Below are 72,089 nucleotides of genomic sequence, written 5' to 3'. Positions count from 1 at the left end.
GTATCGCCTAAGGAGAGGTCCTGGTGAGCGTAACATGGAAGGAGAGGTGCTGGTGAGAGTAGCACCTAAGGAGAGGTGTTGGTGAGAGTAGCACTTAAGGAGAGGTGCTGGTGAGAGTAGCATGGAAGGAGAGGTGCTGGTGAGAGTAGCACCTAAGGAGAGGTGTTGGTGAGAGTAACACTTAAGGAGAGGTGTTGGTGAGAGTAGCATGGAAGGAGAGGTGCTCGTGAGAGTAGCACCTAAGGAGAGGTGTTGGTTAGAGTAGCATGGAAGGAGAGGTGCTGGTGAGATTAGCATGGAAGGAGAGGTGCTGGTGAGAGTAGCATGGAAGGTGAGGTGTTGGTGAGAGTAGCACCTAAGGAGAGGTGTTGGTTAGAGTAGCATGGAAGGAGAGGTGCTGGTGAGAGTAACATGGAATGAGAGGAGTTGGTGAGAGTAACATGGAAGGAGAGGTGCTGGTGAGAGTAGCACCTAAGAAGAGGTGTTGGTGAGAGTAGCATGGAAGGAGAGGTGCTGGTGAGAGTAGCATGGATGGAGAGGTGCTGGTGAGAGTAGCATAGAAGAAGAGATGCTGGTGAGATTAGCATGGAAGGAGAGGTGCTGGTGAGAGTAGCACGGAAGGAGAGGAGTTGGTGAGAGCAGTATGGAAGGAGAGGTGCTGGTGAGAGCAGCATGGAAGGAGAGGTGTTAGTGAGAGTAGCACCTAAGGAGAGGTGTTGGTGAGAGTAGCATGGAAGGAGAGGTGCTGGTGAGAGTAGCATGGATGGAGAGGTGCTGGTAAGAGTAGCATGGAAGGAAAGGTGCTGATGAGAGTAGCATGGAAGGAGAGGTGCTGGTGAGAGTAGCATGGAAGGAGAGGTGTTGGTGAGAGTAGCATGGATGGAGAAGTGCTGGTGAGAGTAGCATAGAAGTAGAGGTGTTGGTGAGAGTAGCATGGAAGGTGAGGTGTTGGTGAGAGTAGCATGGAAGGAGAGATGCTGCTGAGAGTAGCACCTAAGCAGAGTTGTTGGCGAGAGTAACATGGAAGGAGATGTGTTGGTGAGAGTAGCATGGAAGGAGAGGTGCTGGTGAGAGTAATTTTGAAGGAGAGGTGCGGTTGAGAGTAGCATGGAAGGAGAGGTGTTGGTGAGAGTAGCACCTAAGGAGAGGTGTTGGTGAGAGTAACACCTTAGGAGAGGTGTTGGTGAAAGTAACACCTAACGAGAGGTGTTGGTGAGAGTAACGTCTTAGGAATGGTGTTGGTGAGAGTAACACCGAAGGAGAGGTGATGGTGAGAGTAACATGGAAGGAGAGGTGATTGGTGAGAGTAACATGGAAGGAGAGGTGTTGGTGCGAGTAGCACCTAAGGAGAGGTGTTGGTGAGAGTAACACCTAAGTAGAGGTGTTGGTGAGAGTAGCATGGAAGGAGAGGTGTTGGTGAGAGTAACATGGAAGGAGAGGTGTTGGTTAGAGTAACATGGAAAGAGAGGTGTTGGTGAGAGTAACACCTAAGTAGAGGTGTTGGTGAGAGTAACATGGAAGGAGTGGTTTTGGTGAGAGTAATACCTTAGGAGAGGTTGTGGTGAGAGTAACATGGAAGGAGAGGTGTTGGTGAGAGTAACATGGAAGGAGAGGTGCTGGTGAGAGTAGCATGGAAGGAGAGGTGGTGGTGAGAGTAGCATGGAAGGAGAGGTGCTGGTGAGAGTAACATGGAAAGAGAGGTGCTGGTGAGAGTAGCACCTAAGCAGAGGTGTTGGTGAGAGTAGCATGGAAGGTAAGGTGCTGGTGAGAGAAGCATGGAAGGAGAGGTGCTGGTGAGAGTAGCATGGAAGGAGAGGTGTTGGTGAGAGTAGCATGGAAGGAGAGGTGCTGCTGAGAGTAGCACCTAAGCAGAGGTGTTAGTGAGAGTAGCATGGAAGGAGAGGTGCTGGTGAGAGTAGCATGGAGGGAGAGGTGTTGGTGAGAGTAACATGGAAGGAGAGGTGTTGGTGCGAATAGCATGGAAGGAGAGGTGCTGGTGAGAGTAGCATGGAAGGAGAGCTGCTGGTGAGAGTAGCATGGAAGGAGAGGTGTTTGTGAGAGTTATATGGAAGGAGAGGTGTTGGTGAGAGTAGCATGGAAGGAGAGGTGGTGGAGAGAGTGGAATGGAAGGAGAGGTGTTGGTGAGAGTAGCATGGAAGGAGAGGTGCTGCTGAGAGTAGCACCTAAGCAGAGGTGTTAGTGAGAGTAGCATGGAAGGAGAGGTGCTGGTGAGAGTAGCATGGAAGGAGAGGTGTTTGTGAGAGTTATATGGAAGGAGAGGTGTTGGTGAGAGTAGCATGGAAGGAGAGGTGTTGGAGAGAGTAGCATGGAAGGAGAGGTGCTGGTGAGAGTAGCATGGAAGGTGAGGTGTTGGAGAGAATAGCATGGAAGGAGAGGTGCTGGTGAGAGTAGCATGGAAGGAGAGGTGTTTGTGAGAGTTATATGGAAGGAGAGGTGTTGGTGAGAGTAGCATGGAAGGAGAGGTGCTGGAGAGAGTAGCATGGAAGGAGAGGTGTTGGAGAGAGTAGCATGGAAGGAGAGGTGCTGGTGAGAGTAGCATGGAAGGAGAGGTGTTTGTGAGAGTTATATGGAAGGAGAGGTGTTGGTGAGAGTAGCATGGAAGGAGAGGTGCTGGAGAGAGTAGCATGGAAGGAGAGGTGCTGGTGAGAGTAGCATGGAAGGTGAGGTGTTGGTGAGAGTAGCATGGAAGGAGAGGTGCTGGTGAGAGTAGCATGGAAGGAGAGGTGTTTGTGAGAGTTATATGGAAGGAGAGGTGTTGGTGAGAGTAGCATGGAAGGAGAGGTGGTGGAGAGAGTAGCACCTAAGGAGAGGTGTTGGTGAGAGTAGCATGGAAGGTGAGGTGTTGGTGAGAGTAGCATGGAAGGAGAGGTGCTAGTGAGAGTAGCATGGAAGGAGAGGTGTTGGTGAGAGTAACATGGAAGGAGAGGTGCTAGTGAGAGTAGCATGGAAGGAGAGGTGTTGGTGAGAGTAACATGGAAGGAGAGGTGTTGGTGAGAGTAGCACCTAAGGAGAGTTGCTGGTGCGAGTAGCATGAAAGGAGAGGTGTTGGTGAGAGTAGCATGGAAGGAGAGGTGCTGCTGAGAGTAGCACCTAAGCAGAGGTGTTGGTGAGAGTAGTATGGAAGGAGAGGTGCTGGTGAGAGTAGCATGGAAAGAGAGATGTTGGTGAGAGTAGCATTAAAAAAGAGGTGTTGGAGAGAGTAGCATGAAAGGAGAGGTGCTGGTGAGAGTAGCATGGAAGGAGAGGTGTTGGTGAGAGTAACATGGAAGGAGAGGTGTTGGTGAGAGTAGCACCTAAGGAGAGGAGCTGGTGAGAGTAACATGAAAGGAGAGGTGTTGGTGAGAGTAACATGGAAGGAGAGGTGTTGGTTAGAGTAACATGGAAAGAGAGGTGTTGGTGAGAGTAACACCTAAGTAGAGGTGTTGGTGAGAATAACATGGAAGGAGTGGTTTTGGTGAGAGTAATACCTTAGGAGAGGTGGTGGTGAGAGTAACATGGAAAGAGAGGTGTTGGTGAGAGTAACATGGAAGGAGAGGTGCTGGTGAGAGTAGCATGGAAGGAGAGGTGATGGTGAGAGTAGCACGGAAGGAGAGGTGCTGGTGAGAGTAACATGGAAAGAGAGGTGCTGGTGAGAGTAGCACCTAAGCAGAGGTGTTGGTGAGAGTAGCATGGAAGGTAAGGTGCTGGTGAGAGAAGCATGGAAGGAGAGGTGCTGGTGAGAGTAGCATGGAAGGAGAGGTGTTGGTGAGAGTAGCATGGAAGGAGAGGTGCTGCTGAGAGTAGCACCTAAGCAGAGGTGTTAGTGAGAGTAGCATGGAAGGAGAGGTGCTGGTGAGAGTAGCATGGAGGGAGAGGTGTTGGTGAGAGTAACATGGAAGGAGAGGTGTTGGTGCGAATAGCATGGAAGGAGAGGTGCTGGTGAGAGTAGCATGGAAGGAGAGCTGCTGGTGAGAGTAGCATGGAAGGAGAGGTGTTTGTGAGAGTTATATGGAAGGAGAGGTGTTGGTGAGAGTAGCATGGAAGGAGAGGTGGTGGAGAGAGTAGAATGGAAGGAGAGGTGTTGGTGAGAGTAGCATGGAAGGAGAGGTGCTGCTGAGAGTAGCACCTAAGCAGAGGTGTTAGTGAGAGTAGCATGGAAGGAGAGGTGCTGGTGAGAGTAGCATGGAAGGAGAGGTGTTTGTGAGAGTTATATGGAAGGAGAGGTGTTGGTGAGAGTAGCATGGAAGGAGAGGTGCTGGAGAGAGTAGCATGGAAGGAGAGGTGTTAGTGAGAGTAGCACCTAAGGAGAGGTGTTGGTGAGAGTAGCATGGAAGGAGAGGTGCTGGTGAGAGTAGCATGGATGGAGAGGTGCTGGTAAGAGTAGCATGGAAGGAAAGGTGCTGATGAGAGTAGCATGGAAGGAGAGGTGCTGGTGAGAGTAGCATGGAAGGAGAGGTGTTGGTGAGAGTAGCATGGATGGAGAAGTGCTGGTGAGAGTAGCATAGAAGTAGAGGTGTTGGTGAGAGTAGCATGGAAGGTGAGGTGTTGGTGAGAGTAGCATGGAAGGAGAGATGCTGCTGAGAGTAGCACCTAAGCAGAGTTGTTGGCGAGAGTAACATGGAAGGAGATGTGTTGGTGAGAGTAGCATGGAAGGAGAGGTGCTGGTGAGAGTAATTTTGAAGGAGAGGTGCGGTTGAGAGTAGCATGGAAGGAGAGGTGTTGGTGAGAGTAGCACCTAAGGAGAGGTGTTGGTGAGAGTAACACCTTAGGAGAGGTGTTGGTGAAAGTAACACCTAACGAGAGGTGTTGGTGAGAGTAACGTCTTAGGAATGGTGTTGGTGAGAGTAACACCGAAGGAGAGGTGATGGTGAGAGTAACATGGAAGGAGAGGTGATTGGTGAGAGTAACATGGAAGGAGAGGTGTTGGTGCGAGTAGCACCTAAGGAGAGGTGTTGGTGAGAGTAACACCTAAGTAGAGGTGTTGGTGAGAGTAGCATGGAAGGAGAGGTGTTGGTGAGAGTAACATGGAAGGAGAGGTGTTGGTTAGAGTAACATGGAAAGAGAGGTGTTGGTGAGAGTAACACCTAAGTAGAGGTGTTGGTGAGAGTAACATGGAAGGAGTGGTTTTGGTGAGAGTAATACCTTAGGAGAGGTTGTGGTGAGAGTAACATGGAAGGAGAGGTGTTGGTGAGAGTAACATGGAAGGAGAGGTGCTGGTGAGAGTAGCATGGAAGGAGAGGTGGTGGTGAGAGTAGCATGGAAGGAGAGGTGCTGGTGAGAGTAACATGGAAAGAGAGGTGCTGGTGAGAGTAGCACCTAAGCAGAGGTGTTGGTGAGAGTAGCATGGAAGGTAAGGTGCTGGTGAGAGAAGCATGGAAGGAGAGGTGCTGGTGAGAGTAGCATGGAAGGAGAGGTGTTGGTGAGAGTAGCATGGAAGGAGAGGTGCTGCTGAGAGTAGCACCTAAGCAGAGGTGTTAGTGAGAGTAGCATGGAAGGAGAGGTGCTGGTGAGAGTAGCATGGAGGGAGAGGTGTTGGTGAGAGTAACATGGAAGGAGAGGTGTTGGTGCGAATAGCATGGAAGGAGAGGTGCTGGTGAGAGTAGCATGGAAGGAGAGCTGCTGGTGAGAGTAGCATGGAAGGAGAGGTGTTTGTGAGAGTTATATGGAAGGAGAGGTGTTGGTGAGAGTAGCATGGAAGGAGAGGTGGTGGAGAGAGTGGAATGGAAGGAGAGGTGTTGGTGAGAGTAGCATGGAAGGAGAGGTGCTGCTGAGAGTAGCACCTAAGCAGAGGTGTTAGTGAGAGTAGCATGGAAGGAGACGTGCTGGTGAGAGTAGCATGGAAGGAGAGGTGTTTGTGAGAGTTATATGGAAGGAGAGGTGTTGGTGAGAGTAGCATGGAAGGAGAGGTGTTGGAGAGAGTAGCATGGAAGGAGAGGTGCTGGTGAGAGTAGCATGGAAGGTGAGGTGTTGGAGAGAATAGCATGGAAGGAGAGGTGCTGGTGAGAGTAGCATGGAAGGAGAGGTGTTTGTGAGAGTTATATGGAAGGAGAGGTGTTGGTGAGAGTAGCATGGAAGGAGAGGTGCTGGAGAGAGTAGCATGGAAGGAGAGGTGTTGGAGAGAGTAGCATGGAAGGAGAGGTGCTGGTGAGAGTAGCATGGAAGGAGAGGTGTTTGTGAGAGTTATATGGAAGGAGAGGTGTTGGTGAGAGTAGCATGGAAGGAGAGGTGCTGGAGAGAGTAGCATGGAAGGAGAGGTGCTGGTGAGAGTAGCATGGAAGGTGAGGTGTTGGTGAGAGTAGCATGGAAGGAGAGGTGCTGGTGAGAGTAGCATGGAAGGAGAGGTGTTTGTGAGAGTTATATGGAAGGAGAGGTGTTGGTGAGAGTAGCATGGAAGGAGAGGTGGTGGAGAGAGTAGCATGGAAAGAGAGATGTTGGTGAGAGTAGCATTAAAAAAGAGGTGTTGGAGAGAGTAGCATGAAAGGAGAGGTGCTGGTGAGAGTAGCATGGAAGGAGAGGTGTTGGTGAGAGTAACATGGAAGGAGAGGTGTTGGTGAGAGTAGCACCTAAGGAGAGTTGCTGGTGCGAGTAGCATGAAAGGAGAGGTGTTGGTGAGAGTAGCATGGAAGGAGAGGTGCTGCTGAGAGTAGCACCTAAGCAGAGGTGTTGGTGAGAGTAGTATGGAAGGAGAGGTGCTGGTGAGAGTAGCATGGAAAGAGAGATGTTGGTGAGAGTAGCATTAAAAAAGAGGTGTTGGAGAGAGTAGCATGAAAGGAGAGGTGCTGGTGAGAGTAGCATGGAAGGAGAGGTGTTGGTGAGAGTAACATGGAAGGAGAGGTGTTGGTGAGAGTAGCACCTAAGGAGAGGAGCTGGTGAGAGTAACATGAAAGGAGAGGTGTTGGTGAGAGTAACATGGAAGGAGAGGTGTTGGTTAGAGTAACATGGAAAGAGAGGTGTTGGTGAGAGTAACACCTAAGTAGAGGTGTTGGTGAGAATAACATGGAAGGAGTGGTTTTGGTGAGAGTAATACCTTAGGAGAGGTGGTGGTGAGAGTAACATGGAAAGAGAGGTGTTGGTGAGAGTAACATGGAAGGAGAGGTGCTGGTGAGAGTAGCATGGAAGGAGAGGTGATGGTGAGAGTAGCACGGAAGGAGAGGTGCTGGTGAGAGTAACATGGAAAGAGAGGTGCTGGTGAGAGTAGCACCTAAGCAGAGGTGTTGGTGAGAGTAGCATGGAAGGTAAGGTGCTGGTGAGAGAAGCATGGAAGGAGAGGTGCTGGTGAGAGTAGCATGGAAGGAGAGGTGTTGGTGAGAGTAGCATGGAAGGAGAGGTGCTGCTGAGAGTAGCACCTAAGCAGAGGTGTTAGTGAGAGTAGCATGGAAGGAGAGGTGCTGGTGAGAGTAGCATGGAGGGAGAGGTGTTGGTGAGAGTAACATGGAAGGAGAGGTGTTGGTGCGAATAGCATGGAAGGAGAGGTGCTGGTGAGAGTAGCATGGAAGGAGAGCTGCTGGTGAGAGTAGCATGGAAGGAGAGGTGTTTGTGAGAGTTATATGGAAGGAGAGGTGTTGGTGAGAGTAGCATGGAAGGAGAGGTGGTGGAGAGAGTAGAATGGAAGGAGAGGTGTTGGTGAGAGTAGCATGGAAGGAGAGGTGCTGCTGAGAGTAGCACCTAAGCAGAGGTGTTAGTGAGAGTAGCATGGAAGGAGAGGTGCTGGTGAGAGTAGCATGGAAGGAGAGGTGTTTGTGAGAGTTATATGGAAGGAGAGGTGTTGGTGAGAGTAGCATGGAAGGAGAGGTGCTGGAGAGAGTAGCATGGAAGGAGAGGTGCTGGTGAGAGTAGCATGGAAGGTGAGGTGTTGGTGAGAGTAGCATGGAAGGAGAGGTGCTGGTGAGAGTAGCATGGAAGGAGAGGTGTTTGTGAGAGTTATATGGAAGGAGAGGTGTTGGTGAGAGTAGCATGGAAGGAGAGGTGCTGGAGAGAGTAGCATGGAAGGAGAGGTGCTGGTGAGAGTAGCATGGAAGGTGAGGTGTTGGTGAGAGTAGCATGGAAGGAGAGGTGCTGGTGAGAGTAGCATGGAAGGAGAGGTGTTTGTGAGAGTTATATGGAAGGAGAGGTGTTGGTGAGAGTAGCATGGAAGGAGAGGTGGTGGAGAGAGTAGCACCTAAGGAGAGGTGTTGGTGAGAGTAGCATGGAAGGTGAGGTGTTGGTGAGAGTAGCATGGAAGGAGAGGTGCTAGTGAGAGTAGCATGGAAGGAGAGGTGTTGGTGAGAGTAACATGGAAGGAGAGGTGCTAGTGAGAGTAGCATGGAAGGAGAGGTGTTGGTGAGAGTAACATGGAAGGAGAGGTGTTGGTGAGAGTAGCACCTAAGGAGAGTTGCTGGTGCGAGTAGCATGAAAGGAGAGGTGTTGGTGAGAGTAGCATGGAAGGAGAGGTGCTGCTGAGAGTAGCACCTAAGCAGAGGTGTTGGTGAGAGTAGCATGGAAGGAGAGGTGCTGGTGAGAGTAGCATGGAAAGAGAGATGTTGGTGAGAGTAGCATTAAAAAAGAGGTGTTGGAGAGAGTAGCATGAAAGGAGAGGTGCTGGTGAGAGTAGCATGGAAGGAGAGGTGTTGGTGAGAGTAACATGGAAGGAGAGGTGTTGGTGAGAGTAGCACCTAAGGAGAAGAGCTGGTGAGAGTAACATGAAAGGAGAGGTGTTGGTGAGAGTAGCATGGAAGGAGAGGTGCTGGTGAGAGTAGCATGGAAGGAGAGGTGTTGGTGAGAGTAGCACCTAATTAGAAGTGTTTGTGAGAGTAGCACCTAAGGAGAGGTGTTGGTGAGAGTAGCACCTAAGGAGAGGTGTTGGTGAGAGAAGCATAGAAGGAGAGGTGTTGGTGAGAGTAGCATGGATGGAGAGGTGTTGGTGAGAGTAGCACCTAAGGAGAAGTGTTGGTGAGAGTAGCACCTAAGGAGAGGTGTTGGTGAGAGTAGCACCTAAGGAGAGGTGTTGGTGAGAGAAGCATAGAAGGAGAGGTGTTGGTAAGAGTAGCATGGTAGGAGAGGTGTTGGTGAGAGTAACATGGAAGGAGAGGTGCTGGTGAGATTAGCATGGAAGGAGAGGTGTTGGTGAGAGTAACATGGAAGGAGAAGTGTTGGTGAGAGTAGCACCTAAGGAGAGGTGTTGGTAAGAGTAGCATAGAAGAAGAGGTGTTGGTGAGAGTAGCACCTAAGGAGAGGTGTTGGTTAGAGTAACATGGAATTAGAGGTGTTGGTGAGAGTAGCATGGAAGAGAGGTGTTGGTGAGAGTAGCATGGAAGGAGAGGTGTTGGTGAGAGTAGCATGGAAGGAGAGGTGTTGGTGAGAGTAACATGGAAGGAAAGGTGCTGGTGAGAGTAACATGGAAGGAGAGGTGCTGGTGAGAGTAGCATGGAAGGAGAGGTGTTGGTGAGAGTAGCATGGAAGGAGAGGTGTTGGTTAGAGTAACATGGAAAGAGAGGTGTTAGTGAGAGTAACATGGAAGGAGGGGTGTTGGTAAGAGTAACATGGAAGGAGAGGTGCTGGTGAGAGTAGCATGGAAGGAGAGGTGTTGGTGTGAGTAGCATGGAAGGAGAGGTGTTGGTGAGAGTAACTTGGAAGGAGAGGTGCTGGTGAGAGTAGCATGGAAGGAGAGGTGTTGGTGTGAGTAGCATGGAAGGAGAGGTGTTGGTGAGAGTAACTTGGAAGGAGAGGTGCTGGTGAGAGTAGCACCTAAGGAGAGGTGCTGGTGAGAGTAACCTGGAAGGAGAGGTGCTGGTGAGAGTAGCATGGAAGGAGAGGTGTTGGTGAGAGTAACATGGAAGGAGAGGTGTTGGTGAGAGTAACACTTTTGGAGAGGTGTTGGTGAGAGTAACACCTAAGGAGAGTTGATGGTGAGAGTAACATGGAAGGAGAGGTGGTTGGTGAGAGTAGCACCTAAGGAGAGGTGTTGGTGAGAATAACATGGAAGGAGAGGTGTTGGTGAGAGTATCACCTAAGGAGAGGTCCTGGTGAGCGTAACATGGAAGGAGAGGTGCTTTTGAGAGTAGCACCTAAGGAGAGGTGTTGGTGAGAGTAGCACTTAAGGAGAGGTGCTGGTGAGAGTAGCATGGAAGGAGAGGTGCTGGTGAGAGTAGCACCTAAGGAGAGGTGTTGGTGAGAGTAACACTTAAGGAGAGGTGTTGGTGACAGTAGCATGGAAGGAGAGGTGCTCGTGAGAGTAGCACCTAAGGAGAGGTGTTGGTTAGAGTAGCATGGAAGGAGAGGTGCTGGTGAGATTAGCATGGAAGGAGAGGTGCTGGTGAGAGTAGCATGGAAGGTGAGGTGTTGGTGAGAGTAGCACCTAAGGAGAGGTGTTGGTTTGAGTAGCATGGAAGGAGAGGTGCTGGTGAGAGTAACATGGAATGAGAGGTGTTGGTGAGAGTAACATGGAAGGAGAGGTGCTGGTGAGAGTAGCACCTAAGAAGAGGTGTTGGTGAGAGTAGCATGGAAGGAGAGGTGCTGGTGAGAGTAGCATGGATGGAGAGGTGCTGGTGAGAGTAGCATAGAAGAAGAGATGCTGGTGAGATTAGCATGGAAGGAGAGGTGCTCGTGAGAGTAGCATGGAAGGAGAGGAGTTGGTGAGAGCAGTATGGAAGGAGAGGTGCTGGTGAGAGCAGCATGGAAGGAGAGGTGTTCGTGAGAGTATCACCTAAGGAGAGGTGTTGGTGAGAGTAGCATGGAAGGAGAGGTGCTGGTGAGAGTAGCATGGATGGAGAGGTGCTGGTAAGAGTAGCATTGAAGGAGAGGTGCTGGTGAGAGTAGCATGGAAGGAGAGGTGTTGGTGAGAGTAGCATGGATGGAGAAGTGCTGGTGAGAGTAGCATAGAAGGAGAGGTACTGGTGAGAGTAGCATGGAAGGTGAGGTGTTGGTGAGAGTAGCATGGAAGGAGAGATGCTGCTGAGAGTAGCACCTAAGCAGAGTTGTTGGCGAGAGTAACATGGAAGGAGATGTGTTGGTGAGAGTAGCATGGAAGGAGAGGTGCTGGTGAGAGTAATTTGGAAGGAGAGGTGCTGTTGAGAGTAGCATGGAAGGAGAGGTGTTGGTGAGAGTAGCACCTAAGGAGAGGTGTTGGTGAGAGTAACACCTTAGGAGAGGTGTTGGTGAAAGTAACACCTAAGGAGAGGTGTTGGTGAAAGTAACGTCTTAGGAATGGTGTTGGTGAGAGTAACACCTAAGGAGAGGTGATGGTGAGAGTAACATGGAAGGAGAGGTGATTGGTGAGAGTAACATGGAAGGAGAGGTGTTGGTGCGAGTAGCACCTAAGGAGAGGTGTTGGTGAGAGTAACACCTAAGTAGAGGTGTTGGTGAGAGTAGCATGGAAGGAGAGGTGTTGGTGAGAGTAGCATGGAAGGAGAGGTGTTGGTGAGAGTAACATGGAAAGAGAGGTGTTGGTGAGAGTAACACCTAAGTAGAGGTGTTGGTGAGAGTAACATGGAAGGAGTGGTTTTGGTGAGAGTAATACCTTAGGAGAGGTGGTGGTGAGAGTAACATGGAAGGAGAGGTGTTGGTGAGAGTAACATGGAAGGAGAGGTGCTGGTGAGAGTAGCATGGAAGGAGAGGTGGTGGTGAGAGTAGCATGGAAGGAGAGGTGCTGGTGAGAGTAACATGGAAAGAGAGGTGCTGGTGAGAGTAGCACCTAAGCAGAGGTGTTGGTGAGAGTAGCATGGAAGGTAAGGTGCTGGTGAGAGAAGCATGGAAGGAGAGGTGCTGGTGAGAGTAGCATGGAAGGAGAGGTGTTGGTGAGAGTAGCATGGAAGGAGATGTGCTGCTGAGAGTAGCACCTAAGCAGAGGTGTTAGTGAGAGTAGCATGGAAGGAGAGGTGCTGGTGAGAGTAGCATGGAGGGAGAGGTGTTGGTGAGAGTAACATGGAAGGAGAGGTGTTGGTGCGAATAGCATGGAAGGAGAGGTGCTGGTGAGAGTAGCATGGAAGGAGAGCTGCTGGTGAGAGTAGCATGGAAGGAGAGGTGTTTGTGAGAGTTATATGGAAGGAGAGGTGTCGGTGAGAGTAGCATGGAAGGAGAGGTGGTGGAGAGAGTAGCATGGAAGGAGAGGTGTTGGTGAGAGTAGCATGGAAGGAGAGGTGCTGCTGAGAGTAGCACCTAAGCAGAGGTGTTAGTGAGAGTAGCATGGAAGGAGAGGTGCTGGTGAGAGTAGCATGGAAGGAGAGGTGTTTGTGAGAGTTATATGGAAGGAGAGGTGTTGGTGAGAGTAGCATGGAAGGAGAGGTGCTGGAGAGAGTAGCATGGAAGGAGAGGTGTTTGTGAGAGTTATATGGAAGGAGAGGTGTTGGTGAGAGTAGCATGGAAGGAGAGGTGCTGGAGAGAGTAGCATGGAAGGAGAGGTGCTGGTGAGAGTAGCATGGAAGGTGAGGTGTTGGCGAGAGTAGCATGGATGGAGAGGTGCTGGTAAGAGTCGCATTGAAGGAGAGGTGCTGGTGAGAGTAGCATGGAAGGAGAGGTGTTGGTGAGAGTAGCATGGATGGAGAAGTGCTGGTGAGAGTAGCATAGAAGGAGAGGTACTGGTGAGAGTAGCATGGAAGGTGAGGTGTTGGTGAGAGTAGCATGGAAGGAGAGATGCTGCTGAGAGTAGCACCTAAGCAGAGTTGTTGGCGAGAGTAACATGGAAGGAGATGTGTTGGTGAGAGTAGCATGGAAGGAGAGGTGCTGGTGAGAGTAATTTGGAAGGAGAGGTGCTGTTGAGAGTAGCATGGAAGGAGAGGTGTTGGTGAGAGTAGCACCTAAGGAGAGGTGTTGGTGAGAGTAACACCTTAGGAGAGGTGTTGGTGAAAGTAACACCTAAGGAGAGGTGTTGGTGAAAGTAACGTCTTAGGAATGGTGTTGGTGAGAGTAACACCTAAGGAGAGGTGATGGTGAGAGTAACATGGAAGGAGAGGTGATTGGTGAGAGTAACATGGAAGGAGAGGTGTTGGTGCGAGTAGCACCTAAGGAGAGGTGTTGGTGAGAGTAACACCTAAGTAGAGGTGTTGGTGAGAGTAGCATGGAAGGAGAGGTGTTGGTGAGAGTAGCATGGAAGGAGAGGTGTTGGTGAGAGTAACATGGAAAGAGAGGTGTTGGTGAGAGTAACACCTAAGTAGAGGTGTTGGTGAGAGTAACATGGAAGGAGTGGTTTTGGTGAGAGTAATACCTTAGGAGAGGTGGTGGTGAGAGTAACATGGAAGGAGAGGTGTTGGTGAGAGTAACATGGAAGGAGAGGTGCTGGTGAGAGTAGCATGGAAGGAGAGGTGGTGGTGAGAGTAGCATGGAAGGAGAGGTGCTGGTGAGAGTAACATGGAAAGAGAGGTGCTGGTGAGAGTAGCACCTAAGCAGAGGTGTTGGTGAGAGTAGCATGGAAGGTAAGGTGCTGGTGAGAGAAGCATGGAAGGAGAGGTGCTGGTGAGAGTAGCATGGAAGGAGAGGTGTTGGTGAGAGTAGCATGGAAGGAGATGTGCTGCTGAGAGTAGCACCTAAGCAGAGGTGTTAGTGAGAGTAGCATGGAAGGAGAGGTGCTGGTGAGAGTAGCATGGAGGGAGAGGTGTTGGTGAGAGTAACATGGAAGGAGAGGTGTTGGTGCGAATAGCATGGAAGGAGAGGTGCTGGTGAGAGTAGCATGGAAGGAGAGCTGCTGGTGAGAGTAGCATGGAAGGAGAGGTGTTTGTGAGAGTTATATGGAAGGAGAGGTGTCGGTGAGAGTAGCATGGAAGGAGAGGTGGTGGAGAGAGTAGCATGGAAGGAGAGGTGTTGGTGAGAGTAGCATGGAAGGAGAGGTGCTGCTGAGAGTAGCACCTAAGCAGAGGTGTTAGTGAGAGTAGCATGGAAGGAGAGGTGCTGGTGAGAGTAGCATGGAAGGAGAGGTGTTTGTGAGAGTTATATGGAAGGAGAGGTGTTGGTGAGAGTAGCATGGAAGGAGAGGTGCTGGAGAGAGTAGCATGGAAGGAGAGGTGTTTGTGAGAGTTATATGGAAGGAGAGGTGTTGGTGAGAGTAGCATGGAAGGAGAGGTGCTGGAGAGAGTAGCATGGAAGGAGAGGTGTTGGTGAGAGTAGCATGGAAGGTGAGGTGTTGGCGAGAGTAGCATGGAAGGAGAGGTGCTGGTGAGAGTAGCATGGAAGGAGAGGTGTTTGTGAGAGTTATATGGAAGGAGAGGTGTTGGTGAGAGTAGCATGGAAGGAGAGGTGGTGGAGAGAGTAGCACCTAAGGAGAGGTGTTGGTGAGAGTAGCATGGAAGGTGAGGTGTTGGTGAGAGTAGCATGGAAGGAGAGGTGCTAGTGAGAGTAGCATGGAAGGAGAGGTGTTGGTGAGAGTAACATGGAAGGAGAGGTGCTAGTGAGAGTAGCATGGAAGGAGAGGTGTTGGTGAGAGTAACATGGAAGGAGAGGTGTTGGTGAGAGTAGCACCTAAGGAGAGGTGTTGGTGAGAGTAGCATAGAAGAAGAGGTGTTGGTGAGAGTAGCACTCAAGGAGAGGTGTTGGTTAGAGTAACATGGAAGGAGAGGTGTTAGTGAGAGTAACATAGAAGGAGAGGTGTTGGTGAGAGTAACATGGAAGAAGAGGTGTTAGTGAGAGTAGCATGGAAAAAGAGGTGTTAGTGAGAGTAGGACCTAAGGAGAGGTGTTGGTGAGAGTAGCATGGAAGGAGAGGTGTTGGTGAGAGTATCATGGAAGGAGAGGTATTGGTGAGAGTATCATGGAAGGAGAGGTGTTGGTGAGAGTAACATGGAAGGAGAGGTGTTGGTGAGAGTAGCATGGCAGGAGAGGTGTTGGTGAGAGTAACATGGAAGGAGAGGTGCTGGTGAGAGTAACATGGAAGGAGAGGTGCTGCTGAGAGTAGCATGGAAGGAGAGGTGCTGGTGAGAGTAGCGCCTAAGGAGAGTTGCTAGTGCGAGTAGCATGAAAGGAGAGGTGTTGGTGAGAGTAGCATGGAAGGAGAGGTGCTGCTGAGAGTAGCACCTAAGCAGAGGTGTTGGTGAGAGTAGCATGGAAGGAGAGGTGCTGGTGCGAGTAGCATGGAAGGAGAGGTGTTGGTGAGAGTAACATGGAAGGAGAGGTGTTGGTGCGAGTAGCATGGAAGGAGAGGTGCTGGTGAGAGTAGCATGGAAGGAGAGGTGTTTGTGAGAGTTATATGGAAGGAGAGGTGTTGGTGAGAGTAGCATGGAAGGAGAGGTGCTGGAGAGAGTAGCATGGAAGGAGAGGTGCTGGTGAGAGTAGCATGGAAGGAGAGGTGCTGGTGAGAGTAGCACCTAAGGAGAGTTGCTGGTGCGAGTAGCATGAAAGGAGAGGTGTTGGTGAGAGTAGCATGGAAGGAGAGGTGCTGCTGAGAGTAGCACCTAAGCAGAGGTGTTGGTGAGAGTAGCATGGAAAGAGAGGTGCTGGTGAGAGTAGCATGGAAAGAGAGATGTTGGTGAGAGTAGCATTGAAAAAGAGGTGTTGGAGAGAGTAGCATGGAAGGAGAGGTGCTGGTGAGAGTAGCATGGAAGGAGAGGTGTTGGTGAGAGTAACATGGAAGGAGAGGTGTTGGTGAGAGTAGCACCTAAGGAGAGGAGCTGGTGAGAGTAACATGAAAGGAGAGGTGTTGGTGAGAGTAGCATGGAAGGAGAGGTGCTGGTGAGAGTAGCATGGAAGGAGAGGTGTTGGTGAGAGTAGCACCTAATTAGAAGTGTTTGTGAGAGTAGCACCTAAGGAGAGGCGTTGGTGAGAGTAGCACCTAAGGAGAGGTGTTGGTGAGAGAAGCATAGAAGGAGAGGTGTTGGTGAGAGTAGCATGGATGGAGAGGTGTTGGTGAGAGTAGCACCTAAGGAGAAGTGTTGGTGAGAGTAGCACCTAAGGAGAGGTGTTGGTGAGAGTAGCACCTAAGGAGAGGTGTTGGTGAGAGAAGCATAGAAGGAGAGGTGTTGGTGAGAGTAGCATGGTAGGAGAGGTGTTGGTGAGAGTAACATGGAAGGAGAGGTGCTGTTGAGATTAGCATGGAAGGAGAGGTGTTGGTGAGAGTAACATGGAAGGAGAGGTGTTGGAGGGAGTAGCACCTAAGGAGAGGTGTTGGTAAAAGTAGCATAGAAGAAGAGGTGTTGGTGAGAGTAGCACCTAAGGAGAGGTGTTGGTTAGAGTAACATGGAATTAGAGGTGTTGGTGAGAGTAGCATGGAAGAGAGGTGTTGGTGAGAGTAGCATGGAAGGAGAGGTGCTGGTGAGAGTAGCATGGAAGGAGAGGTGTTTGTGAGAGTTATATGGAAGGAGAGGTGTTGGTGAGAGTAGCATGGAAGGAGAGGTGCTGGAGAGAGTAGCATGGAAGGAGAGGTGTTTGTGAGAGTTATATGGAAGGAGAGGTGTTGGTGAGAGTAGCATGGAAGGAGAGGTGCTGGAGAGAGTAGCATGGAAGGAGAGGTGCTGGTGAGAGTAGCATGGAAGGTGAGGTGTTGGCGAGAGTAGCATGGAAGGAGAGGTGCTGGTGAGAGTAGCATGGAAGGAGAGGTGTTTGTGAGAGTTATATGGAAGGAGAGGTGTTGGTGAGAGTAGCATGGAAGGAGAGGTGGTGGAGAGAGTAGCACCTAAGGAGAGGTGTTGGTGAGAGTAGCATGGAAGGTGAGGTGTTGGTGAGAGTAGCATGGAAGGAGAGGTGCTAGTGAGAGTAGCATGGAAGGAGAGGTGTTGGTGAGAGTAACATGGAAGGAGAGGTGCTAGTGAGAGTAGCATGGAAGGAGAGGTGTTGGTGAGAGTAACATGGAAGGAGAGGTGTTGGTGAGAGTAGCACCTAAGGAGAGGTGTTGGTGAGAGTAGCATAGAAGAAGAGGTGTTGGTGAGAGTAGCACTCAAGGAGAGGTGTTGGTTAGAGTAACATGGAAGGAGAGGTGTTAGTGAGAGTAACATAGAAGGAGAGGTGTTGGTGAGAGTAACATGGAAGAAGAGGTGTTAGTGAGAGTAGCATGGAAAAAGAGGTGTTAGTGAGAGTAGGACCTAAGGAGAGGTGTTGGTGAGAGTAGCATGGAAGGAGAGGTGTTGGTGAGAGTATCATGGAAGGAGAGGTATTGGTGAGAGTATCATGGAAGGAGAGGTGTTGGTGAGAGTAACATGGAAGGAGAGGTGTTGGTGAGAGTAGCATGGCAGGAGAGGTGTTGGTGAGAGTAACATGGAAGGAGAGGTGCTGGTGAGAGTAACATGGAAGGAGAGGTGCTGCTGAGAGTAGCATGGAAGGAGAGGTGCTGGTGAGAGTAGCGCCTAAGGAGAGTTGCTAGTGCGAGTAGCATGAAAGGAGAGGTGTTGGTGAGAGTAGCATGGAAGGAGAGGTGCTGCTGAGAGTAGCACCTAAGCAGAGGTGTTGGTGAGAGTAGCATGGAAGGAGAGGTGCTGGTGAGAGTAGCATGGAAGGAGAGGTGTTGGTGAGAGTAACATGGAAGGAGAGGTGTTGGTGCGAGTAGCATGGAAGGAGAGGTGCTGGTGAGAGTAGCATGGAAGGAGAGGTGTTTGTGAGAGTTATATGGAAGGAGAGGTGTTGGTGAGAGTAGCATGGAAGGAGAGGTGCTGGAGAGAGTAGCATGGAAGGAGAGGTGCTGGTGAGAGTAGCATGGAAGGAGAGGTGCTGGTGAGAGTAGCACCTAAGGAGAGTTGCTGGTGCGAGTAGCATGAAAGGAGAGGTGTTGGTGAGAGTAGCATGGAAGGAGAGGTGCTGCTGAGAGTAGCACCTAAGCAGAGGTGTTGGTGAGAGTAGCATGGAAAGAGAGGTGCTGGTGAGAGTAGCATGGAAAGAGAGATGTTGGTGAGAGTAGCATTGAAAAAGAGGTGTTGGAGAGAGTAGCATGGAAGGAGAGGTGCTGGTGAGAGTAGCATGGAAGGAGAGGTGTTGGTGAGAGTAACATGGAAGGAGAGGTGTTGGTGAGAGTAGCACCTAAGGAGAGGAGCTGGTGAGAGTAACATGAAAGGAGAGGTGTTGGTGAGAGTAGCATGGAAGGAGAGGTGCTGGTGAGAGTAGCATGGAAGGAGAGGTGTTGGTGAGAGTAGCACCTAATTAGAAGTGTTTGTGAGAGTAGCACCTAAGGAGAGGCGTTGGTGAGAGTAGCACCTAAGGAGAGGTGTTGGTGAGAGAAGCATAGAAGGAGAGGTGTTGGTGAGAGTAGCATGGATGGAGAGGTGTTGGTGAGAGTAGCACCTAAGGAGAAGTGTTGGTGAGAGTAGCACCTAAGGAGAGGTGTTGGTGAGAGTAGCACCTAAGGAGAGGTGTTGGTGAGAGAAGCATAGAAGGAGAGGTGTTGGTGAGAGTAGCATGGTAGGAGAGGTGTTGGTGAGAGTAACATGGAAGGAGAGGTGCTGGTGAGATTAGCATGGAAGGAGAGGTGTTGGTGAGAGTAACATGGAAGGAGAGGTGTTGGAGGGAGTAGCACCTAAGGAGAGGTGTTGGTAAAAGTAGCATAGAAGAAGAGGTGTTGGTGAGAGTAGCACCTAAGGAGAGGTGTTGGTTAGAGTAACATGGAATTAGAGGTGTTGGTGAGAGTAGCATGGAAGAGAGGTGTTGGTGAGAGTAGCATGGAAGGAGAGGTGTTGGTGAGAGTAACATGGAAGGAAAGGTGCTGGTGTGAGTAACATGGAAGGAGAGGTGCTGGTGAGAGTAGCATGGAAGGAGAGGTGTTGGTGAGAGTAGCATGGAAGGAGAGGTGTTGGTTAGAGTAACATGGAAAGAGAGGTGTTGGTGAGAGTAACATGGAAGGAGAGGTGCTGGTGAGAGTAGCATGGAAGGAGAGGTGTTGGTGTGAGTAGCATGGAAGGAGAGGTGTTGGTGAGAGTAACTTGGAAGGAGAGGTGCTGGTGAGAGTAGCATGGAAGGAGAGGTGTTGGTGTGAGTAGCATGGAAGGAGAGGTGTTGGTGAGAGTAACTTTGAAGGAGAGGTGCTGGTGAGAGTAGCACCTAAGGAGAGGTGCTGGTGAGAGTAACATGGAAGGAGAGGTGCTGGTGAGAGTAGCATGGAAGGAGAGGTGTTGGTGAGAGTAACATGGAAGGAGAGGTGTTGGTGAGAGTAATACCTTTGGAGAGGTGTTGGTGAGAGTAACACCTAAGGAGAGTTGATGGTGAGAGTAACATGGAAGGAGAGGTGGTTGGTGAGAGTAGCACCTAAGGAGAGGTGTTGGTGAGAGTAACACCTTAGGAGAGGTGTTGGTGAGAGTAACATGGAAGGAGAGGTGTTGGTGAGAGTAACATGGAAGGAGAGGTGTTGGTGAGAGTAGCATGGATGGAGAGGTGCTGGTGAGAGTAACACCTTAAGAGAGGTGTTGGTGAGAGTAACATCGAAGGAGAGGTGCTGGTGAGAGTAGCATGGAAGGAGAGGTGCTGGAGAGAGTAGCATGGAAGGAGAGGTGCTGGTGAGAGTAGCATGGAAGGTGAGGTGTTGGTGAGAGTAGCATGGAAGGAGAGATGCTGCTGAGAGTAGCACCTAAGAAGAGGTGTTGGTGAGATTAGTATGGAAGGAGAGATGTTGGTGAGAGTAGCATGGAAAAAGAGGTGTTGGTTAGAGTAGCATGGAAAGAGAGATGTTGGTGAGAGTAGCATGGAAAAAGAGGTGTTGGTTAGAGTAGCATGGAAGGAGAAGTGCTGGTGAGAGTAGCATGGAAAGAGAGATGTTGGTGAGAGTAGCATGGAAAAAGAGGTGTTAGTGAGAGTAGCATGGAAGGAGAGGTGCTGGTGAGAGTAGCATGGAAGGAGAGGTGTTGGTGAGAGTAGCATGGAAGGAGAAGTGCTGGTGAAAGTAGCACCTAAGGAGAAGTGTTGGTGTGAGTAGCACCTAAGGAGAGGTGCTGGTGAGAGTAGCACCTAAGGAGAGGTGTTGGTGAGAGTAGCGTGGAAGGAGAGGTGCTCGTGAGAGTAGCACCTAAGGAGAGGTGTTGGTTAGAGTAGCATGTAAGGAGAGGTGCTGGTGAGAGTAACTTGGAAGGAGAGGTGCTGGTGAGAGTAACTTGGAAGGAGAGGTGCTGGTGAGAGTAACTTGGAAAGAGAGGTGCTGGTGAGAGTAGCATGGAAGAAGAGGTGTTGGTGAGAGTAACATGGAAGGAGAGGTGTTGGTGAGAGTAGCACCTAAGAAGAGGTGTTGGTGAGAGTAACACCTTAGGAGAGGTGTTGGTGAGAGTTACACTTAAGGAGAGGTGTTGGTGAGAGTAACACCTAAGAGAGGTGTTGGTGAGAGTAACATGGAAGGAGAGGTGGTTGGTGAGAGTAACATGGAATGAGAGGTGTTGGTGCGAGTAGCACCTAAGGAGAGGTGTTGGTGAGAGTAACGCCTAAGGAGAGGTGTTGGTGAGAGTAACACCTTAAGAGAGGTGTTGGTGAGAGTAGCATGGAAGGAGAAGTGTTGGTTAGAGTAGCATGGAAGGAGAGGTGCTCGTGAGAGTAGCACCTAAGGAGAGGTGTTGGTGAGAGTAGCATGTAAGGAGAGGTGTTGGTGAGAGTAGCATGGAAGGAGAGGTGCTGGTGAGAGTAGCATGGAAGGAGAAATGCTGGTGAGAGTAGCATGGAAGGAGATGTGCTGGTGAGAGTAGCATGGAAAGAGAGGTGTTGGTGAGAGTAGCCTGGAAGGAGAGGTGCTGGTGAGAGTAGCATGGAAAGAGAGGTGTTGGTGAGAGTAGCATGGAAGGAGAGGTGCTGGTGAGAGTAGCGCCTAAGGAGAGGTGTTGGTGAGAGTAGCATAGAAGGAGAGGTGCTGGTGAGAGTAGCATGGGGGGGAGAGATGTTGGTGACAGTAGCATTGAAGGAGAAATGCTGGTGAGAGTAGCATGGAAGGTGAGGTTCTGGTGAGAGTAGCAAGCAAGAAGAGGTGCTGATTAGAGTAGCATGGAAGGAGAGGTGCTGGTGAGAGAAGCATGGAAGAAGAGGTGCTGGTGAGAGTAGCATGGAAGGAGAGGTGCTGGTGAGAGTAGCATGTATAGAGAGGTGCTGGTGAGAGTAGCATAGAAGGAGAGGTGTTGGTGAGAGTAACATGGAAGGAGAGGTGCTGGTGAGAGTAGCACCTAAGGAGAGGTGTTGGTTAGAGTAGCATGGAAGGAGAGGTGCTGGTGAGAGTAGCATGGAAGGAGAGGTGCTGGTGAGAGTAGCATGGAAGGAGAGGTTTCTTTATCTTGAGATTATCTTGAGATTTATTTCGGGGCTTTTTAGTGTTCCCGCGGCCCGGTCCTCGAGCAGGCCTCCACCCCAAGGAAGCAGCTCGTGACAGCTGACTAACACCCAGGTACCTATTTTACTGCTAGGTAACAGGGGCATAGGGTGAAAGAAACTCTGTCCATTGTTTCTCGCTGGCGCCTGGGATCGAACCCAGGACAACAGGATCACAAGCCCAGCGTGCTGTCCGCTCGGCCGACCGGCTCCCTAAGGTGTGCTGGTGAGAGTAGCATGGAAGGAGAGGTGCTGGTGAGAGTGGCATGTTAGGAGAGGTGTTGGTGAGAGTAGCATGGAAGGAGAGGTGCTGGTGAGAGTACAGAATTGCAAGAGGACACAATATGATGGTAAGAAGAGAGAGACAATGAATGAAATACTAAAAGGGCTAGAGATGGTAAACGCTGAACAAAGCATTGAGAAGGTGTTAAGGAGGAGAGAGCAATGACGACAGAAGCAGGGAAGAAGCTTATGGTGGAGGAAAAAACCAGTAAATCACAGCCCAAAACACAACATCCCAGAGCTGAGAGGAGAACCCACATCCAGCAACCCAGTAACACCAGAAGGGACGGCAACATCACAACCCTCCTCTGCATTGAAATCCCCTTCTACCCCGAAGCCTCCCTGCCCCCACTCAAATACTCAGCCAACCCTCCCTCCCCTTCACCCCATACCCATCCTGCTACCCCTCCTCACTCCCACCATGTCCCTCTCTCCCTCTTCTCCCTTTCCCTCCTCCCTCTTCAACCCTTAACCTCCCTATCCCCCCCTTCACTTGACCCCTCACCCCTCTCCCAGTATCCTCTGAGACCCTGTTAAAACCACCTCACAAATCCTAACAGCTATGGAACAGCTTCCCCCATCAGCAGAACGCTCACCAAGAAGGGGACATGAGAAGGAACAGAAGAAAGTGAGTCTCAAGGCCATGTACACTAACATAAATGATAATACAAATAAAACAAATGTACTTGGAGAATGGATACTAGAAGAAAACCCAGACATAATAGCACTCACAGAAACAGAGCTAACGAAAACCATAACAAATGCAGTGTTTCTACAGGACTACTGTGTTGTGAGGAAAGATAGAGAAGGAAGAGGAGGCGATGGTGTAGCTTTGCTGATAAGAAAAGGCTAGAGTTTTAAGGAGATGGTTACTCAGGGCTGTAAAGGGTTCAGAGACTACATAACAGGTACCTTAGCATTTGGAGGACAACAACTTTTAATCGTAGTCATGCTTAACTCCCCTATATATTGACAGAAGATCCAGACAGGAATATGACATAAAACGTGGCCACCATTAATATAATAGAGATAGCAGCTTCTGTTGCTAGCAGGAAAGGATCTGGACTACTAATCATGGGGGACTTCAACCACAGGAAGATAGATTGGAAGAACAGAGACCCCACACGGAGACATGGAAGACCAGACACATGAAGAGCTAAGCTGGTGGACGTGGCAACAAGAAACTTTCGACCAACACATCGAGGGACTGACAAGAATGAGAGGGAAAGATGAACCAGCCATGATTGATCTGATATTTCAACCTGTCCTCTTAAAAAGAACGTCAACATTTGCCGTTTGACTCTAGGGCTGTTTTTGGACGTTATTTTGTGTAAAACAACGTCTATTTTCGCTTCCATGGACTATCTCTTGTTATACAATGAAATACCACACTCTTATTATTCTATAACTCACTGACTATGCTCTGATATTTGTTCTTCAAGTAAAAATATATATATTTTTGCCTTAATTAGGCCATAATCCAGAAAATTCCAGCCTATCGATCTTTATATTTAGGAAAACATCTAATAAATTTGGAAATGAATTTTTCGTTCGCCGACAGTTGCCTGTTACTATTTAACCCTCTATGCTTTAATGTCGCTGGTCATTGTGACTTTCCCAGGATTTATATATGTTTTGTAGTAGCATTTAGTCAGACTACAGTAATTTAACTAATGGGAAACCTCTATAGTTGTCGTAAATTAATAATAATCATTTATCAAATAATAAATTAGCAAACATATGCAACATTTTATGTTACGACTTTTCGGGTAGGCCATTCTGTTTGTTTACAACCCCAATGGTTCAAAATACACAATACTTTTAATATATAAGTGACTAAGTATGCTCTAATATATGGTCCTCAATGAAAATTATCGTTTTTTTTTGTTAATTTGTCCATAATGAATAAGATTCCTTACTGTTGATCTTTATATTAAGAAAAACATCTAAACAAATTGGTATTGTGTTTTCGTTCAGATAAAGTTTCCAGATACTATTTCCTAGTTATCAATTAATGTAGGTGGTTATTTTAATTCGCGGCTACCAGGGGCTTTCTCCCATTATACAATATAAATGTACTCACTAACTATTCTCTGGTATCTGTTCTTCAAGTAAAATTACCTATTTTTTTGTTTAATTAGTCCATAATTCATAAAATTCCTTCAGGTCGATCTTTATATTTAGAAAAACATCTAATCAATTTGGAATTTAATTTTTCGTTCACCTACAGTTACCAGCTACTATTTCATTGTTATATTTTATGTCGCTGGTCATTACAATTTTCCAAGAATTTAAACAGCTAAACAGCAAGTAGCATCTTGTTAGAGTACAGGAATTTACCTATGGAGAACCTCGATAGCTGCCGAAAATTATTAATGATTATATATGTAATTTAAAATAATGAATTATATACCATTTCTTATGTTACGTCTTTGGCGGGTAGGCCGTTCTGCGGGTTTACAACCGAATTGTTTAAAAATCACACTATTTTAAATGTATGAGTCACTAGTATGCTCTGATATATGTTCTGCAATGAAAATAAAGATTGTTTTGTTGTTAATTACTCCATAAATGTGTAATGTGTTAATTCAGTCTAAAATCTTTTTGCAACGTTTATATGCGATATACGTAGCTGGAAACTACCTAATATTTAAAAATAATAGTTACAACATTCTATTAAAATATAATGTTGAAATAAATATCACACAAAGTCTGTATATCTGTTTTTAGATGTCTTATAAATTTTTTTTTTAAATAGTATTAATGATGTTTGTGAATCTTGAGTAAAAATTATGTTAATTATTTTTAATCTAATTGTTATTATTTTAAGTAAAAGAATTGCAAGTATTCGCATAACCACGGGATCTCTGTTTGTGTATGAATGCACGGATTTGTTTTTGTTATGAGAGGGACGCCTTAGAAAGCATGGTGTAGGCCACCTGTGGCTCGCATCCGATCCCACGATCGTCGTCGCCCCTAAATCAACACAACAGGTATTTAGTATTTACGATTATAATAAGTAATATTTCTTTTATAATAATATTGCAGCAGGTGGTGTAGTGGTAGGACACTCGCCTGGCGTTCCGCGAGCGCTATGTCATGGGTTCGTATCCTGGCCGGGGAGGATTTACTGGGCGCAAATCCTAAACTGTAGCCTCTGTTTAACGCAACAGTAAAATGTGTACTTGGATGAAAAAACGATTCTTCGCGGCGGGGATCGTATTCCAGGGACCTGCCCGAAACGCTACTCGTACTAGTGGCTGTACAAGAATGTAACAACTCTTGTATATATCTCAGGTTAGGGGCTAGGCATTTACACTCTTAGGTCAGCAAACTAGCTAGAAGGTTAGACTATTAGACTCCACTGGTCAATCGGGGCCCTGCATGACTCAGCTTATCCTAACCTAGCCCAGCTTAAACCATCTTAGCATAGTTCATTCTAGCTGTGCATAGTGCTTGCACAGCCTTGCTTATCCTAGTTTACCTCTTCCTAGCCTACCGTAGCCAAGCCTATCCCAGTATACCCTTACCTAGTCTTGCCTAGCCTAACCCTGCCTTGCTATTAAACATGACCAGTCCTTCCTACCCTAGCCAAGCCCTGACCAGCTAAGCCAAGCCAATCCCTGCCAAGATTTAGCATAGCCTAAGGAGGCCTGGTCGACGACCGGGCCGCGGGGACACTAAGCCCCGGAAGCACCTCAAGGTAGCCTCAAGGTAGGTAGCCTTGCCTTTTTATTAATATATAGAGGGTACCACCTCTGGTTGAGTATGTAGGAACCCTCCACTTATAGGGTTGAGGGTTCCATATATATATATATATATATATATATATATATATATATGCGGAAAATCCACAGAGAAATATGCAATGAGGTGAACGTTTCGGCTTTGTTAAAGCCTTTGTCAACACCAGACTGACCACGGGATCAGTTAGATCAGTTGCGTTAGGTCAGTCTGGTGTTGACAAAGGCTTTAACAAAGCCGAAACGTTCACCTCATTTCATATTTCTCTGTGGATTTTCCGCATAAAATGATCAGTGTTTTGTGATCGTCAATTGCATATATATATATATATATATATATATATATATATATATATATATATATATATATATATATATATATATATATATATATATATATATATATATATATATATATATATATAATATAAATAATGTGTGTCTAAACATGCCACGTGTGTGTAAATCACAAAAATTAACACTTGATGAAAAATGTGACAGTGTCAGACCACGGAGGAAGAATTGAAACAGGAATTTCCTTAAGTACTTTCATATATTAATACATCTTCAGAAGGAATAATTTTTTATATAAATTAAATTAAAAAAAATCATTCCTCCATGGTCTGACAGTCATATATATATATATATATATATATATATATATATATATATATATATATATATATATATATATATATTATTATAGACTGTGGGTTGGTTGGTGTTGTCGTCGTTGATCCTTCTCTATGGACAACCCAACCCACAACTCGGCAGAGTGATTATACTAGATCACCCTTGGCGCTTCTGGCTCTTGGAGAGGGGCTCAACGTCACGCGTTTAGGGGATGCGGCTCCAACACTTAGCCTCGTTGTCACGTGCACACACCCACTCGAGCCGCTGTGACTCCCCACTCTCTCCTTATGGTGATATGATCTCCTCGATCCCCCTTTGACTTATTAATATTACCTTCTACCCTGTCCACAGCAGTGGTTCTTGGTTCTTTCTCTCTCTCTCTCCTTCTTTACTACTTCCTGGGAAGCCTCACTAGGACAAGGGCAAACACCAGCAAATTGTGACACATTTACTGGACAAAGCACATACACGATACATACACACATATAATAATAATGAATCCTATACTCTATAATATCACAATCAGGTTGCACTCCAACACCATCAGAACTCTATTATCAGCTTATCAAGTGGTATCCTATCTCCTGGTTCACCACCTGATACTATTAACCTCCTCAAGTTGATCAAGCCTACATACACTGTTGCACCATCAGCAAGATAACATATATATACAGAAAATCAGCATTTGAATGCAATAACATATACCAGTATAAATGTTCATTGATACACAACAATGATTAATCGATCACTGTCAGTCCTCGAGCACATATATCTGTAGGTAATCAAGCCTACGACTGCAACTCTAAGCTTCAGAATAAATCACTCCTTGACATAAGAATGCAAACATTCACTCACCTCTCACTGCGTCTTGCACGCTAATGACAACCAAACACTATCAACTCCCTATAAGTAATCCACCAGAACTTCCCCTTCCACCTCTGGAAGTTCACAACCCTAATATCCTTAGGTTCTTCCGGGCTTCACTACCAGGATCCTCTGCAGCTCCTCCAGGCTGCTATCATGAAGTTTCCTTGAGCAACTACGGTGCTTCACCCTTCTGCTAGGGTCCTCCACAGCTCTCTTGGCTGCTACACCATGAAGTTTCCCCGAGCAAGTATGGTGCTTCTCCACCTCTACAGAAGCACGTGACACTCCTCTTCACTGCTGCTTCTCCTCACAGCTCGAGGTCCTCTGCTCCACTACCTTGGAGTCTCATCAGCTACTTCATCTGCTGGCTTCGAAGTTCTCAGCAACTTCTTCCCCAAAAGACAAACCTGCAACCCATCGACACTCCAATAAAACGTTCCCCTTTAACACATAAACAAAAATAACCACACAATATGCTTGCCTCAAACCTCTATCTGTTCTCTACATACAGTGAGAGTGGACTCCACCGTTTTGGGCGGGTCCATACTCCACCTCGCCTGGCGGCGGTCCTCACTCGCTGGGAGGGTCTTCCTCCATCCGGAGCCAGGCTCCCTCAGTCGTCCGCCAGCGCTCAGAGAGGACGGACGTCGCTCCGTGTTCCTCCCTCTTCACTCTCCTATTTCAGGCCTTCTGCCTTATTAAAACATGTCTAACTTATAAATAAACATCGCTACTGTCGCTGGGCACACGACCAACTACAATGCAATCACTATGAACTGGCGTATATCGTGCTTACCACAGATTAACTGATCGAGGGCGCTTTTCCTCTGACGGCGTCTGGTCAGGGCGCTCCACACAGCCCACAATAATGCTTCTGGGCGATTTAATATCTGCTCGTCGACCAGGACTTGAGACCACAACGTTCCCAGCTCGATTCCACAGCTGGTACGTCCGCACACTTCTCTTCTCTTCGAGATATATCACTAGGGGTTCCCTTCTGACGGGAGCTCAACGGAGCGCGGCTTCCCCCTGCGATGTCTGGCACTCAAGTGAGGTCAAGGTCCTCCAGAAGCGAGCCTCACGCCTCCAGCAAAATGTCCACATCTCCTAGCCCGTCATTTATCTATTTTCTTCTGCATTGCCCATAATCTTAAACTGTTATACATATCCAAGCAACTATTTTACATATGGGTTATTACCTTAATATTTGCCAGACCATCTAATCAGGTCAGGCTTGATGAATAACTCTCAAGGAGGGAGACTCGTTTCTCCTGTAGGCTGAGATCATAACACTCCCCTCCCCTTATTTTTGAGAGTTATTCCAGCGGCAAAGCTCGGGATAATACATCCGCCACCACACTGTCTCGTTCTTCAACCAATATACTCTCTTAGGAGTCTACAATTAATTCGTTGCACCCTGCAACATCTGGCTCACCTCTCTCCAGAAACATGATCTTCTCATAAACGATTTGACCTCTGACAGCTCTTAGCTAGGCTGTCCTCCGTGGACGCCTGCACTCTATCGGTCCACTCTACTTATTGTCTCCACCCTCCATTTCCTCGTCTTCTTCTCTTCACGTCCAGAGTCAGACATCTACTGTCTGTACCTCCTCTGTCGTCTTCATACTTCCATCTACTGCCATTATACTTTCGCCTCCTGTCATCATACTTCACTCCCTCGTCTTCACCGACGCTCCTCCCTTTCGTCTCCTCATTTATCTGAGACCTCATCCTGTTCGACTCCCACCGAGTCCTCGGCTTTCCTCTATTCCTCCATGCTTGTATCATCTTCCTCTTCCCACACTTTTCACCTCTATACAACTCCATTTCTTCTCCTTCAACTCTTCTTCGTTCCCTAAAAGTTTCTTCGAGCACTGTACTACATCCAACAGCACTCGACCGTACATCTCGCTTTACCTCTCCTAGAGTGCTCGTAAGCATCTCTCCACACATACTGTCCCTTCTCCTTTCATCTTCTCGGCTATTACTCTTCTTCACTATCTCTCCGCCACGTTTTCTGTGGAACATGTCGACTCCTGACATCTCAAACCACTTAACTCCACTATCCCTATGCCTCTGTGCTCGTGGACAACGTGACGCTCTACTCCCGTCCTCAGTATGTCCACATCTTTCCTCATTCCTACTCAGCACAGTTGCATTCACCTTCCGACTCTTAGTTTCAGCAGTCTGGGCTCTACTCAGGTCCGCTCTCTTCACATGATTCTTCTTCGGCTGGGCCATATTCACTTTTGACCTCACCGAGACTTCATTTTCCTGGGCTGGACCTTCATCAAACAGCCATGCTATATCTACGTCGATATCTTCCACCGGTTGAATCGACACTGTCTCACCTTCTCCAGCGTCTTCCTCGTCGGCCACCTCTCCCTTCATCACTACCGAGACAGGGTACTCAATGGCTTGGCGGTCTCCTGACTCATCTCCTCGGATGTCAGTCAGGTTCACACTCTCAGGTGTCCCACCCGTGCCGAGGCCTTCTGGGCACTCCTCTGGCACAGTCTCCGCCATGACTCTTGTCAACACCTTTGTCCCGCACAAGTCATTCCCTAGGATCACTTGGACTCCTGGAATAGGTATGTCGGGGCACACTCCCAACATCACCTCCGCCGACACATATTCCGACCTTAGCTGGACAGTACATACGGGCATGTCACTCTCAGACAATAACCCATATACTCTCATCTTACTCCTGCCAGCTAACCGTCGATCATTCCCAATCATGCTTCTCGTAATCAAGCTCTGATTAGCTCCGGTATCTCTTAAGATACCAACTTCTACCTCAGGTTGGCCTCCTATTCTGATCCAACCTTTACTCATGAACGGCCTATACCTCTCGTTCACTAAGTTTGATCTCTGTGGTTTGTCTTGGAACACATTAGTATATCTACTTCGGGGGTCACACATGGCCAGGGTCACAACTCTCTTGCCCTGCCGACAATCTCGCATCACGTGACCCAATCCGTTACAATTGTAACATCTCATCTGGGAAAAGTCTCTTCTATATGTACCAGAGTAGCTCTGACTTTGTCCACTCACATGAGAGTTCCTCGGGCCAGGCACACTACCTGCACTCTGTGGGGCTTTACTGGACTCTCGATTTCCCGGATAACGATTAGCTTCTCGTTTGGCTCCTCCATCCTCACTTTCAGACGAAGTGCGCGACCTACTCTTCTGAGTTTTAGGGTACTTACTTTTATCTGCCCATTTATCAAAATTTTTCTCACCCCAGACTCCTCTGGGTCTCTCATAATTTCTTCCTCCCCAGACTCCATTGGATCTGCTATTGCTGCGTCTCACCTCGCTTCTCACTCTGTTCTCCCTTAAGCTCTTGTACGCTTCAGTAATCATATCCGCCCTATCTGCGGCATCTTTCACCTCCTTTATCCCTGCTTCTTGGATCTTGAACCTTGTTTCGGGATGCATCATCTCCAAGAACTTCTCCATGACCATCAGTTGCTTCAGGTCAGCGTAAGATCCAACTCCAGCAGCCTCAATCCACTTCTGGAATCGTCTTTCCAGATCTCTTGCTGTCTCAGCAAACGTACATGCTCCAACTTTGATCATTTCTCTGAAGCGCTTCCTATAAGCCTCTGGGGTTAACTGAAACGAGCGCAATATGCTGCTCTTTACCGTGGCATAATCCTGGCACTCTTCCAGTGACAATTGGGTGTATGCCTCCCTGGCTGCACCGGTCAATCTTAACTGGACCAGCTGGGCCCATTCCTCCTGTGGCCACTCCTTGATACTGGCTACTTTCTCAAAATGCTCGAAGAAGCTCTCTGCCTCTTCGGGCACAAACAAGGGAATGTCCTTCTCCCTAACCCTAACATCTGTTGGGTGTGATACCTGGGTGGTGCTCTCTGGCAACCCATGTTCAATCCTCTGCTCAGCCAAGGTTCTGTTCGCTTCTATCTGCATTTGTTTTGTTCTCTCTTTTTCTTTTTCCACCTCTAGCCTTGCTTTCTCTTTTTCTTTCTCCTGTTCCAACTCCAGTTCTCTTACTCTGGTTTTCTCTTTTTCTACTTCCAACCTGGTTTTCTCTTTTTCTACTTCCAGCCTGGTTTTCTCTTTTTCTACTTCCAGCCTGGTTTTCTCTTTTTCCTTCTCTGCTTCATTTTTCATCTGGAGTTCTAATTTCATCTTTTCCAGCTGGAACTGTCTCTCCTTGTCCTCACGCTGCATCTGGAGCTCTAACTGGAATCTCTCCAAGCTCCTATTCCGGCTACTCCTACTACTGCGGCTACTCTTGCTGCTCCTACTCGATCCCTGGGATCTCACTTCCTCCTGCCCATCATCCTCCTTTCCGCTTTCAGCTCCTTTTTGGGCTCCTTGCTCTGCCGCTTCACTTTTGGCTCTTAACTGCCTCAGGATCTCATCCTTCATCCCAGCTACTTTAGATGCTTTCAACCTGATGCCACATTTTTCTGCTATTTGTTTCAATTGATCCCTCGTGCAACCTTCCAAGTCCTCGGGCTTGCCTGACTCCACAAACGTTTGCACCTTATCCATCTTTGTCCTGTGAGTCTTCCCAAGAGAGAGAATATACACCTGCGGTCACACAGTTTATTTCCGCAAGGGTGTACAAATCCACTCTTGGACAGGGTGTGGGTGTGTCAGTTCACTCTCCCGGACAGGCCCCCAATTTATTATAGACTGTGGGTTGGTTGGTGTTGTCGTCGTTGATCCTTCTCTATGGACAACCCAACCCACAACTCGGCAGAGTGATTATACTAGGAGATCACCCTTGGCGCCTCTGGCTCTTGGAGAGGGGCTCAACGTCACGCGTTTAGGGGATGCGGCTCCAACACTTAGCCTCGTTGTCACGTGCACACACCCACTCGAGCCGCTGTGACTCCCCACTCTCTCCTTATGGTGATATGATCTCCTCGATCCCCCTTTGACTTATTAATATTACCTTCTACCCTGTCCACAGCAGTGGTTCTTGGTTCTTTCTCTCTCTCTCTCCTTCTTTACTACTTCCTGGGAAGCCTCACTAGGACAAGGGCAAACACCAGCAAATTGTGACACATTTACTGGACAAAGCACATACACGATACATACACACATATAATAATAATGAATCCTATACTCTATAATATCACAATCAGGTTGCACTCCAACACCATCAGAACTCTATTATCAGCTTATCAAGTGGTATCCTATCTCCTGGTTCACCACCTGATACTATTAACCTCCTCAAGTTGATCAAGCCTACATACACTGTTGCACCATCAGCAAGATAACATATATATACAGAAAATCAGCATTTGAATGCAATAACATATACCAGTATAAATGTTCATTGATACACAACAATGATTAATCGATCACTGTCAGTCCTCGAGCACATATATCTGTAGGTAATCAAGCCTACGACTGCAACTCTAAGCTTCAGAATAAATCACTCCTTGACATAAGAATGCAAACATTCACTCACCTCTCACTGCGTCTTGCACGCTAATGACAACCAAACACTATCAACTCCCTATAAGTAATCCACCAGAACTTCCCCTTCCACCTCTGGAAGTTCACAACCCTAATATCCTTAGGTTCTTCCGGGCTTCACTACCAGGATCCTCTGCAGCTCCTCCAGGCTGCTATCATGAAGTTTCCTTGAGCAACTACGGTGCTTCACCCTTCTGCTAGGGTCCTCCACAGCTCTCTTGGCTGCTACACCATGAAGTTTCCCCGAGCAAGTATGGTGCTTCTCCACCTCTACAGAAGCACGTGACACTCCTCTTCACTGCTGCTTCTCCTCACAGCTCGAGGTCCTCTGCTCCACTACCTTGGAGTCTCATCAGCTACTTCATCTGCTGGCTTCGAAGTTCTCAGCAACTTCTTCCCCAAAAGACAAACCTGCAACCCATCGACACTCCAATAAAACGTTCCCCTTTAACACATAAACAAAAATAACCACACAATATGCTTGCCTCAAACCTCTATCTGTTCTCTACATACAGTGAGAGTGGACTCCCCCGTTTTGGGCGGGTCCATACTCCACCTCGCCTGGCGGCGGTCCTCACTCGCTGGGAGGGTCTTCCTCCATCCGGAGCCAGGCTCCCTCAGTCGTCCGCCAGCGCTCAGAGAGGACGGACGTCGCTCCGTGTTCCTCCCTCTTCACTCTCCTATTTCAGGCCTTCTGCCTTATTAAAACATGTCTAACTTATAAATAAACATCGCTACTGTCGCTGGGCACACGACCAACTACAATGCAATCACTATGAACTGGCGTATATCGTGCTTACCACAGATTAACTGATCGAGGGCGCTTTTCCTCTGACGGCGTCTGGTCAGGGCGCTCCACACAGCCCACAATAATGCTTCTGGGCGATTTAATATCTGCTCGTCGACCAGGACTTGAGACCACAACGTTCCCAGCTCGATTCCACAGCTGGTACGTCCGCACACTTCTCTTCTCTTCGAGATATATCACTAGGGGTTCCCTTCTGACGGGAGCTCAACGGAGCGCGGCTTCCCCCTGCGATGTCTGGCACTCAAGTGAGGTCAAGGTCCTCCAGAAGCGAGCCTCACGCCTCCAGCAAAATGTCCACATCTCCTAGCCCGTCATTTATCTATTTTCTTCTGCATTGCCCATAATCTTAAACTGTTATACATATCCAAGCAACTATTTTACATATGGGTTATTACCTTAATATTTGCCAGACCTTCTAATCAGGTCAGGCTTGATGAATAACTCTCAAGGAGGGAGACTCGTTTCTCCTGTAGGCTGAGATCATAACAATATATATATATATATATATATATATATATATATATATATATATATATATATATAATGTGTGTGTGTGTGTGTGTGTACTCACCTAGTTGTGCTTGCGGTGGTTGAGCTCTGGCTCTTTGTCCCGTATGTATGTATTCATATATATATATATATATATATATATATATATATATATATATATATATATATATATATATATATATATATATATAATATTTTATATATCCTGCCTGAAATGCTGCGTGTACTAGTGGCTTTACAAGATAGTTCTTATAAAGATAGCATTTTGTGGTTATTCTCTATATCTGGTTCACCTAACAGTAAATAAGTACCTGGGAGTTAGACAGCTGCTATGGGCTGCTTCCTAGGGATGTGTGTGTGTGTTTGTATTCATGTTGAATTTTACAAAGTAGGAAGAGATGTTTGTAAAAAAAAAAAATCAAATATTTTTGAAAGTATAAGTAGATTTGATATTTTTCTTTAATTGTTTATTTCTGCTGTCTCGCCTCCTTTATAAAATGGCATCATTCTTGCTTTTTTAAGGATATCAGGAAAAGTAAGGCACTCCAGAGATTTGTTGACTCCTTCCTAGTGTTGCCTAGCCCAGCCCAGCCTAGACAAGGCAGGCTGGGCATCCTAGCCTCACGCAGCTTAGCCCCAACCTACATGTAGCATCCCAGTCCATCCTAAGTGATCATTACCTTCCTGGCTGTGTTTTCTCTTCAGCCCTGAATGTAATGTGGTGGAACATAAGCAGATACATACCAGGTCTTAGAGAATCTGTACTTCATACATTTCTTAATAATGTCTCACAAATATTTAAATAATTAAAAAAAAATTGTATAATAACTTCATATTATTCTTGCAATTTATTTTTGCATTTTTTTTATACAAAATTTACATTTTAAAAGATTACCTCTATTTTTAGATTGATGACTTGAAGACTACAGTGCCATCCACAGCAAATCATGGTCTTAAAATATCTCCTAGCAATGACGAGACCAATTTTCACAGAGATCAAATTTTTGCTAAGCAGTAGTCACAGGTAAATATATATTATATATATAATATTATATATATAATATTATATATATAAAATTAACTACTTCTTTGCTCAAAGCACCTTTAGACATTCTGAGTGTTGTGCTATTTTATTAATTAATTAATTAGGCTATATTTTAATGTTTTGTAATGTTTTCATTACTTTTTTTGTTTTGAAATATAAATTGTTGAGTTTTGAAACATTTTGACATTAACTATACCTGAATATTTATAAACAAAAAAATACCAGTACTATGTCCTTGACAATTGCACTAAGAAGTCTTTGCCAAAATCAGGTGCTCAGTGCAGTAGTTAAAAACTTAAAAGTTGTACCACCTCTGGTGCAAGATTAGGGACCCATAGCCTCAGAGAAGAAAATAGAGAGTACTCAGAGAAGGCCTTGAATAATAGGCAGGCTGTTTGTGTGTGTTTCGACGGTAAGCTTGCTGACACCAAATGTAGTTACCTAAGTGTAGTTACAGGATTAGAGCTACGCTCGTGGTGTCCCGTCTACCCAGCACTCTTTGTCACATAATGCTTTGAAACTACTGACGGTCTTGGCCGCCACCACCTTCTCACTTAACTTGTTCCAACTGTGTACCACTCTGTATGCGAAAGGAATTTTTTTTATATTTCTTTGGCATCTTTGTTTAGTTAGTTTAAATCTATGACCTTTTGTTCTTGAAGTTCCAGGTCTCGGGAAATCTTCCCTATCGATTTTATCAATTCCTGTTACTATTTTGTACATAGTGATTTTATCACCTCTTTTTGTTGTCTTCTAGTTTTGGCATATATAATGCCTCTTACCTCTCCACATAGCTCTTGCCCTTTAGTTCTGGGAGCCACTTAGTAGCATGTCTTTGCACCTTTTCCAGTTTGTTGATGTGCTTCTTAAGATATGGGCACCACACAACCGCTGCATATTCTAGCCTTGGCCGAACAAAACTCGTGAACAATTTCTTTAGTATTTCGCCATCCATGTATTTAAACAAAATTCTGAAGTTAGAAAGCGTGGCATAGGCTCCTCACACAACGTTCTTTATGTGGGCCTCAAGTGATAGTTTTCTATCTAGAATCAACCCTAGACCTCTTTCTTTTATCAGAATTATATAAAGATTTCTCACATAATTTGTAGGTTGTGTGGGATCTATGTTCTATTCCACATTCCATAACATGGCATTTATTCACATTAAATTTCATTTGCCAAGTGGTGCTCTATATATTTATTTTGTCCAGGTTTTCTTGAAGGGCATGACAATCATCTAAATTTCTTATCCATCCCATTATCTTAGCATCATCAGCAAACATGTTTATATAATTCTGTATTCCAACTGGTAGATCATTTATGTAGACAATGAACATTTCTGGTGCATGTACTGTGGTACTCCACTTGTGACACTTCTCCAGTCCGATTGCCTCTGATTACTGCCCTCATTTTTCTATCAGTCAGAAAATTTTTCATCCATGTTAGAAGCTTACCTGTCACCCATCCAAAATTTTCTAGTTTCCAGAACAACCTCTTATGTGGAACTCTGTCGAAAGCCTTTTTTATGTCTAGATAGATGCAGTCGACCCAACTACCTTTTTCCTTTAAAATCTCTGTGGCTCAATCATAGAAACTGAGTAAATTCGATACACAGGATCTTCCAGATCGAAAACAATACTGTCTGTGTGATATTATATAATTTCTCTCAAGGTGTTCTACCCATTTAGTTTTTATTATTTTTGTTTTGTTTTCAATCCTTTCACTGTTACACTTGTCAATGATTCAGGTCTATAACTGAGAGAGGTGGGGTCTTCCCTGTTGCCACTTTTGTAGATTGGAACTATGTTAGCCTTTTTTCCACATGTTTGCTATGACTCCTGTACACAGGGATGCCTGAAAGATCAGGTGAAGTGGAAGGCTGAGCTCAGATGCACATTCTCTCAGAACCCATGGTGAAACTCCATCTGGACCAACTGCTTTGTTCTTACTTAGCTACTTTAGCATATTTTCCACTTCATCTCTAGACACCTCTATACGCTCTATGATGTTCTCAGAAATTCTTATTGTGTCTGGTTCTCTTAAGATTTCATTTTGTATAAACACACTTTGGAACTTTTGGTTTAATGTTTCAGACATTGCATTATCATTTTCTGTGAATCTGTTTCCTATTTTCAACCTCTGGATATTATCCTTTACCTGCAATTTGTTGTTTATGAATTTGTAGAATAGGCCCAGTTCTGTTTTACATTTATCCATTATCCCTTTTTAAAAAAAAATTTCTGCCTCTTCCCTTACTGCTGTATAGTTGTTTCTCGCATCTTTGTATCGCTGGTATGATTGGGGGTTTGGCTTCTTTCTATTTTGATACCTGCTTGATGGGGTTCTGCTCTTCTACCCCCCAAGCCCGGCCCGAGGCCAGGCTCGACTTGTGAGAGTTTGGTCCACCAGGCTGTTGCTTGGAGCGGCCCGCAGGGCCACATACCCACCACAGCCCGGCTGATCCGGAACTTCTCTTAGAAAACAGTCCAGTTTTCTCCTGAAGATGTCCACGGTTGTTCCGGCAATATTTCTTATAGTCGCTGGGTGGACGTTGAACAACCGCGGACCTCTGATGTTTATACAGTGCTCTCTGATTGTGCCTGTGGCACCTCTGCTCTTCACTGGTTCAATCTTGCATTTTTTTCCATATCGTTCACTCCAGTACGTTGTTATTTTACTGTGTAGATTTGGGACCTGGCCCTCCAGTATCTTCCATGTGTATATTATTTGGTATCTCTCTCGTCTCCTTTCTAGAGAGTACATTTGGAGAGCTTTGAGACGATCCCAATAATTTAGGTGTTTTATCTCGTCTATGCGTGCCGTATATGTTCTCTGTATTCCCTCTATTTCAGCAATCTCTCCTGCTCTGAAGGGGGAAGTGAATACTGAGCAGTACTCGAGACGGGACAACATAAGTGACTTGAAGAGTACAACCATTGTGATGGGATCCCTGGATTTGAAAGTTCTCATAATCCATCCGATCATTTTTCTGGCCGACGCAATATTTGCTTGGTTATGCTCCCTAAACGTTAGATCGTCGGACATCATTATTCCCAAATCCTTGACATGCTGTTTTTCTACTATGGGAAGATTCGATTGTGTTTTGTACCCTGTATTATGTTTCAGATCCTCATTTTTGCCGTACCTGAGTACCTGAAATTTATCACTGTTAAACATCATGTTATTTTCTGCTGCCCAATCGAAAACTTTGTTGACATCTGCTTGTAGTTTTTCAATGTCTTTCATTCCATGTTTGTGTCTTTTGGTCTGTGGCCCTCTCTCAATTTCTGTTGAACCAATCCTGTTTTCTGGCCCTGCATCTCTGTTTTGGTATGAATGTTTGTGTGCCTTCATTGTATATTTTGCAAAATTTGGCATACATTTAATTTACTTCCCTGTCTAGCAACAAGTCTGCCTAATTACTTATTAAAAAAAAATTGAAGTTCCCCATAGTGACCTCTCTCTCTTGAAATCAAGTTTATCAACTGTTTCAATGTCCCCATTTTCTGTGTGTGTGTTTGGAGGCTAAGCTTGCTGATACCATGTGTGTGTGTGTTTGGAGGCTAAGCTTGCTGATACCATGTGTGTGTGTGTTTGGAGGCTAAGCTTGCTGATACCATGTGTGTGTGTGTGTGTGTGTTTGGAGGCTAAGCTTGCTGATACCGTTTGTGTGTGTGTGTGTGTGTTTAGAGGCTAAGCTTGAAGATACCATGTGTGTATTTGGAGGCTAAGCTTGCTGATACCATGTGTGTGTGTGTGTGTGTTTGGAGGCTAAGCTTGCTGATACCATGTGTGTGTGTGTGTGTGTGTGTTTGGAGGCTAAGCTTGCTGATACCATGTGTGTGTGTGTGTGTGTGTTTGGAGGCTAAGCTTGATGATACCATGTGTGTATTTGGAGGCTAAGCTTGCTGATACCATGTGTGTGTGTGTGTGTTTGGAGGCTAAGCTTGCTGATACCGTGTGTGTGTGTGTGTGTTTGGAGGCTAAGCTTGCTGATACCATGTGTGTGTGTGTGTTTGGAGGCTAAGCTTGCTGATACCATGTGTGTGTGTGTGTTTGGAGGCTAAGCTTGCTGATACCATGTGTGTGTGTGTGTTTGGAGGCTAAGCTTGCTGATACCATGTGTGTGTGTGTGTTTGGAGGCTAAGTTTGCTAACACCGTGTGTGTACTCACCTGTTTAAATAATAATAGGGGTGTGTACCACGTCTGGTGCAATTGTAGGGACCCACAGCCTTGAAGAAAATAGAGTATTCAGAGAAGACCTTGTGGATTCTCACTGAACACTAATCTTTTCTTCTCCTATCACCCTTCTTATTTTGTTTTATGCTGTATTCTATTATATATCATATAAATACATAGCCAAATGGCAATATTTATTATGTCTATACAAAAAGAAGACATCCACTTTATTTTTTTTCTCTCCTTTGTTTCTATGTGGATTTTGTTGTGACTAATGATCCTCCTCCTTCCCATCAACAGGTCTTCCTCACTGGGCTTGCTCGGCTTTTGTGTTACTGTGAGGGTGCCATCATCGTTTACCCTTCAAGACTGACTCATGCCGGCATTGCATTTGTGGACTTCCCTTCACAGTAAACAGTCCTCCATATGGTGATTGTCCAGGGCAAGCAGGGTGTGACTGCCATCTTGGAGAAGCAGGGTCTTTTAATATGAAGAATCTTCCGTCTTCTCTACTTACGCCAGCTTGTGCCGGCCTTGCATTCTTGTTACTTCATGGCCCTTGGGCCTTTTTTATTTATTTTACATAATAAATTTTTTTATTAATACCCGTGTTTCACAAGAGATCCTTAACATTTTAAGCACCAATTGTATTGACTAATGTACGTCTTGTAACCTTTAAGACATAAATAGACAAGACATAGATAAATGAGTGAATAATGCTGAGTGACTAGGTTAGGGCGAGGAACATAGTTCAGTGTCTGGCTTTGGAAGAATGCCTACTGTTTTAGAAACCTTATTGCCATAATCATAATCGTATGGGTTAAAAAGCATTTGTTGTCACTCCTACACTGTGGCTTGTTGAGCTTGAAACCTTTGCTCCTTGTTCGTGTTACATCTGACCTTTTGAAGAAATTGTATGAATCAATATCCTCCAAATTGTTCAGTATTTTTAAGGTTTCGCTCTATTACTCTCTCATTTGCATATATCTAAGCATATAGATTAGATATAGATTTAGATTAGATTTTTTAGTCAGGTAAAGGTACATACATTGCAGATGAGTTACAAAGGGAAAGACATTGACTAGAGTTCACTAGCTCTATTGGAAGAGAAACGTCTGCAAGACAAGTGTGGGCAAAAATTAAGGTAGCAGCGGCTCACAACGACCCCCAACGGCTTCATTTTGTATCTTCTCCAACTTGCCCATCCTACCTTTACCAAAACAAGAAATGACAGGTGCAGCATAATCAATAAGAAATCTTACAGTACTCAAGTACATCATTCGTAGCACTTGGACTCCCACTCCTTTCCACAGCATGCCAAGGCCTTCAGAGGTTGTAATCTCTTCCGACATTGACTCAACAGTCTGTTCATCTCAGTTTCCAAACTCTCATAGGTATATCCAACATATATGCCTAAATATTTATATATATTAACTCTATATTTTTACCGTTTATTTCCAATATAATGGGCCTCCGACTTCTACATTCAAACTTTAGTTTTGTCTTCATTAACCACTAGTCCCATGTGGTGACACTGGTTTCCGAAATTGTCCAACACTGTTTGAATCTTTGAAATATCTTTCTTAGATCTTTCCAAGAATCAAACGACTCTCTCGTTACAGCGGGTAATTAAATGAACTATGTTTGGCAGCTTCCGCCCATTTATTTACGAGACCTTTTGCAATTCCTTACTGGTCAGGATGTGCAACAAAATTATGCTTTTTACCCCTTATTTCATTTATGTCTTGCCAGATTTCCTTCAAGTTTGTTATTCCTAACTTTCTCTGCAAACTCCTGCCAATACTTGCTCCAAATTTCCTTTCTCTTCTCCGCACACTTTTATGGGGGGATGCTTTTCTATACCAGATGTTTTCCGGTTCAATGTTGCATTAAATACATCTACCTCCTTAATTAAATCTTAATAAAATGCTTCTGCCGAGTCTGGCTTATAAGTATCATACCAAGACTTAATATTACCAACAAGACCCCTTAATTCTCCCTTATTAAACTTTAAGCTTTTCCTCTGAAGGCAGGCATGCTTTTTATCTAGTTTAAGCTGTATTTGTAATGCAAAATCTCTTAGCATTTCATCCACAGTAAAACAATTCTCCTCTATGCCCTCAGCATTTATCAAACAAGCATAATCTAATCTCCCTTCCCTCAGATGAGGAGAGGGCTCGCCCAGCAGTTGAACATCTTCATGTTCAACATGTTCATCTTCATGTTCAGATTGTTACCATCCCTATCCCCAGTTTCCTGGAGTGCTGCTATGTTAATATTCTCTCTAAGAGTATAATAGTGTACATCCACCGCTCTAGTTTTTAATCCATTAACGTTCCAAGATAATATTATCAATCTACTTTCATCCATGAACTCCGTAATATTTTTTCTTTCTCCTCACTTGCACAACTACTACTAACATCGAAGGTAATAGTATTCATATCTATTTTCTTTGTTATTTCTGTATACCTTTTTACTTTAACGAAGGTACCCCCCAGGTGTAGGGAGGAATGATCTTTTCCAGGTATATTTTGAAAATCAGCATCGTTTTGCCACGTACCGCTTCGGTGGGTAGGCGGTTCCATGAGTTAATAACTCTGTGGGTGAAAAAGTATCTCCTGTAACTGGTAACTGGCTATTCAGACCAAGGACTTCGGGTAGATGTAGTTTACATGGACCTGAACAACGGTCGTAGTCTGCTGTCTGCTCTGTGTCGAGGCTGTAGCGTCTTGGGTCGATTAGAACTGTACACGCCGAGTGCTACATTCTTGACTGGAGATTGTACTGTGTGCTATTCGATTGATTGATGAAGATTAAGCCACTCAAGAGGTGACACGGGCATGAATACCCCGTAAGTGGTGGCCCTTTTGAGCCATTACCAGTATCAAGAGCTGATACTGGAGATCTGTGGAGGTGCGACTGCACCCTGCGTGACGGGAGATGTCTCCCGTGTGGTGTGTGCTATTCTGATTTATTTATAAAGATTAAGCCACCCAAGAGGTGGCACGGGCATGAATAGCCCGTAATGTGCTATTCTCAAGTCGCTTGCTTATGTACGGTGACGACACCTCACAGTAAGATATAGAAGGGTGGAAAACCGTTACCTGTAAATAGGGATAGGATTAATGCTTGTGTAATTAGTTATGCCATTATGATGATGAGATAATGGAGTATATGGATTACTCGATCACTACATCACCTTCAACTATTACTAGGGGAACTATTCCATGGTCCAGCGATTTTCTGAAAAGGAGTTTCACTGGCAAGCATAGTGAATTAAGAGCATAAGAATAAAGGTAACTGCAGAAGGCCTATTGGCCCATACGAGGCAGCTCCTATCTATAACCACCCAAACCCACTCATATACATGTCCAACCCACGCTTGAAACAATCGAGGGACCCCACCTCCACCACGTTACGCGGTAATTGGTTCCACAAATCAACAACCCTGTTGCCAAACCAGTATTTACCCAAGTCTTTCCTAAATCTAAACTTATCCAATTTATACCCATTGTTTTGTGTTCTGTCATGTGTTGATACTTTTAATACCCTACTAATATCCCCTTTGTTATGTCCATTCATCCACTTGTAAACCTCTATCATATCACCCCTAACTCTTCGCTTTTCCAGTGAATGCAATTTAAGCTTTGTTAATCTTTCTTCATATAAAAGATTTCTATTTTGAGGAATTAACTTTGTCACCCTACTCTAGACACGTTCAAGTGAATTTATATTCATTCTATAATATGGCGACCAAAACTGAACTGCATAATGTAAATGGGGCCTAACCAGAGCAAGATATAGCTGAAGAACCACACCAGGTGTCTTGTTACTAACACTTCGATTAATAAATCCCAGTGTCCTATTTGCCTTATTACGAGCATTCATGCATTGATCCTTTTGTTTTAAATTCTTACTAATCATAACTCCCAGATCCCTTTCACAATCCGACTTCGCAATCTCAACACCATCTAGCTCGTATCTTGTAACTATCATCATTACCTAGTCTCAAAACTTTACATTTATCAGCATTAAACTGCATCTGTCAATCTTTTGACCATTTCAAAACCCTATTTAGATCAACTTGAAGTGATAGTGAGTCTTCTTCCGTGTTAATTTCCCTACCTATTTTTGTATCATCTGCAAATTTGCAAAAGTTGCTACTCAACATAAGAACACAAGAACACAAGAACAAAGGCAACTGCAGAAGGCCCACCGGCCCATACGAGGCAGCTCCTACCTACAACCACCCAATTAATTTGCCAGTTCCTTTACGACTTGGGACTTAAATCCATTTACACTTTGGGCTTCTGAGTCTTTTAGTTTGTCAATGCTCTTCCTGATCGTGTCGCGTGTAATTGGTATTTCTCTTAATTCATTCTCCTTACCTCCGACAAACATTTGTGTTGGTGATGGGATGTCATTCAAGCTTTCTAGTGTGAACACTGATGTTAGGTATTCATTGAGAGTGTTTGCCGCCCTTTTATGATACAACTTAAAATTGTTAGTCTCATCTTTTATGGGTCCTACGGAGTCAGTTCTTTGTTTGGGTTTTACTTCGTATATACTTGCCCGAAACGCTATGCGTATTAGTGGCTTTAGGTATTGTATTTTAAATTTTAAAATTTTGCCCCGAGGTGCGAGTTTATTGGGAGTACTTAGCTGTATCATTAGCAAGGTAATTAACTATAGTTTGCTGTCCTCCGTCCTTTAACAAATCCATTGACCCCTCCCCTAACCTGCCTATTTTGTGCAATAGTCGGTTTAGGATGATCCTTTCAAGCATCTTCCAAGTGCATTACATGAGACTGATAGGTCTATAATTACCAGGGTCATTGGGTTTCGGTATTGGGACCATTATTGCATGTTTCCATTGTGTGGGCAACACTCCACATAGGAATGACTTGTTAAACAGGTGGAGTAGTGGATTGCCAGACACTTCACACAGTGCATTGAGTATGTCGTAGGTGACGCCATCTTCACCAGGTGCTGTACTTTTACCCTTTTCATAGCCCCCTTTACTTCCTTGGCTGTAATTGGTTCCCCATACTCGTCATCACTAGATTGTGCTCTTTTTATCCTAATCCTTCTGTCATTATGTCGGAGGAGCTGTTCCCTGCTTACTTCTGCAGGGAGGGAGGAGGATGATGCTGCATCACTCCACTTGTGAATTAGTTCTTCAGCCTTACCCTGGGGGTCGTTGTGAGCCGCAGGCCGGGCTCTGCTCCCCTTAGCTACCTTAATTTTTGCCCACACTTGTCTTGCAGACGTTTCTCTTCCAATAGAGCTAGTGAACTCTAGTCATTGTCTTTCCCTTTGTAATTCATCTGCAATGTATGTACCTTTACCTGACTAAAAAATCTAATCTAAATCTATATCTAATCTATATGCTTAGATATATGCAAATGAGAGAGTAATAGAGCGAAACCTTTAAAATACTGAACAATTTGGAGGATATTGATTCATACAATTTCTTCAAAAGGTCAGATGTAACACGAACAAGGAGCAAAGGTTTCAAGCTCAACAAGCCACTGTGTAGGAGTGACAACAAATGCTTTTTAACCCATACGATTATGATCATGGCAATAAGGTTTCTAAAACAGTAGGCATTCTTCCAAAGCCAGACACTGTACTATGTTCCTCGCCCTAACCTAGTCACTCAGTATTATTCACTCATTTATCTATGTCTTGTCTATTTATGTCTTAAAGGTTACAAGACGTACATTAGTCAATACAATTGGTGCTTAAAATGTTAAGGATCTCTTGTGAAACACGGGTATTAATAAAAAAATTTATTATGTAATATAAATAAAAAAGGCCCAAGGGCCATGAAGTAACAAGAATGCAAGGCCGGCACAAGCTGGCGTAAGTAGAGAAGACGGAAGATTCTTCATATTAAAAGACCCTGCTTCTCCAAGATGGCAGTCACACCCTGCTTGCCCTGGACAATCACCATATGGAGGACTGTTTACTGTGAAGGGAAGTCCACAAATGCAATGTCAGCATGAGTCAGTCTTGAAGGGTAAACGATGATGGCACCCTCACAGTAACACAAAAGCCGAGCAAGCCCAGTGAGGAAGACCTGTTGATGGGAAGGAGGAGAATCATTAGTCACAACAAAATCCACATAGAAACAAAGGAGAGAAAAAAAATAAAGTGGATGTCTTCTTTTTGTATAGACATAATAAATATTGCCATTTGGCTATGTATTTATATGATATATAATAGAATACAGCATAAAACAAAATAAGAAGGGTGATAGGAGAAGAAAAGATTAGTGTTCAGTGAGAATCCACAAGGTCTTCTCTGAATACTCTATTTTCTTCAAGGCTGTGGGTCCCTACAATTGCACCAGAGGTGGTACACACCCCTATTATTATTTAAACAGGTGAGTACACACACGGTGTTAGCAAACTTAGCCTCCAAACACACACACACACATGGTATCAGCAAACTTAGCCTCCAAATACACACATGGTATCATCAAGCTTAGCCTCTAAACACACACACACACATGGTATCAGCAAACTTAGCCTCCAAACACACACACACACATGGTATCAGCAAGCTTAGCCTCCAAATACACACATGGTATCATCAAGCTTAGCCTCTAAACACACACACACACACATAAACGGTATCAGCAAGCTTAGCCTCCAAACACACACACACACACACACACACACACACATACATGGTATCAGCAAGCTTAGCCTCCAAACACACACACACACACACACATACATGGTATCAGCAAGCTTAGCCTCCAAACACACACACACATGGTATCAGCAAGCTTAGCCTCCAAATACACAAATGGTATCATCAAGCTTAGCCTCTAAACACACACACACACATGGTATCAGCAAGCTTAGCCTCTAAACACACACACATACATGGTATCAGCAAGGTTAGCCTCCAAACACACACACACATGGTATCAGCAAGCTTAGCCTCCAAATACACACATGGTATCATCAAGCTTAGCCTCTAAACACACACACACACATGGTATCAGCAAGCTTAGCCTCCAAACACACACACACATATGGTATCAGCAAACTTAGCCTCCAAATACACACATGGTATCATCAAGCTTAGCCTCTAAACACACACACACACACATGGTATCAGCAAGCTTAGCCTCCAAACACACACACACACATGGTATCAGCAAGCTTAGCCTCCAAACACACACACATGGTATCAGCAAGCTTAGCCTCCAAACACACACACACACATAGTATCAGCAAGCTTAGCCTCCAAACACACACACACAGAAAATGGGGACATTGAAACAGTTGATAAACTTGATTTCAAGAGAGAGAGGTCACTATGGGGAACTTCAAATTTTTTTTAATAAGTAATTAGGCAGACTTGTTGCTAGACAGGGAAGTAAATTAAATGTATGCCAAATTTTGCAAAATATACAATGAAGGCACACAAACATTCATACCAAAACAGAGATGCAGGGCCAGAAAACAGGATTGGTTCAACAGAAATTGAGAGAGGGCCACAGACCAAAAGACACAAAAATGGAATGAAAGACATTGAAAAACTACAAGCAGATGTCAACAAAGTTTTCGATTGGGCAGCAGAAAATAACATGATGTTTAGCAGTGATAAATTTCAGGTACTCAGGTACGGCAAAAATGAGGATCTGAAACATAATACAGGGTGCAAAACACAATCGAATCTTCCCATAGTAGAAAAACAGCATGTCAAGGATTTGGGAATAATGATGTCCGACGATCTAACGTTTAGGGAGCATAACCAAGCAAATATTGCGTCGGCCAGAAAAATGATCGGATGGATTATGAGAACTTTCAAATCCAGGGATCCCATCACAATGGTTGTACTCTTCAAGTCACTTATGTTGTCCTGTCTCGAGTACTGCTCAGTATTCACTTTCCCCTTCAGAGCACGGTTGCACGGTTGTTCCTGCCGGAACAACCGTGGACATCTTCAGGAGAAAACTGGACTGTTTTCTAAGAGAAGTTCCGGATCAGCCGGGATGTTGTGGGTATGTGGCCCTGCGGGCCGCTCCAAGCAACAGCCTGGTGGACCAAACTCTCACAAGTCGAGCCTGGCCTCGGGCCGGGCTTGGGGGGTAGAAGAGCAGAACCCCATCAAGCAGGTATGAAAATAGAAAGAAGCCAAACCCCCAATCATACCAGCGATACAAAGATGCGAGAAACAACTATACAGCAGTAAGGGAAGAGGCAGAAAGAAATTTTTGAAAAGGGATAATGGATAAATGTAAAACAGAACTGGGCCTATTCTACAAATTCATAAACAACAAATTGCAGGTAAAGGATAATATCCAGAGGTTGAAAATAGGAAACAGATTCACAGAAAATGATAATGCAATGTGTGAAACATTAAACCAAAAGTTCCAAAGTGTGTTTATACAAAATGAAATCTTAAGAGAACCAGACACAATAAGAATTTCTGAGAACATCATAGAGCGTATAGAGGTGTCTAGAGATGAAGTGGAAAATATGCTAAAGTAGCTAAGTAAGAACAAAGCAGTTGGTCCAGATGGAGTTTCACCATGGGTTCTGAGAGAATGTGCATCTGAGCTCAGCCTTCCACTTCACCTGATCTTTCAGGCATCCCTGTGTACAGGAGTCATAGCAAACATGTGGAAAAAAGGCTAACATAGTTCCAATCTACAAAAGTGGCAACAGGGAAGACCCCACCTCTCTCAGTTATAGACCTGAATCATTGACAAGTGTAACAGTGAAAGGATTGAAAACAAAACAAAAATAATAAAAACTAAATGGGTAGAACACCTTGAGAGAAATTATATAATATCACACAGACAGTATTGTTTTCGATCTGGAAGATCCTGTGTATCGAATTTACTCAGTTTCTATGATTGAGCCACAGAGATTTTAAAGGAAAAAGGTAGTTGGGTCGACTGCATCTATCTAGACATAAAAAAGGCTTTCGACAGAGTTCCACATAAGAGGTTGTTCTGGAAACTAGAAAATTTTGGATGGGTGACAGGTAAGCTTCTAACATGGATGAAAAATTTTCTGACTGATAGAAAAATGAGGGCAGTAATCAGAGGCAATCGGACTGGAGAAGTGTCACAAGTGGAGTACCACAGTACATGCACCAGAAATGTTCATTGTCTACATAAATGATCTACCAGTTGGAATACAGAATTATATAAACATGTTTGCTGATGATGCTAAGATAATGGGATGGATAAGAAATTTAGATGATTGTCATGCCCTTCAAGAAAACCTGGACAAAATAAATATATAGAGCACCACTTGGCAAATGAAATTTAATGTGAATAAATGCCATGTTATGGAATGTGGAATAGAACATAGATCCCACACAACCTACAAATTATGTGAGAAATCTTTATATAATTCTGATAAAAGAAAGAGGTCTAGGGTTGATTCTAGATAGAAAACTATCACTTGAGGCCCACATAAAGAACGTTGTGTGAGGAGCCTATGCCACGCTTTCTAACTTCAGAATTTTGTTTAAATACATGGATGGCGAAATACTAAAGAAATTGTTCACGAGTTTTGTTCGGCCAAGGCTAGAATATGCAGCGGTTGTGTGGTGCCCATATCTTAAGAAGCACATCAACAAACTGGAAAAGGTGCAAAGACATGCTACTAAGTGGCTCCCAGAACTAAAGGGCAAGAGCTATGTGGAGAGGTAAGAGGCATTATATATGCCAAAACTAGAAGACAACAAAAAGAGGTGATAAAATCACTATGTACAAAATAGTAACAGGAATTGATAAAATCAATAGGGAAGATTTCCCGAGACCTGGAACTTCAAGAACAAAAGGTCATAGATTTAAACTAACTAAGCAAAGATGCCAAAGAAATATAAAAAAATTTCCTTTCGCATACAGAGTGGTACACGGTTGGAACAAGTTAAGTGAGAAGGTGGTGGCGGCCAAGACCGTCAGTAGTTTCAAAGCATTATGTGACAAAGAGTGCTGGGTAGACGGGACTCCACGAGCGTAGCTCTAATCCTGTAACTACACTTAGGTAACTACATTTGGTGTCAGCAAGCTTACCGTCGAAACACAGACAAACAGCCTGCCTATTATTCAAGGCCTTCTCTGAGTACTCTCTATTTTCTTCTCTGAGGCTATGGGTCCCTAATCTTGCACCAGAGGTGGTACAACTTTTAAGTTTTTAACTACTGCACTGAGCACCTGATTTTGGCAAAGACTTCTTAGTGCAATTGTCAAGGACATAGTTCTGGTATTTTTTTGTTTATAAATATTCAGGTATAGTTAATGTCAAAATGTTTCAAAACTCAACAATTTATATTTCAAAACAAAAAAAGTAATGAAAACATTACAAAACATTAAAATATAGCCTAATTAATTAATTAATAAAATAGCACAACACTCAGAATGTCTAAAGGTGCTTTGAGCAAAGAAGTAGTTAATTTTATATATATAATATTATATATATAATATTATATATATAATATATATTTACCTGTGACTACTGCTTAGCAAAAATTTGATCTCTGTGAAAATTGGTCTCGTCATTGCTAGGAGATATTTTAAGACCATGATTTGCTGTGGATGGCACTGTAGTCTTCAAGTCATCAATCTAAAAATAGAGGTAATCTTTTAAAATGTAAATTTTGTATAAAAAAAATGCAAAAATAAATTGCAAGAATAATATGAAGTTATTATACAATTTTTTTTTAATTATTTAAATATTTGTGAGACATTATTAAGAAATGTATGAAGTACAGATTCTCTAAGACCTGATATGTATCTGCTTATGTTCCACCACATTACATTCAGGGCTGAAGAGAAAACACAGCCAGTAAGGTAATGATCACTTAGGATGGACTGGGATGCTACATGTAGGTTGGGGCTAAGCTGCGTGAGGCTAGGATGCCCAGCCTGCCTTGTCTAGGCTGGGCTGGGCTAGGCAACACTAGGAAGGAGTCAACAAATCTCTGGAGTGCCTTACTTTTCCTGATATCCTTAAAAAAGCAAGAATGATGCCATTTTATAAAGGAGGCGAGACAGCAGAAATAAACAATTAGAGAAAAATATCAAATCTACTTATACTTTCAAAAATATTTGATTTTTTTTTTTACAAACATCTCTTCCTACTTTGTAAAATTCAAAATTAATACAAACACACACACACATCCCTAGGAAGCAGCCCATAGCAGCTGTCTAACTCCCAGGTACTTATTTACTGTTAGGTGAACCAGATATAGAGAATAACCACAAAATCTTGTAAAGCCACTAGTACACGCAGCATTTCAGGCAGGATATATAATATTAATATATATATATATATATATATATATATATATATATATATATATATATATATATATATATATATATATATATATATATATATATATATATATATATATAACTGAAAACTCACACCCCAGAAGTGACTCGAACCCATATGCTATGCCCAAGATTACCATCCGAGTGCCAGCGGGGAAGTGGGTCAAATAGCCTCGGCTATCACTTCCTTATGTCTGGTCGTGATGGTCAAGCGGATTAAGGCGTCCCTGTACATACCAGTTGCGTTGCTCCTGGCAGTATTGGGTTCGAGTCACTTCTGGGGTGTGAGTTTTCAGTTGCATATTGTCCTGGGGACCATTCAGGCTTGTTCGCATTTGTGTTCCTCACGTGTTGCCCCAAAAATGAGGTGATTTGATAAAATGCTATGCCCAAGATTACCATCTGAGTGCCAGCGGGGAAGTGGGTCAAATAGCCTCGGCTATCACTTCCTTATGTCTGGTCGTGATGGTCAAGCGGATTAAGGCGTCCCTGTACATACCAGTTGCGTTGCTCCTGGCAGTATGGGTTCGAGTCACTTCTGGGGTGTGAGTTTTCAGTTCCATATTGTCCTGGGGACCATTCAGGCTTGTTCGCATATATATATATATATATATATATATATATATATATATATATATATATATATATATATATATATATATATATATATATATATGAATACATACATACGGGACAAAGAGCCAGAGCTCAACCACCGCAAGCACAACTAGGTGAGTACACACACACACACACATTATATATATATATATATATATATATATATATATATATATATATATATATATATATATATATATATATATATTTATATATATATATATATATATATATATATATATATATATATATATATATATGAGTGTCAGACGATGGAGGAATGATTTTTTTTTTATTTAATTTATATAAAAAATTATTCCTTCTGAAGATGTATTAATATATGAAAGTACTTAAGGAAATTCCTGTTTCAATTCTTCCTCCGTGGTCTGACACTGTCACATTTTTCATCAAGTGTTAATTTTTGTGATTTACACACACGTGGCATGTTTGCACACACATTATTTATATTATATATATATATATATATATATATATATATATATATATATATATATATATATATATATATATATATATGTCGTACCTAATAGCCAGAACGCACTTCTCTGCCTACTATGCAAGGCAGGATTTGCCTAATAAGCCAAGTTTTCATGAATTAATTGTTTTTCGACTACCTAACCTACCTAACCAAACGTAACCTAACTTTTTCAGCTACCTAACCTAACCTAACCTAAAAAGATAGGTTAGGTTAGGTTAGGTAGGGTTGGTTAGGTTTGGTCATATATCTACGTTAATTTTAACTCCAATAAAAAAATATTGACCTCATACATAATGAAATGGGTAGCTTTATCATCTCATAAGAAAAAAAATTGAGAAAATATAATAATTCAGGAAAACTTGGCTTATTAGGCAAATCAGGCCTTGCATAGTAGGCCGAGAAGTGCGTTCTGGCTACTAGGTACGACATATATATATATATATATATATATATATATATATATATATATATATATATATATATATATATGTATATATATATATATATATATATATATATATATATATATATATATATATATATATATATATATATATATATATATATATATATATATGGAACCCTCAACCCTATAAGTGGAGGGTTCCTACAAACTCAACCAGAGGTGGTACCCTCTATATATTAATAAAAAGGCAAGGCTATGCTAAATCTAGGCAGGGATTGGCTTGGCTAAGCTGGTCAGGGCTTGGCTAGGGTAGGAAGGACTGGTCATGTTTAAAAGCAAGGCAGGGTTAGGCTAGGCAAGACTAGGTAAGGGTATACTGGGATAGGCTTGGCTACGGTAGGCTAGGAAGAGGTAAACTAGGATAAGCAAGGCTGTGCAAGCACTATGCACAGCTAGAATGAACTATGCTAAGATGGTTTAAGCTGGGCTAGGTTAGGATAAGCTGAGTCATGCAGGGCCCCGATTGACCAGTGGAGTCTAATAGTCTAACCTTCTAGCTAGTTTGCTGACCTAAGAGTGTAAATGCCTAGCCCCTAACCTGAGATATATACAAGAGTTGTTACATTCTTGTACAGCCACTAGTACGAGTAGCGTTTCGGGCAGGTCCCTGGAATACGATCCCCGCCGCGAGGAATCGTTTTTTCATCCAAGTACACATTTTACTGTTGCGTTAAACAGAGGCTACAGTTAAGGAATTGCGCCCAGTAAATCCTCCCCGGCCAGGATACGAACCCATGACATAGCGCTCGCGGAACGCCAGGCGAGTGTCCTACCACTACACCACCTGCTGCAATATTATTATAAAAGAAATATTACTTATTATAATCGTAAATACTAAATACCTGTTGTGTTGATTTAGGGGCGATGATGATCGTGGGATCGGATGCGAGCCACAGGTGGCCTACACCATGCTTTCTAAGGCGTCCCTCTCATAACAAAAACAAATCCGTGCATTCATACACAAACAGAGATCCCGTGGTTATGCGAATACTTGCAATTCTTTTACTTAAAATAATAACAATTAGATTAATAATAATTAACATAATTTTTACTCAAGGTTCATAAAAATCATTTATACTATTTTAAAAGAAGATTTATAAGACATCTAAAAACAGATATACAGACTTTGTGTGATATTTATTTCAACATTATATATTAATAGAATGTTGTAACTATTATTTTTATATATTAGGTAGTTTCCAGCTACGTATATCGCATATAAACGTTGCAAAAAGATTTTAGACTGAATTAACACATTACACATTTATGGAGTAATTAACAACAAAACAATCTTTATTTTCATTGCAGAACATATATCAGAGCATACTAGTGACTCATACATTTAAAATAGTGTGATTTTTAAACAATTCGGTTGTAAACCCGCAGAACCGCCTACCCGCCAAAGACGTAACATAAGAAATGGTATATAATTCATTATTTTAAATTACATATATAATCATTAATAATTTTCGGCAGCTATCGAGGTTCTCCATAGGTAAATTCCTGTACTCTAACAAGATGCTACTTGCTGTTTAGCTGTTTAAATTCTTGGAAAATTGTAATGACCAGCGACATAAAATATAACAATGAAATAGTAGCTGGTAACTGTAGGTGAACGAAAAATTAAATTCCAAATTGATTAGATGTTTTTCTAAATATAAAGATCGACCTGAAGGAATTTTATGAATTATGGACTAATTAAACAAAAAAATAGGTAATTTTACTTGAAGAACAGATACCAGAGAATAGTTAGTGAGTACATTTATATTGTATAATGGGAGAAAGCCCCTGGTAGCCGCGAATTAAAATAACCACCTACATTAATTGATAACTAGGAAATAGTATCTGGAAACTTTATCTGAACGAAAACACAATACCAATTTGTTTAGATGTTTTTCTTAATATAAAGATCAACAGTAAGGAATCTTATTCATTATGGACAAATTAACAAAAAAAACGATAATTTTCATTGAGGACCATATATTATAGCATACTTAGTCACTTATATATTAAAAGTATTGTGTATTTTGAACCATTGGGGTTGTAAACAAACAGAATGGCCTACCCGAAAAGTCGTAACATAAAATGTTGCATATGTTTGCTAATTTATTATTTGATAAATGATTATTATTAATTTACGACAACTATAGAGGTTTCCCATTAGTTAAATTACTGTAGTCTGACTAAATGCTACTACAAAACATATATAAATCCTGGGAAAGTCACAATGACCAGCGACATTAAAGCATAGAGGGTTAAATAGTAACAGGCAACTGTCGGCGAACGAAAAATTCATTTCCAAATTTATTAGATGTTTTCCTAAATATAAAGATCGATAGGCTGGAATTTTCTGGATTATGGCCTAATTAAGGCAAAAATATATATATTTTTACTTGAAGAACAAATATCAGAGCATAGTCAGTGAGTTATAGAATAATAAGAGTGTGGTATTTCATTGTATAACAAGAGATAGTCCATGGAAGCGAAAATAGACGTTGTTGTACACAAAATAACGTCCAAAAACAGCCGTAGAGTCAAACGGCAAATGTTGACGTTCTTTTTAAGAGGACAGGTTGGATATTTACCCTAAATGAGTGGAATATAAGGGAAGTTTAGTTGGAAGCACCCTTGGGAATGAGTAATCACAGTGTATCCTTGAGTACCTGATAAAGCTTGGAATTATCTCCCCCTTCCCCCCCTCCCCCCCCCCAAAAAAAAGAACTAGGAAACAAAGGGCTGGCGTTCCAAAACGGGAATTATGAGGAGATTAGAAGTTTCCTAAGGGATATACCATGGGGCACAGAATTCAGAGCTACGTCCGAACAGGACATAATGGACTATGTCACCCAAAACTGTCAGGAGGCAGTAAACAAGTTATCACGACCCATAAGCGAAAATCCAAGAAGCAGAAGATAAATCCGTTGTATAATTAGGCATTTATGGAAGCAAAGGAACAGAACAAAAGGGCGTGGAGGAACTTCCAGAATATCAGTACACCAGAGATCAGTGAGAGATACCTGAGAACCAGGAATGAGTATGTTAGTGTGAAAAGAGAAGCAGATAAAAAAGAATGGAAATAATATACCAAATAAAGCCAAGACCGAACCCATGCTACCCCACAGTCACATCAGGAGGAAAACAACAGCGAAAGAACAGGTGACAAAACATAGAACGGTTGAGGACAGGTATACAGAAAATGACAAAGAGGTGTGTGAAGAATTCAACAAGTGGTTCCAGGAGGTCTTCACAATAGAACGAGGAGAGGTTACTGCGTTAGGAAAGGTGCAGTTAACCTGGCGGCCTTGGAAGGGTTGGAAATTACAAGAGATGAGGCCAAGAGATATCTGTTGGATCTGAACGTGAGTAAGGCTGTTGGCCTAAATGGAATCTCACCATGGGGTTTTGAAAGAGTATGAAGAAGCACTTTGCTTGCCACTCTCCATAGTGTATAGTAGTATACTATAGTATACTATATATATATATAGTGCATACTAGAGACGAAAGACCTACCAGAAATTATGGAAGACAGCTAATGTATTCCCAATATACAAAAAGAGAGACAGACAAGAGGCACTGAACAACAGGCCAGTGTCCTTAAGCTGTATACTATGCAATGTGACGGCGATGATCGTGAGAAAAAAATAGTAAAACATCTGGAGAGAAAAGCCCTGACGTGACAAATCGCCAACATAGGTTCAGGGATGATAAATCTTGCCTTACTGGCTTAATAAAATTCTACGACCAGGTGACAAAGATTAAGCAAGAAAGAGAAGGACGGGCGGACTGCATTTTCTTAGAATGTTGGAAAGCCTTTCACACAATACCCTATATGAGGCTGGTACATAAGCTCGAGGAACAAACAGGAGTAACCAGTAAGGTGCTCCAGTGAATAAGGGAGTAACAAAGCAATAGGAAGCAGAGTTACAGTGAGGGGTGAGACCTCAGATTGGCGTAAAATTACCACTGGAGTCCCACAGGGCTCTGTACTCGGTTCTATCCTGCTTCTGATATACGTTAATGATCTCCTACAGAGCATAGACCCATTCCTCTCAATGTTTGCTGACGATGCCAAAATTATGAGTAGGATTAAGACAGAAGAGAACTGCTTGAGGCTTCAGGAACACCTAGGCAAACTGAAGAAATGGTCAAACAAATGGTTGCTAGAGTTTAACCCAAGAAAATGTAATGTAATGAAGATGGATGTAAGGAGCAGGAGGCCAGATGCAAGGAATCATTTGGGAGATGAAGTTCTTCAAGAGTTAGAGAGAAAGAAAGAATTGGGGGTTGATAACATGCCAGACCTATCCCTTGAAGCCCATATTAAGAGGATAACATCAGTGGTATATGCCAGACTGGCCAACATAAGAACGGCTGCTAGAAACTTGTTTAAGGAATCATTCAAAACTTTGAACACCACATGTCAGACTAATCCTGGAGTATGCAGCTCCAGCATGGAGTCCATATCTAATTAACCATAAAACTAAATTGGAAAAGGTTCATAGGTTTGCTACCAGACTAGTACCTGAACTCCGATGTATGAGCTCCAAGGAGAGGCCACAGGAATTAAACCTAACGTCGCTGAAAGACAGAGGAGTTAGCGGGGACATGATCACCACATACAAGACTCTCAAAGGAATTTAGAGGGTAGATAAAAACAGGCTATTCAACATAAGGGGCACACCCACAAGGGGACGCTAGAGTACCCAACTGAGCCACAGAGATATTAGAAAGAACTTTTTTGGTGTAAGATTAGTTGACAAATCAAATGCATTAGGAAGAGAAGTGGTGGAGGCAGAGTCCATAAACAGTTTCAAGTGTAGATATTAAGCCAATAAGGCAAGATTTATCCTCCCTGAACCCATGTTGGCGATGTATCAGGTCAAGGCCTTCTCTCCAGATGTGTTACAATGTGTTTACTCACGATCTTCGCCATCACATTGCATGGTATACGTGTTAAGGACACTGGCCTGTAGTTCAGTGTCTCTTGTTAGTCTCTCTCTTTTTCTATATTGGGAATACATTAGCTGTCTTCCATATTTCTGGTATGTCTTCCGTCTCTAATGACCCACTATGCACTATGGAGAGTGGCAAGCAAAGTGCTTCTGCCCACTCTTTCAATACCCATGGTGAGATTCCGTCTGGACCAACAGCCTTACTCACGTCCAGATCCAACAGATATCTCTTGACCTCATCTCTTGTAATTTCGAACCCTTCCAAGGCCGCCTTGTTTCCTGCCACCTTTCCTAACGCAGTGACCTCACCTCGTTCTGTTGTGAAGACGTCCTGGAACCACTATTTGAGTACTTCACACACCTCTTTGTCAAACTCTGTATACCTGTCCTCACCCATTCTACATTTCATCACCTGTTGTTTTCCTCTTGATTTGACTGTGGAGTAGCTTTGTTTGTTTTTTTTGCTATATCATTTTCATACTTTTTATCTGCTTCTCTTCTCACACAAACATACTCATTCCTGGTTCTCAGGTATCTCTGTATTTGACAGGCGTTTACCATCGGCATGGGCCCACTTTCCTTCCTCTGCTTACAACACTTGATTCATTTCCATACACAGAACCAATTTCCCTTCCTGCGACTGTGTTGTTCCTTTCACTCTCGCACTCTCCTGCTCCTCTGGGAAGTACGGCTTTGAACGGTTGATATGACAAACCTGTGTCTTCGGGAGCGATTCGGTTTGCTGATCTCATAACTTACCGGACCCACACGCCTGACAACCGAGTATGGACCACCAAAGCGTGATTCCGTCACTCTACCTCTCCCAGGTAGCAATATCCTCACTCTGGTCCCCACCTCCAACTTCCTTGGGGCTGCATTCTTGTTGTACCAGATCTACATCTTCTTTTGAGCTGTCTTCAGGTGTTCAGCAGCCAGCTCCTTCGCCGTTTTCGATCATTCATGGAATTTCTGCACATACTCCTCCACTGTCACTAACGTCTTCCCCGCCGTCAACTGCTCCTTCAGCATCAATAACGGGCTCCTCACTTTATGCCCGAACACTAGTTGGAATGGAGAGAATTCTAGAGACTCGACTATAGCATCTCTGATTGAAAACCGGGCTGGGTAGACAGCCTCGTCCCATTCCTCCCCCCTGTTCCGCACAATACACTCTCAAGACGGTCTTCAGGGTGGAGTGGAATCTCTCAATCGCTCCCTGCGATTGAGGTCTATAAGGTGATGATCGTAGTTGGGCTATTCCCCAAACTGCAATAGCCTGCCTAAACCACTTTGGCTGGAAAATACTTCTGCAGTCGGACTGGATCTCCCTGGGCACTCCTACCCAAGCGAAGGATCGTTGAAAGTGTCTCATGACGCATCTTGATGTCACCTTCCGTACTGGGATCACCTCTGGAAATCTCGTCGAAGCACACACGATATTCAATAAGTAATTATTCCCATTTCGTGTCCTATTTACTGATCTCATAACTTACAATCACACACACTTCTTGGAAGCCGGTCGATCAACATGCCACATTCTTACATGGATATAAACACTGTCTTTACAACTAAATATACCATAACACCTAATACTGATGATATATTCCCCCCAGTCAACGACCCACACCATGAACAAACACAGTATTAAGGCTAACACCAAAAGTGAAACTTTCTCGTCCTGTCTAAGCACGGACCTCACCTGTGTATAAAGGTTTACCCGATGACCAATAACAATAATTTACCACATGTATAGGCATACATAAAACTTAAATAGGCCTCTGCATGGAGGCTAGACCAATGTATGGGGCCATAGAGACAGGTACGGTGGACCTCCGTGACCATGAATCCTCCGCTGCTACCCGTGGGCCACTCATGTTAAAACTCACCTCTGTGCTCATTTTCCTTTCCCGCGTCCCCTGGCCGCCCTCTGCTTCATTCCTCTTGTATTGTGTAATACATCAAAAGGCTACCGCACCGGGTTCACCCACTCTCACCGGTGGTAATTGAAATTCCATTCCCTTACCAACTCTCGCCTCCCCCCACCCCACCGGACCCCCGAGGCCTGGTGATGCCGACCCAGCCCTCCAAAATGATGATGGCAACGTTTCAAATGACGGGAATACCGACTATCCGCAACCACACGACCACGATGAGGAGGAACGACAACCACAGCAGCAACCTGATGAGGCGACACAAGATTGGGCATTGGAGCAGTTCTATGCTCCTCTGCTTGAACTGCTGCGCTCCTCAGACTGGGAGGCGTTCAATATTCTGCTACAAGAAATTTCGGCAGCGGTGCAGAACCACGGCCACATTAGAACCGACACCAACGGACCAGCATCGGCAGCGACAGACGTGAACGACTGCAAGGCCATCCAGCGCCTATACAGACGAAATAGGAGGCGTGCATTGCGCCTCATCACCTCTGGAGAGAGCAGGCGTTGTGACATCCCGTGTGATGACGTGGAACGACATTTCACGGCGGTACTTGCAGCACAACCACCACTTGTGAACCCGGCAGCCCTTGGATACATCCCAGAACCACCCAGGGACTGTGCAGTGCTTAGCAAGGACCCGATCAGGGAGGGGGAAGTGTTCGTGAGACTGACAAGAGCTGAGAACACCGCCCCTGGTGATGATAAAATAACGTATCGCCACTGGAAGCAGGCGGACCCTGACTGGAAAGTTCTAGCTGCAATCTTCAACATATGCTGGCAACAAAAGCAAATACCCCAGGATTGGAAGAAGTCTAGGACTATCCTGATCCCTAAAGATGGGGATCTGCTGGACATCTCAAACTGGCGGCCCATTGCCCTCTGCAGGACAATATATAAACTCTACACTGAATGCCTGGCAGCACGCCTCAGAAGGTGGATAGAGCAACACAACATCCTATGTTCTGCCCAGAAGGGGTTCATGGCCTTAGATGGTGTGCTGGAGCACAATTACGTCCTGCAACACTACCTAGACGAGGCTCGGGACGGCAACAAATACATATGCATTGCGTTGCTTGACCTCTCCAACGCCTTTGGATCCGTGCCTGGTTGATACCTGGTTGATGGGGTTCTGGGAGTTCTTCTACTCCCCAAGCCCGGCCCGAGGCCAGGCTCGACTTGTGAGAGTTTGGTCCACCAGGCTGTTGCTTGGAGCGGCCCGCAGGGCCACGTACCCACCACAGCCCGGCTGATCCGGAACTTCTCTTAGAAAATCGTCCAGTTTTCTCTTGAAGATGTCCACGGTTGTTCCGGCAATATTTCTTATGCTCGCTGGGAGGACGTTGAACAACCGCGGACCCCTGATGTTTATACAGTGCTCTCTGATTGTGCCTATGGCACCTCTGCTCTTCACAGGTTCAATCTTGCATTTTCTTCCATATCGTTCACTCCAGTACGTTGTTATATTACTGTGTAGATTTGGGACCTGACCCTCCAGTATTTTCCATGTGTATATTATTTGGTATCTCTCTCGTCTCCTTTCTAGAGAGTACATTTGGAGAGCTTTGAGACGATCCCAATAATTTAGGTGTTTTATCGCGTCTATGCGTGCCGTATATGTTCTCTGTATTCCCTCTATTTCAGCAATCTCTCCTGCTCTGAAGGGGGAAGTGAGTACTGAGCAGTACTCAAGACGGGACAACACAAGTGACTTGAAGAGTACAACCATTGTGACGGGATCCCTGGATTTGAAAGTTCTCGTAATCCATCCGATCATTTTTCTGGCTGACGCGATATTTGCTTGGTTATGCTCCCTAAACGTTAGATCGTCGGACATCATTATTCCCAAATCCTTGACATGCTGTTTTTCTACTATGGGAAGATTCGATTGTGTTTTGTACCCTGTATTATGTTTCAGATCCTCATTTTTGCCGTACCTGAGTACCTGAAATTTATCACTGTTAAACATCATGTTATTTTCTGCTGCCCAATCAAAAACTTTGTTGACATCTGCTTGTAGTTTTTCAATGTCTTCAGCAGAGGTAATTTTCATGCTGATTTTTGTGTCATCTGCAAAGGACGACACGAATCTGTGGCGTGTATTTTTGTCTATATCAGATATGAGAATAAGGAACAGTAGCGGTGCAAGGACTGTACCTTGAGGTACAGAGCTTTTAACATCGCTTGGACTCGATTTTATCTGATTGACTGTTACTCTTTGTGTTCTGTTCGACAGGAAATTGAGTATCCAGCGTCCTACTTTTCCAGTTATTCCCATTGACCTCATTTTGTGAGCTATCACCCCATGGTCACATTTGTCGAACGCCTTTGCAAAGTCTGTGTATACAACATCTGCATTTTGCTTTTCTTCTAGGGCTTCTGTGATTTTGTCATAGTGGTTGAGTAACTGTGACAGACAGGATCTTCCTGCTCTAAATCCATGTTGTCCTGGATTGTGCAATTCATTGATTTCCATAAAACTAGAAATTTGATTCCTAATCACTCTTTCAAACACTTTTATTATGTGTGATGTTAGTGCAACTGGCCTATAATTTTTTGCCAAGGCTTTACTCCCCCCCTTGTGCAACGGAGCTATATCTGCAGATTTAAGTGCTGCTGGTATCTCCCCTGTATCCAGGCTCTTTCTCCATATTACGCTGAGTGCTCTCGCTACTGGTACTTTACATTTCTTTATGAATATTGAATTCCATGAGTCAGGCCCAGGAGCTGAGTGCATAGGCATATTATCAATTTCTCTTTCAAAGTCTTCCGAGTTTGTGGTAATATCCGTTATATTATCTGCAGCTTGAATGTCATTCATAAAAAAGCTGTCTGGGTCATCAACTTTCATGTTGTTTATTGGTGTGCTAAACATAGCCTCATACTGGCTTCTTAGAATTTCACTAATCTCTTTGTTGTCCTCTGTGTACGTACCTTCATTTGTAATTAACGGTCCAATACTGGCCGAGGTTTTGGATTTTGATTTTGCGTATGTGAAAAAATATTTCGGATTTTTCCTTATCTCTTGTATAGCTTTCTGTTCCAATTCCATTTCCTCAGACTCATATGATCCAACGTAGTTGATTGAAGCCTCCCTGACAAGGATGGGTGTGGGTGCCGAATTTGTGGCCATCATTCGAGGCATAACGACCGAAAACTCAACCAAGATACTGACGACATCAGGTGAAACGAACGAGATCCCTGCAGACTGTGGGGTCAGACAAGGCTGCCCGCTCAGTGACCTGCTTTTCAATATAGCAATTGAACCGATACTGAGGACGGCTATCAACGCTGGGCTCCTCGCCGACCCGGACCTCAGACACACATGCCTCGCCTATGCAGACGATATTACTCTGCTGGCCAGAACCGGAGAAGGACTACAGCACCTGCTGGACACTACTGCAGCAGCATGTGAGGAGCTACTGTTCAAACTGAACCCGAGGAAGTGCTCATCTATGCACATGTCTGGGAAACCTCCAAGAAGCATGCGTGCCACGACCTTCAAGATCGGTGACGTCGATATCAGCAGCCGTCAGGACGGGGAAGCCACCAAGTTCCTTGGGAGACCGGTAGGCTTCCACGTCCTCCCGAACTCAGACGCTCTGGAGGATTTCAAGCAGATGGGCGTTGCCATTATGACGAGCAAACTGGCTCCATGGCAGCGTATTGATGCCCTGAAGTCCTTTGTATTCCCCTCCACAGTGTTTGCTATGAGAACGTGGCAACTGAGGAAGGGTGACTGGCAAGAACATGACGACCTGCTCCGACCTCTCATTAAGGAAACCCTCTACCTACCGAAGAGGGCTACCAATGACTACCTGTTTGGAAGCAGTGCTGCTGGCTCATGTGGAATACCCCTCGCAGCAGACGACTCTGACATGTTTATCATCGAATCGGCCTTTAAATTATTCACCACGCCGAATCATGAGACAAGAAACATCGCCAGGGACGACTGCACCAGGGTTGTGTCAAGGAGGCTGCAGCATGAAGCAACACCCGGCGATGTATGTAAATGCCTGTCACAGAATGACATGGTACATAGACCGATTGCACATGGGACACTCTGGTCAAGAGCCCGGGTCTCATCTGGAAGAACGAATGTAGAATGGACGATGGATGGTGAAGCACTTGAAATACGTTGTGGAGGGAATATAATGTCACACAAAGAGCGTCGAGTCGTGGCACGTAATTCCCCAGGGGGCTGCTCACGGGTCGAAGTCCTATTTAGAACAGACGAACCGATACTCCTCCTTCGAATTATTTGATTAATTTGATGTTAGTAGTTAGTAATCACACATTTGTGTGTCTGTTCGTACAGGACGGATGTCCCGTACTAGAGTTGCAGGGGTTAGAAGTCTAATGCGATTTCATTTCCCTGTTAACTCTTGAAAGGCTAATATTCAAGCCTTATTACATATTATTTAACCCAGAAGACTGAATGTGATCAAGTACTACAGTCAAGTATGATTCAGGGACTACAGTGAGATCAGTGACATTAGATATAACTTGAAGTTTCTTCAGGTAACTAGTCACTGATATATAAACACTGAGGCCCATGGAATACATCTTGATTAAATAATAAATGTATCAAATCAGTCATCAGATTTATTGGGGTTTAATTTAGTTAATTGATTCAGAAGATTGAATAGCTCATCATTAAAGTAAAGTATGGTTCTGAGACTGCAGTGGGTTCAGTGACATTGGTCGCAGTGACTTGTAGCTGTTTTAGGCTACTGTTCACTGATTTGCCACTGAGGCCTCATGAACTCATCTCCAGCTTTAAATGATGATACTAACATCAACCTCTGTTGGTATAGTCAGCTGTAATCTCCTTAGTATAATGCTACTGGAGAAATATAATCAGCTGACAAATTTAGATTTCTATTGGTATTGTTTATCTGCAGGCATAGGTCTCCTCAGGCTTGATACTGGGCCTGAGAGTAATTTACCTCCTGCAGAGTTTAACATGGTTATACCCTGATATTTAGTAGGGCTACCAATGAATTGATGGTAGTAGTCTGTCCCCACAAGGACAGCCATTTGGCATTTGATTTGCTCAAATTTACCTGCAACTGCTTGATAATAGCTTTCCAGGTCAGCATAATCAACTTGAGATTGTTGTGACAAATCTTCACATTTCTTGATCTGTCTTGTTAAGTGGCCTTTAAGACCTGCAAGGGTTCTTTTCATTCTCCCTGCATTATCCATCCTGGCTAGTTGGTGAAGCCTTGTGGGGCTTGTACTTGGGCTGCTCATAATACTGAACAAACACTAATGGTAGCCTAGGGTAAATTCTGAACTCACTAGGCAATAATCCTACCTCTACTAGAGGTTAGCACTTAAAATTAATACACATTATATATATACAATCATACACACTAATGATTTGAGTGATAAACCAGTGTCACTGGAAGTACCTTTAGGTTAGCTCTTCTATATCACCCTAGGATGGTAGAGACACTAATTAATCACTCAAAGGTGTAATGATCATAAGTAAATTATTATATATACACAACTCAACTCGAGTTGATAAAAATTACACCCAAAATAGGGTCTGGACCATTCATTAATGGTGTTAGGTTGTTTAATATAGTACAACTGACTATAGTAATAATGGGACTAGGATGAACGATAATAGTTCAACTAGTCATATCCTACCCTGTTGTGGGTTGGCAATTAGTAAATATTATATTGAGAACACTAGTGCAGTATATATTAAATAATTCTCTATTTTGGAGAAATAATATACACAATTATTGATAATAGCCTCTTAATTAGCCTCTATGAAACTTCTAATATTATCAAGAAGTATTAAATATTATTAGTGACCTCGCGAAATAAACTCCACAAAATTCGTAGATAATCTCTCGCGAAATGTAACACCACGAAATCCGTGAACAATCACGCGAAGACACAGTCACTAATTTGGATGGCTTCTATATTAGCGCTGTCATTTCACAGAATAACACTCCACCAAATCTGTGGGTGTGCATGAAACCGCTGACGAAGCTGATCTGGGCTGAGGGAGGCTCCTGAGCTCCCTCGAGGCTACGCTGCCGTCTTGACTGCTGGCTTTGTTTAAATAACACTGCACTAGTTTATTTAATGAATCCACTGGTTAACTGGTTCATCCGGTACTAAGATGACCAAATGTGGGTTCATAGGACCAAATAATCCGGTTCGAAGGACCAAATGTGGGAACCGACCTGTGAGATTTATATTTATTTAATTTATATGAATTTATATTTACGTTAATTTATATACTTCGATAGCAATTTGTATAATGATAAGTGGACTGTATTTCTGCAATAATCTCATAATCTCACAAATCGATCCTCTACACATTAGGGGGGGGTTATTAAATTAATATATATATGCAGCCAATCAAACTACAGAAATAACTACATACATTAAAGAGGTTCCTTATCTTATAGTACAGCAGGTTAGTCCACCAGGTATAACTAGGGTGTAGACACCAAATTATCCTCTTTGAGGTAGCTTCCATATCACCCAGTAACTGGTGCACAAATCTTGCATCCTCGTCTTGACCTGTCAAAAGTGCGCTAGCTGTGAAGCCAGAAACCTATATATGACAAGTATATCAGAGAAAACACTATACAGTACATGGAACATTAAAGACCTGGCTTAATTACCTTTAGTTTGAGGCTTCCACGTGATCTAACCGGGTCACCCTATATCCTGACATTAATGGCCATAAATGAATGATAAACGGGTTTCGGATAGACTTAACTTGAATTGTAGACATCGTGTTGGAGATGGTACCTTTGGTTTCCATAACACTACGTCCAAGTAAATTAACAGGAGCCGAATTTGCTCCCGTGTGAGCCTCTGGTCTAGTATAAACAATGACTGTTTAACACTCCATACTATTGACGTTACTGGCCGACATTGTCCAGAATGATAGGAGCCGAATTTGCTCCACACGTCTCGGAGGTGACACAACAATGGCTGCCTCCTTCCTCCCTGACGCCTGGCCTACTTTGTCCAGATTTCAGAAAGTGATAGAAGGGTCACATTTACTCTACTTTAATATTGATAATTAAGTTAATTTATATAAGACGTTTTTATGATGGTAAAGTCCAAAGACTAATGTATTTAAGAACAATTCCCAGCAGAATAGCTGGTGAATTATAATAGTATGTGGTGATGATATCCCGTTTTCTTTAGACGGTAATTCCACTACAAGTTACGTTTTCTATGGGTAACTTGTTTATACAACACAGCTCTTATCTGTCTGTATGATATTATTGTTAAATGGTGTCGGATTTTCCGACACAGATGGGCGTTGCCATTATGACGAGCAAACTGGCTCCATGGCAGCGTATTGATGCCCTGAAGTCCTTTGTATTCCCCTCCACAGTGTTTGCTATGAGAACGTGGCAACTGAGGAAGGGTGACTGGCAAGAACATGACGACCTGCTCCGACCTCTCATTAAGGAAACCCTCTACCTACCGAAGAGGGCTACTAATGACTACCTGTTTGGAAGCAGTGCTGCTGGCTCATGTGGAATACCCCTCGCAGCAGACGACTCTGACATGTTTATCATCGAATCGGCCTTTAAATTATTCACCACGCCGAATCATGAGACAAGAAACATCGCCAGGGACGACTGCACCAGGGTTGTGTCAAGGAGGCTGCAGCATGAAGCAACACCCGGCGATGTATGTAAATGCCTGTCACAGAATGACATGGTACATAGACCGATTGCACATGGGACACTCTGGTCAAGAGCCCGGGTCTCATCTGGAAGAACGAATGTAGAATGGACGATGGATGGTGAAGCACTTGAAATACGTTGTGGAGGGAATATAATGTCACACAAAGAGCGTCGAGTCGTGGCACGGAACATCAGGTTCCACCCCCGGGTCCTGCATGACGACAGCCTAAGAGACAAGCCTGACCAGGGCAAGGTCATGATCCAGGCGGGTAAAGAACGCGCCTCTTCGTTTTTCATCAGAGATGGAGCGTTCACGACATTCGCTGACTGGCGTTTCATCCACCGGGCAAGGCTCAACCTGCTACCACTGAACGGTGCTCGTCGCTTCAATATCAACACCGACACCTGATGCAGGAGGTGCAGGAACCAGCAGGAAACCCTACCACACGTCAACAATCACTGTCTACCAATGGACTAACCCAGCGACACAATGCACTGGTGCAGAGAATCCTGAAGGCTTCAGAAGGAAGACACTGGAAAGTCATCTCAGCAAATCAGCAAGTTCCTGGAGCTGACAGCACTCTGAAACCTGACATTGTCCTGGAGAAGAATGGAAAAGTTCTGGTGATTGATGTTACCTGTCCATTCGAAAACGGTGCAGACTCCTTTACCGAAGCAAGGCTGAGGAAAGAGGAAAAATACGCTGAACTAGCAGCCACAATGTGCCGGAAGTACAGACAAGTCGGCAACTACGCCTTCGTCGTCGGATCGCTGGGCTCCTACGACCCAAAAAACGACTAACTCATGAACAGGCTGGCTTTTCGGAAGTACCAGACACTGTTTAGGAAACTATGTGTGAGCGACGCAATACGATGGTCCAGGATTCTCTACATAGAACACGTCACCGGCGCCCGACAATATGAAATGTACTTGTCTGTGCCTTCTCTTTCAGATTCATGCTATTCCTTTTCAGAACCCATACGTCCATGCCATCTCTTTCAGGGAATTGCGATATATATGCTTGTTCCACTGTAATTGTAAACCTATTGTAAACAACACATATAAAACTATGCAACATTGTGAAGACACAAGGCATTTGTAAAACCCTGTAAATATTCTTCAAACAAAAAAATTGAAGAATTAGATATTAACACCTTCAGATATTAACACCAAGTAAAGCATCCAGCACTTCCACTAACACAATAACATCATTTATATTTGCCAACATTTAGGGTATAAAAACACGCAAATCCAACAAAGTTCATTTTATAGATGGTCTCCTTCATGAGGCAAATGCAGTGTTTGCAGCCCTAACGGAAACTCACACAAAGGACTACCATGATGGTGAAATATGGATCTCAGAGTACAATCTTTTCAGATGTGATTGGAAACACCGGCTACAGGGTGTGGTCAGCCTCTACATCAAAGACACACTCATCTGTACTGAGCTGCTAAACACCTCAAATGATATGGTGGAAGAGCTGATAATCAAAATAGAGATCCTAAATATAGTTATTGTCCTTGCATATAAGTCACCGGAGGCAAACCCTCAGCAGTTTAAAGACCAACTAATGAAAATAGAACACTGCTTGGAAAACCTCACAAATCCAGCCCCGAACATCATCCTGCTTGGGGATTTCAACCTACGGCACCTGAAATGGAAACACCTGGCTAATACAGTAATATCAGAAAGAATACCAGGAAGTAGCCTAAATGAATAGGCACATGCAAATGACCTGCTACGGATGTGCGAAAGGTTTGCCTTAAACCAGCAAATAGTAGAACCAACTAGGAAGGTGAACACGCTGGACCTCATTTTCACTAATAATGATGAATTGATCAGGAACATAATGATTACAAATACCTGTTACTCAGGTCACAACTTAATTGAAGTTCTGACAAGCATGGGGAATAGACCTTCAAAACCAGTCCAGATTCCCGGTGGAGGAGATTTCAGCAAATTCAACTTTAATAATAAACGGATAAACTGGGAGCAAATAAACCAGGACTTCACAGAAATAAACTGGGAAGAACAGCTAGAAAATGCAAACCTGAACCAGTGCCTGGAAAAAATAAGCTCAGTAGCACTAGAAATATGTTCAAACAGCATATGCCTAAGAAAAAAGAGAAAGAGATGCAGATTGGAACGGGAACGTCGTTCCCTTTATAGGCGAAGAAAACGAATCGCGGAACAACTTGAGAGTCGCACCCTATCTCAAGAACGGCGAAGAAGGTTGGGTAGAGAAATAGAAACAATTGAACTCAAGCTACAAGAATCATACAAAACCCAGGAGAGGAAAAGAGAGCAAAAGGCCATGAGTGAAATAGAGAGAAATCCGAAATATTTTTTCTCCTATGCAAAATCAAGATCAAAAACCACATCTAGTATCGGGCCCCTGCGAAAGGGAGATGGAACTTTCACCGATGACAACAAAGAAATGAGCGAGTTACTGAGGAAGCAGTACGACTCTGTTTTCAGTGACCCACTAAATGCATTAAAGATTGATATCCCAAATGAATTTTTCATGGACATGATACCCACATCAAAGCATATATCAGACGTCACCCTATCCCCACTGGATTTTGAAGAAGCCATAAACAGTATGCCTATGCACTCTGCACCAGGCCCAGATTCTTGGATCTCTATATTCATCAAGAACTGTAAAAAACCACTATCGCAGGCCCTTCACATTCTGTGGAGACAAAGCCTAGATACTGGCATTATCCCTGACATACTAAAAACAGCAGAGATAGCACCACTCCATAAAGGAGAAAATAAGGCAGAGGCAAAAAATTACAGACCGATAGAACTAACATCGCACATTATAAAAAATTTTGAGACAGTGCTAAGAAGTAAGATCACAAAATACCTGGAATCACATCATCTCCATAACCCCGGACAACATGGTTTCAGAACAGGGCGCTCTTGCCTGTCGCAGTTGCTGGACCACTATGATATGGCATTAGATGCTATGGAAGACAAACAAAACGCTGATGTAATTTATACAGATTTCACAAAAGCCTTTGATAAATGTGACCATGGTGTTATTGCACATATATGCGTTCAAAAGGAATTACCGGAAAAATAGGCTGTTAGATCTACAATTTCCTGGCTAACAGAACCCAATGTGTAATAGTCAACAAAATAAAATCCAGCCCATCAAACGTGAAGAACTCAGTCCCCCAGGGTACTGTGCTTACTCCAGTACTTTTTCTCATCCTCATATCGGACATAGACAAGAACACAACCTATAGCATTGTATCATCCTATGCAGATGACACTAGGATCTTCATGAGAGTAGGCAACATAGAGGACACGGCAAACCTCCAATCAGATGTAGATCAGGTCTTTCTATGGGCTACATAAAATAATATGGTGTTTAACGAAGATAAGTTCCAGCTCATGCGCTATGGAAAAAATGAAAATATAACAACGCAAACCACGTACAAAACTCAGGCAAATCATAACATAGAACGAAAAGGCAATGTAAAGGATCTGGGTGTACTCATGTCGGAAGACCTTACCTTTAAAGAACATAATAAAGTAGCCATCACAACTGCAAGAAAAATGACAGGTTGGATAACAAGAACTTTCCACACTAGAGATGCTATACCGATGATGATACTTTTCAAAACGCTCGGGCTCTCTAGATTGGAGTACTGCTGAACAATGACAGCCCCTTTCAAAGCTGGAGAAATTGCTGACCTGGAGAGCGTGCAGGGATCCTTTACTGCTAGAATCCACTCAGTAAAACATCTAAACTACTGGGACCGACTAAAGAGCCTAAATCTGAATACCCTTGAGCGCAGGCGGGAGAGATACATAATAATCTATACATGGAAAATAATTGAGGGACTGGTCCCAAATCTGCACACAGAAATAATATCACATGAGACCAGAAGACATGGCAGGATGAGCAGAATACCCCCGTTATAAAGCAGAGGTGTAACAGGTACTCTGAGAGAGAACTCTATCAACATCAGGGGCCCGAGACTGTTCAACACGCTCCCACTACACATAAGGGGCATAACTGGTAGACCCCTCACAATGTTCAAGAGAGAACTTGACAAACATTTCCAAAGGATACCTGATCAACCAGGCTGTGAATCATACGTCAGGCTGCGAGCAGCCGCATCCAACAGCCTGGTTGATCAGTCCAGCAACCAGGAGGCCTGGTCGACGAACGGGCCGTGGGGACGCTAAGTCCCGGAAGCACCTCAAGGTAACCTCAAGATAGGTAATGGTCCCACCACGTCGATTATTAGGCATTCAAACGCCTGGCCAAATGCAGGAAATGAAACCAAAGGTGTTTTCGGGATAGCAGGGACGTGCTTCCCCGCCCTCTGGCATGGGAAATACGTCTTGCAGATTTTTTTTACATCCGCGTCCATGCCCGGCCAATTAAAATGTTCCCCATGCCAGTTTAAGGTCTGGACAACTGACGCCTCACTCTCAGCATACCATCACCCACTTCCTCCCTTACCGTTCTCCATTGCCTCATTAGCACTCCCTTCTCCATAAAGAAGTGAGTCGGTGACTCGGGTCCGGCGAGACCTCCTTCTGCCTCCCGCACCAACTCTGGAAGCTCTTCCCTCTGCAGCTCACCTAGACGGGCGCTGTCCATACCTGGTGAGTGGTAACTGGTGGAGTGGAGACTGGTGAGAGTAACTTGGATACTCTTATCCGACTTTTCCTCACTATCACGTATCCTCTGGCCTCCTCTCAGAACAAATGATCGAACTTCAGGTCACCCGGCATGTCCTCTTCGGCGTGACAGGATCTACTCACATCACCTTCCCTGACGCCGTCTCAACGTCACCGCGCATACCGGAAATGCCACTCTCGCAATTTCCGTCGTGTCACTTCTGGCATCCGTTGTGCTGCTCTGCCGATGGGGCTCTATTCAGTCTTCGCCCTTAATCAAGTTCGAGAGTACACAATCCCCCACAGGAGTCGTTCCCTAGGATCACCTGAGCTTCCATTATGGGCAGTCCCTACCTCGAGAGTCTTGCAACCATAGTCTGAATCAAGAGTCACTTTATAAAGGGGCATCCTCACTTGTCCCCCCAACGTTCTTATCAGGGCTTCCCCTGTATTGGAACTTTTGTAGTCCTCGGGGAAGAGGGATTCACTAACAAGGGTGAAGTCGGATCCCATATCCCTCAGCATCCTTGCCGGTACAGGATCAGCTCCTCTTATCTTCACCGTCCCCTCTCACATAAAGGAGTGAATCCTCTTTTCCCTCATCGCTGGCATATTACTTAAGGTATCATTGGCTCCTTCGCTCCCTACTCTCGTGAAAGCCAGGTACCCACCGCGCCTGGGGCGACCGCACTCCCGTGCAAAATGTCCTCGCCTCCCACAGTAGTAACACTGACCACCTCTCCTGGGCGACCCTGTACCAATCACCCTGGTAGCACCCACGGTAGATGTTCCCTGGGTCCTCCTTGGACTCCACGTCGTCGATTCCCGGGCAGCACCTCCGGTTCCCGAGCTCGGTCCACTGCTCACAGATTGGGGCTTCCTCCCCGCGTCCCTCGAGCTCTTGAACCGGTTTACTTCACTGGGCAAACTACTCTTGGGAGAGTCCCCCGCTGCTCCTGAACTCTTAAAGTAATCTCCAGAACTTAAGGTATCCCAATGGCGATTGTCTGGGCGGGCCCTCCCTTCTGAGGTACAGTGCCTCCCCCTGCATGTCAGCTCGGTTCACTGCAGCTTTAAGGTCCTCTATTCCTGCCTTCTTCACTCTGACCTTGAGTTCCGGATGAAGCATCGACATGAATCTTTCCATCACTATCAACTGTTTCAGCTCCACCATCGTCTCTACTTCTTTGGCCTGCAGCCATCATAGAAACCTGCGTTCCATGTCCCGAGCAGTCTCAGCATATGACCTTCCCGATGCCCTTGCGCAATCACGGAAGCGTTTCATGTAGACCTCCGGGG

General features: G+C 44.3%; 2 long non-coding RNA genes across 4 annotated transcripts; one reads left to right on the top strand and one right to left on the bottom strand.

Moving 5' to 3' along the window:
• The first annotated feature begins 24,296 nt into the window (after positions 1-24,296).
• On the top strand, positions 24,297-39,285 carry LOC138365741 (uncharacterized). Of its 3 annotated transcripts, XR_011228970.1 has the most exons (4): positions 24,302-24,424; positions 25,023-25,145; positions 34,363-34,479; positions 38,981-39,285. It is a non-coding gene; the product is annotated as an uncharacterized lncRNA (long non-coding RNA). The 3 variants fall into 3 exon arrangements; XR_011228968.1 differs by lacking the exon at positions 25,023-25,145 and having other exon boundaries at positions 24,297-24,424; XR_011228969.1 differs by lacking the exon at positions 24,302-24,424 and having other exon boundaries at positions 24,558-25,145.
• Positions 39,286-44,457: 5,172 nt separating this feature from the next.
• LOC138365740 (uncharacterized) lies at positions 44,458-52,643 on the bottom strand. The gene is made up of 3 exons (XR_011228967.1): positions 52,423-52,643; positions 49,168-49,284; positions 44,458-44,762 (listed from the first exon to the last, which is right to left on the bottom strand). It is a non-coding gene; the product is annotated as an uncharacterized lncRNA (long non-coding RNA).
• Between the last annotated feature and the right edge of the window lie 19,446 nt (positions 52,644-72,089).

This window comes from Procambarus clarkii, chromosome 17, assembly GCF_040958095.1.
Source record: "Procambarus clarkii isolate CNS0578487 chromosome 17, FALCON_Pclarkii_2.0, whole genome shotgun sequence".
NCBI classification, from domain to species: domain Eukaryota; kingdom Metazoa; phylum Arthropoda; class Malacostraca; order Decapoda; family Cambaridae; genus Procambarus; species Procambarus clarkii.
Note: the sequence above shows the minus strand (reverse complement) of the source record. Positions and strands in the feature narration are given on the sequence as shown.